The following is a 63412-nucleotide window of genomic DNA, read 5'->3' as shown; positions in this document are numbered from 1 at the left end:
AGATGGATCTCTATTACAATCCCCAAAGAGGGCACTTTAAGTTGATGACTACTTCTATGTGTAGAAATCTTTATTTATAATTGAATCACTTGTTTATTTTTCAAAAAGTTTTCAGTTGTTTTTATGTCTTTCTTTCCAAATAGTTCAAGAAAGACCACTGCAAATGAGCAATATTTTTGCACTGTTATACAATTTCATAAATCAGAAACTGATGACATAGTGCTGTATTTTACTTCTTTATCTCTTTTTTTTTTTTTCAACCAAAAATGCTTTGCTCTGATTAGGGGGTACTTGAATTAAAAAAAAATGTTCACAGGGGGTACATCACTGAAAAAAGGTTGAGAACCACTGACCTACAGAGTGCCCCCCATAGTTCAGGTTCTCAGATGGAAGATATGTGAAACCCAGCAATAGGAAATGGTTGATACTTACAGCCATCAACTTTTTCATCATATCCACATCATCGACGCCTGAGTCTTTTAAAAACTGAATTCCTGTAACTCAAAAATAATCCAAGGAAAATTATACAAAACCCAAAACCAGTGAAATTGTGAATACAATGATTTGCAAATCCTTTTCAATTTATAGTCGATTGAATAGACTGCAAAGACAAGATATTTTAATGTTCGAACTGAGAAACTACATTTTTTTGGGGGCAAATAATCATCAACTTAGAATTTAATGGCAGCAACACATTGTAAAAAAGTTTTCACAGGGGTATTTTTACCACTGTGTTACATGGCCTTCCCTTTTAACAACACTCAGTAAACGTTTGGGAACTGAGGAGACCAATTTTTGAAGCTTTTCAGGTGGAATTCTTTCCCATTCATGCTTGATGTACAGCTTAAGTTGTTCAACAGTCCAGGGTCTCCGTTGTGGTATTTTAGGCTTCATAATGCGCCACACATTTTCAATGGGAGACAGGTCTGGACTACAGGCGGGCCAGTCTAGTACCCGCACTCTTTTACTACGAAGCCACGCTGTTGTAACATGTGGCTGGGAATTTTTGGAACTTGTCATGGTAAAGCCTGTGATTCCCGAATACGCTGAACAGTTTGAAGTTGGAGCGGTTTGAATCGGATGAAAAATGTGGAAGGTAGAGCGCGCCAAAATCTGGAGAAGAACAAGAAGAGTTTGGAGCATTCACACAATAAATAGAAGCATTTTGTCGAAAACCATATTGTGTGAATGCTTTGGAGCCTTCACACAATTATCATTCAATAAAAGACTACAGTTGTATGATTTGTGTTGCACCAAAAACATTTTGCATCTTACTTATTAAGCCAGACTAATTTTAGTTTGGAAAAATCTGTATCTACTACTGTCAGATTTAGTTTTTCCTCGCTAGATTTAACATTTCTGGTACAATTTAAAAAATAACCATTAAATATCGTTAAAATATGATCGCCTTTGGTTGGTGGTCAGCAACTCGTAACTCTCGAGCCGCATGCGGCTCTATAGTGCCACCCTAGTGGCTCCCTGGAGCATTTTTCAAAAGGATTGAAAATGGAAAAAGATGAGGAAAAATATTTTTTTTAGTTTAAGTATGTTTTTTTGTTTGAGGGCAAACATGACACAAACCTTCCCAATTGGTAGAAAGCCCACTGTTTAATGTTTGTGTGTATGCTTCACTGATGAGTATTTGGTGAACATCGTTTTGTCCTACTAATTTTGACGGTTTTTGAACTAACCATAGTGTGGACTGTGACACAACAGTTTGTTTACATGTAAAATCTTCCACTCCTTCTTTGTCTCATTTTGTCCACCAAACGTTTTATGCTGTGCGTGAATGCACAAACGTGCACGTTGTTGTTATTGACATGTTGGAGTGCTAATCAGGCATATTTGGTCAGTTCATGACTGCAAGATAATCAATGCTAACATGCTATTTAGGCTAGTTGTATGCAAATTTTGCATCACTATGCCTCTTTTATAGGTATATATGAGGTCTGTGACGTCTTGGTGGCATTGTCGTGACAAGTTGTTCTCTCGTCGGTGCAGCGAAGATGGACACAGCGTGAGGTAGGAACAATAATTTATTTATACTAACTAAAAAAGACTAAGAACCAAAAACACTTGCTCAAAGGCACTAACAAACAAAACAGAAAGCGCTAACATGAGCTAGGGACAAACAACTGAAATAGCATGGAAGCTAATGTACATGAAGGTAGTTACCACAAGGCTGGAAAGATTGACGTCAACTGTAGCGTGAAGCAAACAAGAGTACAAGAAAGAATGTCAAACAAAGGTGGTCTTAAATAGGGAGATAACTAATCAAGGGCAGATGTGCGTGATCAAAGGAGAGACAGGCGACACTAAATGGGTAACTATGACAACGGAACAAAACCAGGAAGTGCCACAAAGAACTGAGGAAGACAAATACTAGACAGAATGTGATAACAAACAGAACCAAAACCAGAATATGCCATGATCCAAGACGTGGATCAGGACAATCTTATTTAATTTCCTTTACTTGTATCCTCTTTGTATATAATTTGGTGTTGTAAATGACACATTACCTGTATGTAATATTGGCTGCATTTCAGATGGTTGTGTGTGTGCCATGTTGTTCCGGACCACAGCAAACAATACCTAGCTTGCCAAAGATTGTAAGATTTTTTTTAAAAGAAGACAGACACACATCTATACCTTTGGCCATTAAAAGCCAGTAATTTCCAGGAGTTATCTCACCTTCTGAGTAGCCTATGATTTACTAATGGTTTCTAACGTTGTACAAATGTGTAAAATAAATAATACATTTCAACATTTCTGTCAACCAAGATTTGCTTCAGCCTGCAACACAGTCACATCGTTGATAGTAGGCTATTATAGCAAATATTGACATTTATATCATGTGTTGCCTTCATTATAACCCTTATATAAGACTTTTAAAGTCATTTTGATAGTAGGCTATTATAGCTAATATAGACACTTACATTATGTGTTGCCTTCATTATAACCCTTATATAAGACTTTTAAAGTCATTTTGACAGTAGGTTATTATAGGTAATATAGACACTTAAATTATGTGTTGCCTTCATTACAACACTTATATAAGACTTTTGAAGTCATTTTGATAGTAGGCTATTATAGCTAATATAGACACATTATGTATTACCTTCATTATAACACTTATATAAGACTTTTAAAGTCATTTTGATTGTAGGCTTTTAAAGGTAATACAAACACTTAAATTATGTGTTGCCTTCATTATAGCACTTGTATAAGACTTTTAAAATAATTTTGATAGTAGGCTAATATAGTCAATTTAAACACTTAAATTATGGGTTGCCTTCATTATAACAGTTAGACTTAGACTTACACTTCCTTTTATTGTCATTCAAATATGAACTTTGCAGTACAGATAAGAATGAAATTTTGTTGCATTAGCTCATGGTAGTGCAGGATAAAAAAGCAATAAGGTGCAGATATACAGTAAATAAATAGATTACTGTACAGCTAAATATATTGCACTTTTGCATATGTATCCACGTTTATGGATGTATGTTATATCGTCTTCATATTCCAGCGAGTTAATCCATTTTGGGGGGGAATTGAGGGGATTATTTTAAAGCGTTCAAGAGTCTAACGGTCTGAGGGAAGAAGCTGTTACAGAACTTGAAGGTTCTGCTATACGGAGGCTGTGGAACCTCTTTCTCGAGTCCAGCATTGAAAACAGTCCTTGGTGGGGGTGGGAGGAGTCTTTGCAGATTTTCTGAACCCTGGTCAGGCAGCGGCTTTTTGTGATCCCCTGGATAGGAGGAAGAGGACTCATGATGATCTTTTCTGCCGTCCTCACCACTCTCTGGAGAGACTTCCAGTCTGAGGCACTGCAGGCTCCAGTCCAGACAGAGATGCTGTTGGTCAGCAGGCTCTCTATAGTGCCTCTGTAGAATGTGGTGAGAACGGGGGGACGGAGTTGTGCTCTTTTCAACCGACGCAAAAAGTGTATGTGCTGCTGAGCTCTTTTTAAAAGAGCTCCGATGTGTAGGGACCAGGTCATATTGTCAGTTATTTGCACCCCCAGGAACTTGGTGCTGCTTACCATCTCCACCGCTGTGCAGTTGATGAAGAGTGGAGTGTGGCTGGACTGGTGCTTCCTGAAGTCGACGATGATCTCCTTGGTCTTGTCGACGTTCAGGACCAGGTTGTTGGTTCTGCACCAGTCAACCAGGTGTTTCACCTCCTCTCTGTAGTCCATGTCGTTGTTGTCACGTATGAGGCCCATTACTGTTGTGTCGTCCGCATACTTCACAATGTGGTTAGTAGTGGACCTGGCGCAGCAGTCATGGGTCATCAATGTGAACAGCAGCGGACTCAGGACGCAGTCTGGAGGGCGGGGGGCGGTGCTCAGGGAGATGGCACTGGAGGTGTTGTCCCCCACTCTCACAGATTGGGGAAGTCAAGTAGCCAGTTGAATAGGGGGGTACTGAATCCAAAGGGGGCCAGTTTCCTCACCAAGTGCTGCAGGATGATGGTGTTAAACACTGAGCTGAAGTCCAGAAGCAACATCTGCACATGTGTGTCCTTTCCTTACAGATGTTCTAAGCTCAGATGGAGTGCAGAGCAGATGGCGTCCTCTGTGGAGCGGTTAGGGCGATAAGCAAACTGATATGGGTCGAATGTGGGGGGAAGTCTGGAGACAATGTGTTGCTTTACCAGCCTCTTGAAGCACTTCATTATGATGGGGGTGATTGCCAGGTGGCGATAATCATTGAGGGAGGAGATTATGGGTTTTTTAGGCACTGGAATGATTGTGGCCGTCTTAAAACATGATGGTACCACAGCCTGGGTCAGCGAGGTGTTGAAGATGTCTGTGAGAACCCTATAGCCAGCTGGTCTGCACATCCCTTAAGGACCCTGCCCGGAATGTCATAAGGTCCTGCTGCTTTCCGGGGGTTCACTCTTCTCAGAGTTTTCCGGACATCCGCTGTGTCCAGGTTGAGCAGCTGCTCATCAGTGCGAGGGATGGATTTCCTCGCCGGAGTGGGGTTAAGTGCCTCAAACCTTGCAAAATGGTTGTTAATGTTGTTAACGAAGCTAATGCTGTTGTCCCTGGGACGGGGGGAAGCTTTATAGTTCGTGATGACATGTATGTCCTGCCACATTCGTCTAATGTTCATGGGGTTCTCGAAGAAGTCCTGCCCTTTTTGACTGTGAGCAGGCTTTGCAACCCTAATGGCACGGTTCAGGTTAGCTCAAGCTGTTTTAAGTGCTATCATGTCGCCAGATTTAAAAGCCTTGTTCCGAGCCTTCAGCATCGCACGTACCTCACTGTTCATCCAGGGTTTCTCGTTGGCCCGTGTGGGGATGTTCTTGATCACACTAACATCCTTCATGCACTTCTGAATGTATGCGGACACAGACTCTGCTTACTCCTCCACACATGTGTGATGATTGTCAGTGCCTTGAACATGTCCCAGTCTGTGCTTTCGAAGCAGTCTTGTAATGCTTGAATTTGCTCCTCCTGGCCAGGTCGTCACCTGCTTCACTGTATCTTTTTGATCAGCAGGGGCTTGTATGCAGGAATTAGCATCACAAATAGATGGTCTGCGGAGCCGAGGTGGGGGTGGGGTGCAGCTTTGAACGCGTGCTTGAAGGCCTACTGAAACCCTCTACTACCGACCACGCAGTCTGATAGTTTATATATCAATGATGAAATATTAACATTGCAACACATGCCAATACAGCCTTTTTAGTTTACTAAATTGCAATTTAAAATTTTCCACGCGTTTCTTGTTGAAAATGATGACGCGTACCCATGACGTCACGGACTGTCAGGAAATATTAGCGCTGCACCACTAGTGGCTAAAAGTTGTCTGCTTTAACCGCATAATTACACAGTATTCTGGACATCTGTGTTGCTTAATCTTTTGCAATGTGTTCATTTAATAATGGAGACTATAAAAAAACAATGCTGTCGGTAGAAAGCGGTGGATTGCAGCTGTCTTTAGCACTGAGACACAGCCGGTGTTTCTTTGTTTGTTGTGAAGCGGAGGGGTCAAGCGAACATCTTTTCTCTACGTCAACCAGCATATTTTTGGATGGGAAAATTGTGATATACTATATCTTATCTTAGACATCGTTGGATTATTCGTCGTCCTGCAGCAGCTGTCAAAAAAGGCAGCTGTGAGCTTGGCTTCTCTCTGAGATACTGCGTGTTCACCGCAGCCATCCGACCTCGAGGTCTGTCTTACAATCTTTACTGTTAAAGCCAAATACACTTTCTGTCTGTCAAATTGATGACGTCACTAAAGGGGTTGGCTCCAAGGCCAAGTGCCTGTCTATTTAGGGAGGAGTCAGGATGTTGCTCAGGTGTTGCTGAGTAGAGGCGCAACAGTTTTTGACTGTGCCAGGCTAGTGTTTGTTTGCTCCCGTGTATTTTCTGTTTTAGTTCAAAGTGTGTTATATAAATGTGTCTTTATGAAATTAAATATTTTTGTTAAACATGGACACAATTTTGGACATCAATTATTAGCCGGCTGCACACGTCTGAACCAGGGGCGTCGCCAGACATATTTCACTGGGGCATGTGCCCCACTGTTGATCTGCAGTGCCCCAGTAAAAATTTCACCAATAAAAAAAAACGCTTCAGAGTTTTAAGTCTACATAACATAGACAACAGCGCACATACTACTTAGTATGGTAATTGATTGCTACTGTATTCACTCAACGTAACAATGAGCACATGGCTACTTAATATGGTAATTTATTCACGTGTGGATCGAGACTTCGGTTGAGAGAGAGAGGGGGGGGGGATTCGAATCACTGTGAGGTAGGTGACGTTAGCCAACAACAATTTGTTAATTACATTATTTTGATTTTGATTTGACTCAAACTGTAACTCCTAGATGGATTTAAGAAAGTTATTCGCCAGCAGCAAGAAGCAGCAGGAATGAGAGATGTAAATGAAGTCCTAGCTAGCTAGGCAACATCATTGTCTTAAGTTGATGCTAAGTTAGCTAACATTATTCCTTGTATCAAGACAAATATATTCATTTGCTGTACGAGCTGTCGGGGGAATTTCCAATGAACATGAAACATAATGTTGGTTATTGTCTGCTGGTTCTGCATCAATGATGATTTGGAGTAAGCATGTGTGAGTTGAGTGCTTCTCAAATGGTTTATCTTCAGGAAGAAAAACATTTTTCCATGTACTCAAGTCGTGAGCCAAATTTTTAAATAATTCAAGTTTATTTCACAGAAAAATAGCACAGTAGACTTGTCTTGTTAATCGGTGTGACTTTGACTAAAAAAATGTTGTTTTGTCATAAGAAAAATGGCTACAGCTAAAGCATCTGGTTTTGTTTCCAGAAAAAATAGTAACATTTCTGTATTTGTTTTCAGAAAGATGGCTGAAAATATCGGGTTTTGTTGCCCCATTTAGATTTTAAAAATATATATTTCCATGTCTGTCCTGAGTCCTCCTCCAACTTGTTAGGCGGTTTGCCTTTTGCTAAAATACTCACTAATAGTCACTAGAAAAATGGCTAAAAATATCTGGTTTTGTTGCCACAATTAGATTTTTTTCTCCCTAAACTTTTTTTTTTTTCATGCACACATCTGACTGCGACTCACTGAAAATGACACACAATCCACTTTTATGTCACGACCCAGCAGTTGGGAACCACTGGTCAACTGTATAACAGTTACTGTAATATTTCTACTGTGGCTTTATTGTTTTGTTTATATTTTATAGTTTTGTGTATCTGAAATAGGATTAGCCACATTGCCATAAATGGAAATTAAATAATATAAAAGAACCCAGAGATGTAGGGGTGCTTTATTTTTTGTTTTACCTTTGTAGATGTTAAATTTGCAGATGATTACTGCAATATATATTTCAAAAAGATTCATTGCTCTTCCTTTTTGCTTTTACCAGTAGCAGTTTAGAAGTCTGGAGTAAAAAAGTGCACAAGTAGGTCAAATGCATTAGTTAATTTCAGGTGGTTAATTAAAGATCCATACAACATAATCTGATATGATTTCATAGTTTTAAGCACTATTTATGTATTTTTTATGATAAATAAGTGCTAAAAATGTTTTTGCTTGCGCGCTTTGCATGCTCACATGAATTATTTGTGCCCCAGGTGTGCCCCAGTACAGTATTAGGTCTAGTGACGCCCCTGGTCTGAACTAGCTTCATTTATCTTCGGCAACCAGTAGCAGTAATAGTGTAGGACTTTACCGCTACATTTAAGTCAAAAACTCCCTCACCTAAAGGTGAGTTGTTTATTAGGAAGCAACAAGCTGCGAGGCTTGTTTTGGAAGAGGATCGCACTTGCCGCTGTCAGTGTTTGATTGGCAGCCGGCGGCGGAAGAAACAGATCGGCGAAGCGGCGGACACATTCCTGCAATCAAGCTCTGCATCGACAGCTCCAAGTCCCACTGGAGAGCAACAGGGTCGCTCATCTCATCGGGGACAGCAGCAGCAGCACCTGCAGATCATCCCATCGGACCAAGCCGCGCGCGTGTGTGCCGTGCGTGGAAGAGGACGCGAAGCAGCGTTGAGTGTGGTATGTTTTAGCGGCGCGCCCACTTAAAAAAAAATGGCCATTGTTAAATCGTTTGCACACAAATATTTAAAAAATCAAATTTATTGGTGACTATTTGACTTGACTTGTGCGCGGGTTGACAAACTTTGACTTTTCCAAATGGAGGAGGAGGAAGCACACGCATGCGCTGATGAACACCAACAGCCACAAGGGGACACTGGCTGAACGTGACAATGTTGGACAAGGGGTTGAAGGGAAAAAACGTGTGGTAAAAATGACACCAAAAGCTGTAGGTCACAAAATTGAAAGTTTGCACGGGGAAAGAAAATCAAAGTTGCAAAGACTCTCAATACTAAAAGAGGGGATCATTGCTGTGATAAATTACGAAACACGTTCACATGAGCTAAAGGAGGAATTGAGCAGGTTTATGGATTTATATCATGAAATTAGAAAAGTGCACATAACTTTGTTGTCTTTGTTGCCAGAATATGAGAGTACTAAACACGAGACATGGTACAAAGCAAAAATGTTGAATTTTGATGGTTTTATTGAAAAGGTTGACAGGTTGATGTGTTTTAAAAATGATGACAATGATAATGACAATGATGATGATGAAGTTGAAAATGAGGGTTCCACTGTTGATGGTTTTGAAAATGAAAGTGTACAACCCCATGACAGCATTTCAAATGTTCCATCTATTGTTTTATCAAAGCCCATTGAATCCACAGTCTCAAACAAAAGCAAAATGTCTTCCACTTCTTCGGCTCGCATAATAGCAGAGGCAGATAAGGCAGCACTTGTCGCCCGTGCTATTGCTTTAAAAGAGATCCATGCATTGGAGGCGCAAGCAGCAACTCTAAAGAGGGAACAAGATGAGCAGGCAGCAGCTCTAAAGAGGAAACAAGATGAGCAGGCAGCAGCTCTAAAGAGGGAACAGGAGGAACAAGCAGAGGCCATAAGGAGAAAAAAAGAGCAAATGGAGTCGGATGCTGAAATAGCAGCCCACAATGCTAAATTGTCTGTCCTCCATGAAGCCAGTGTTTCTGGCAGAAGCCAAAAGTCTGATGGAATGGAGTCCTATTACAGGCAAGGGACAAAAACGAAAAAAGTGCCTACCCCGCCTGTACAACAACTTCAGCCATCTGTTAAAGCTGCTCCTTCAGAGCTTCACACAGCCAAGAATGCCCCAAACAAGGTCCATTCACACCCTCAACCAAACAACCAACCACTTCGCTCATCAACTTTGGATCCTGTGGAAAACCAATCAAGGCAAAATTTACCTCAAGCATCTCAATCATTTCAAGGCAACACAATACCAGGTGAACTCCACACTGTATTACAGAGGCAAAATTAAATGATGGCACTCCTGGTTCAAGCACAAACCTCCCAATTACTTCCACACAGACACATTCCGTTTTTTGAAGGTGACCCATTGCAATTTCAGGCTTTCATAAAAGCTTTTGAGTATTGTATAGAGGCAAAAACCAATGATCGTGGTGACTGCTTGTATTATCTGGAGCAGTTTACCAAAGGACCCAAAGATTACCCACCTCACAGCCTGCATTTCCTTAAGCACATCCAATACTGGTGATCCATTACCAACAGTACATGTAGACTGTAGCTGTCTTCTTTTCCTACTCATGTGTAGCAATACCTTTTTTAGCTTAAGGATCCAGGCAACTGAAAACCTTCAATCTTTGCCAGTCAGAGAAATAGGTTATTAGATGATGAGTAGCGTTCCCATTGTTACAAAGATATGCCTTCTATGTGAAGGTATGGAGTAAAATAGCTGCATTATTGCAAAAGCGAACATGAAACCCTAATAGTGTTTGTCTTAGTATTATGGCTCTATTTTTGTTTTATTTATTTCAAATTAAATTGCTCTGTTCATCACGCCAGTAGCAATTAGGGGCTGGTTTGTTAAAGCCAAATACACTTTCTGTCTGTCAAATTGATGACGTCACTAAAGGGGTTGGCTCCAAGGCCAAGTGCCTGTCTATTTAGGGAGGAGTCAGGATGTTGCTCAGGTGTTGCTGAGTAGAGGCGCAACAGTTTTTGACTGTGCCAGGCTAGTGTTTGTTTGCTCCCGTGTATTTTCTGTTTTAGTACAAAGTGTGTTATATAAATGTGACTTTATGAAATTAAATATTTTTGTTAAACATGGACACAATTTTGGACATCAATTATTAGCCGGCTGCACACGTCTGAACTAGCTTCATTTATCTTCGGCAACCATCCATCCATCCATTTTCTACCGCTTATTCCCTTTCGGGGTAGCGGGGGGCGCTGGCGTCTAGCTCAGCTACAATCGGGCGGAAGGCGGGGTACACCCTGGACAAGTCGCCACCTCATCGCAGGGCCAAAACAGATAGACAGACAACATTCACACTCACATTCACACACTAGGGCCAATTTAGCGTTGCCAATCAACCTATCCCCAGGTACATGTCTTCGGCAACCAGTAGCATTAATAGTATAGGACTTTACCGCTACATTTACAATCTCACTAAAACACTATTAAAACAATAAGCAGATAAGGGATCTTCCAGAATTATCCTTGTAAATGTGTCTAATTACATCTGGAACGCTCACACTGCCGCCGCCTGGAGCCGTCGCTTTTTTTTTGTAGTCCTTCACTATCAATATCCTAATTCACGAATCATTCATCCTCGCTCAAATAAATGGGGAAAATGTCGCTTTCTCGGTCTTAATTGTTCTTACTGCTGGTGGCTCCCATTATAAACAATGTGAATATGTGTGGAGCCCTGCAACTCGTGACATCACGCGCACATACTTCCGGTAAAGGCAGGGCTTTTTTATTAGCGACCAAAAGTTGCGAACTTTATCGTCGATGTTCTCTACTAAATCCTTTCAGCAAAAATATGGCAATATCGCAAAATTATCAAGTATGACACATAGAATGGACCTGCTATTCCATTTAGACAAGAAAATTTAATTTCAGTAGGCCTTTAATATTGCTGTACACCATGTCCAGCATGTTTCCACAGCTGGTTGCAAAATTCACATATTGATGGAAATGGGGGAACAAAGTTTTCATGTTAGCTTGATTAAAGTCCCCTACCACGATGAAAACTCCCTCTGGATGTGTAGATTGCAGTGCATTGATTGAGCAGTACAAAGCATTCAAGACTTATATAAGACTTTTAAATTTAATTTTGATAGTAGGCTATTATAGGTGATATAGACACTTAAATTATGTGTTGCCTTCTTTATAACACTTATATATGACTTTTAAAGTCATTTTGATAGTAGGCTATTATAGTTAATATAATCGCATTATGTGTTGCCTTCACGGTGGAAGAGGGGTTAGTGCGTCTGCCTCACAATACGAAGGTCCTGGGTTCAATCCCAGGCTCGGGATCTTTCTGTGCGGAGTTTGCATGTTCTCCCCGTGAATGCGTGGGTTCCCTCCGGGTACTCCAGCTTCCTCCCACTTCCAAAGACATGCACCTGGGGATAGGTTGATTGGCAACACTAAATTGGCCCTAGTGTGTGAATGTGAGTGTGAATGTTGTCTGTCTATCTGTGTTGGCCCTGCGATGAGGTGGCGACTTGCCCAGGGTGTACCCCGCCTTCCGCCCGATTGTAGCTGAGATAGGCGCCAGCGCCCCCCCGCGACCCAAAACGGGAATAAGCGGTAGTAAATGGATGGACGGGGTGTTGCCTTCATTATAACACTTATAAATATAAGTATTTTAAAGTCATTTTGATAGTAGGATATTATAGCTAAAATAAACACTTACATTATGTGTTGCCTTCATTATAACACTTATACAAGACTTTTAAAGTCATTTTGATGGCATGATATTATAGCTCATATAGACACTCACATCATTATAACATTTATACAAGGCCTTTTTTTGTGGCTCCAGACAGATATTTTGTTGTTGTATTTTTGGTCCAATATGGCTTTTCAAGCATTTTGGGTTGCCGACCTCGCCTGAGGTTTACTACGAGGCCACAGAGGACTTGAGTGTGTTGGTGACGTCACCCAGTCCGCATCGAGGCTGTGTTGAAAAACTGCGCAGTCGCTCTGCGCATCCGCCAGCTTGTAGGCAGCGCAGCCATTTCTGCGTGAGCCCCTCAACACGCACACTGAGGTGTTGTGTATTCATCACACGTCGAGGAATGGTCGCAAACTGAGTTTACTGAATCCGCCGTCTGCGAAACTTTCTTAGGATTTTGTAGTGCGTCTACATGTGCGTGCCCGCGATGGAGGCCACTCGTCTGCACCGAGGCAGCTGCGAGCCCGCAACCGTAAAAAGCAGCCAAGAAGACGAGCTGGAAGACTCCTCATCACAGCTGCAAACAACAACTCTAAGTGAATACTCTCTTTTTATCCACAACACGCTACTCACCCACTCTCCATGCGCCGCACCAGATGACGTAATTTTTTAGAAATTATGATATCAATATCCAATTAATGCAGATAAATAATCAGTTTTTATCACTGTGCAACTTTAAATGTATTGCCTTATGTTTGGAATTTTAACATCCTGCTGCACAGAATATGCATTTTTTTCATTGGCTGTATGAAAGTCACAAATTCTGCCGGGCAACAAGTTGTCCAGAAGATCGAATAAAAGCTTAAAAAAAAAAGAAATCTGGGCACATGATCATATTACCTGGGCACACGTTGCTCGGCAACAAGTCATAATGAGCTGTTGTTTCAAACATGAGAATTCCAATGACTGGTGCTGTCAACAATTAAACATTTAAAGGCCTACTGAAACCCACCACTTACCGACCACGCTGATAGTTTATATATCAATGATGAAATATTTACATTGCAACACATGCCAATACGGCCGCTTTAGTTTACTAAATTGCAATTTTAAATTTCCCGCGAAGAAAACTGTTGAAAACGTCGGGGAATGATGACGCGTGTGCGTGACGTCACCGGTTGTAGCGGACATGTTCTTCCAGCACCGATCACGGCTAAAAGTAGTCTGCCTTAATCGCATACATTACACAGTATTCTGGACATCTGTGTTGCTGAATATCTTGCAATTTGTTCTATTAATAATGGAGAAATCAAAGAAGAAAGATGTAGGTGGGAAGCGGTGTATTGCAGCTGCCTTTTGCAACACAAACACAGCCGGTGTTTCCTTGTTTACATTCCCGAAGGTGAAGCTTTACTATGGAACAGAGCGGTCAAGCGAACATGGTTCCCGACCACATGTCAACCGGCAGGTTTTGGTGAGAAAATTGTGGTAATAAGTCGGCTCTTACCGTAGACATGAGCGGAGCTTGCGTCCTCCTGCAGCTGTGGACTCTCTTACCTCCTCCCACCGGAGACACTGGCGGTCACCACACCTGTGGCCACACCCCTCCGACTTTCAAGTACCATATAATCTCACCAAAACACTAGTAAAAAAATAAGCAGATAAGGGATTTTCCAAAATTATCCTAGTAAATGTGTCTAATAACATCTGAATCGCTCCCACTGCCCTCGCCTTTTTTTTTTTCAACTAGTCCTTCACTCTCACTATCTTCATCCACGAATCTTTCATCCTCGCTCAAATTAATGGGGAAATCGTCGCTTTCTTGGTCCGAATTGCTTTCGCTGCTGGTGGCTATGATTGTAAACAACGTGAGGATGTGAGGAGCTCCACAACCCGTGACGTCACGCGCATATCGTCTGCTACTTCCGGTACAAGCAAAGCTTTTTTATTAGAGACCAAAAGTTGCGATCTTTATCGTGGATGTTCTCTACTAAATCCTTTCAGCAAAAATATGGCAATATTGCGAAATGATCAAGTATGACACATAGAATGGACCTGCTATCCCCGTTTGAATAAGAAAATCTCATTTCAGCAGGCCTTTAAATTAGATTAATCACAGGTTACATTTTGATTAATCACAATAGGATATTATTCATTTTTAACAGTCTGGGGCGCAAGTATCAAACTCGAGGCCAGGGGGCCGTATCTGACCTGCAAAGGCTTGGAATTACCATGCGTATCTGTTTGTTTCTAAATGTAGTCAACTTTCTACATGGTGAAATGATAAAGGTGACCAGTAGATGGCAGTCACACATAAGAGATAAGTATAGACTGCATTATGACTCAAGTAAACAACACCAACATATTATAAATTTGTCTCTAAATGTAGTCACTTTCTATTTTGACAGGAAAAAAATACTTGCACTGTATGCAATTTCACATTTGAAACTTAATCTAACATTGCAACAAATATTATATCACCGCACATTCTAAACATCAAAATAAGTACGAAAACATCCGCGCGACTCCTGATTTTGAAGCAAATTATCCATCAAATTGTACAATGTAAAAATTATTTTTCGGTGAAAAACGGATAGCTCAGTTGCCAGAATTTTTACCGTAAAATCACTAAACCAAAAAATGTGTAACATTGTTTTTCCATTTACAGTAATACAACGTAAAATTACTGTAGATTTTACAGTAAAACAGTGGTACTGTTTTCCCATTTACATTTACAGTAGACTGTAAAAAAAAAAATCCGTACATTTTATGGCAACATTTCGGCAGCTACATTTCATTCCAAAATCTACATATTTTTCCTACAGTGTACGTAAAAATATATAAAAGTAAATAATTGTGTAATGAAGCAATTTAAAATGTATATATTATTCACTTTTACAAGTGGCCCTCTGAAGGCAGCCATAACTGCCATGTGGCCCCCAATAAAAACGACTTTGACACCCCTGGTCTGGGGACATTCAATGTTATCTTCAAAGTCAAAAAGAACGTTAAAAAAATTTAAGTTATAAAAACATTTTGGATTGCTATTGTGTTATACTTTTGCTCAAATTCCTCAAACTTCATTCCTAAACAAAAATATCATATAATGTTTTTTTAGGGTGTGGGGGATTTAAATGTTGTCCTTTTTCCTTTTTGAAAACTTTTTGGTCAGTCACAAGTTGAAATTAGTTAAACATTGTGACGTGAATTTCTATTAATTGAAAGCTATCGTTGGCGGCATAGCTCGTTTGTTAGAGTGACCATGCCAGCAACTTGAGGGTTCCAGGTTCGATTCCCGCTTCTGCCCACCTTATCACTGCCGTTGTGTCCTTGGGCAAGACACTTTATCCACCTGCTCTCAGTGCCACCCTCACTGGTTTAAATGTAACTTAGATATTGGGTTCCACTATGTAAAGCGCTATGAGTCACTTGAGAAATGCGCTATATAAATATAATTCACTTCACTTCACACATTTAATTAAAGAGTCAAATAAACAATACTTGTAGGCCTGCAGGTTGTAGCTATTGATTATTTTAGTAATCTATCACAATCATTCTTATTGGCAAAGTGTGTCGATTAGTTTGTGCGATTAATTGAGTAATCGGATATACTGTAACACACTAAAGCCTTAATCCCTATTTAAGGTACTTTTTTCAAATGTTCTTGTAATCAGATCATATTTTCGGTATATTAGATGGCATTTTTACCAAGAAAGAACTAATATACCGAAAATATGGTCTGAGTCCAATAAACTTTGAAAAGGTATATGAATAAGAAGACATAAGGAACCTTTTTGGGCAACCTATTTTATTTATTTTTTTAATAATGATTTTTCTGCTTCCCATGACTTTTATTCCTTTTTGATAAATCCACCCATCGACGTTGAATTTTCATTTAGTCATATGTGCAATACTAAAAATGAAAAAACAATTAAAATTAACTATACGTTTTTTATACACATAATACTAAAATGTGTGCTCGATTGTAACGGGTGTGCAAACCATGTCTTCATATTTTAAGTTCCGGGCATTCTATGTAGTCCAGATTTTATCGATTTTTATTTGTTGCACTCATTAAATTACTAATCAAAGTAAAATTTAAATCAAAAGTTCTGTGTTGTCTCGAACCCCACGATGCAGAGACAGCATGCAAAGTGCAAGTTGTTTCCCTATGTGCAAGTAAGTAGGGAAAGCTTTGCAGCATGGCATTAGATATACAAAGCAAAACAATGATCAATTTTACTGACTAAGCTGTATTAAAAGGCTTCCTGATTGGCAAACAGGCACCAGTGTGTCTTGAGGGAGCCAGTGCTCATAGTAGAGGAGTGGTGGAGTTAAACAGCAAGTAAAGTAAAGTACCGGTTCCCGGGCATGACGGTACGTCGTCACGTCACGACATTGACATTTTCCATGACTTGATTAACGTGAACCCCAACTTAAACAAGTTGAAAAACTTATTGGGGTGTTACCATTTAGTGGTCAATTGTACGGAATATGTACTGAACTGTGCAATCTACTAATAAAGTTTCAATCAATCAATTAATGCTAGTTTACGAGCAGAGGAGCATGTTTGGCAGCGCACACACACAGAGTACTTACAAGCAGACACAGTGTGTAGACAGAAAAGGGAGAATGGATGCATTTTGGCCTAAAAACTAAAGATAAAGGTGAAGTTAAAACACTGAAACGCCCTCATGAAGAGGTGCTTTAAAGGCCTACTGAAATGAGATGTTCTTATATAAACGGGGATAGCAGGTCCATTCTATGTGTCATACTTGATCATTTCGCGATATTACCATATTTTTGCTGAAAGGATTTAGTAGCGAACATCGACGATAAAGTTCGCAACTTTTGCTCGCAAATAAAAAAGCCTTGCCTGTACCGGAAGTAGCAGACGATGTGCGCGTGACGTCACGGGTTGTGGAGCTCCTCAAATCCTCACATTGTTTATACTGTAATCATGGCCACCAGCAGTGAGAGCGATTCGGACCGAGAAAGCGACGATTTCCCCATTAATTTGAGCGAGGATGAAAGATTTGTGGATGAGGAAAGTAAGAGTGAAGGACTAGAAAGAAAAAAAAAGATGAGGGCAGTGGGAGCAATTCAGATGTTATTAGACACATTTACTAGGATAATTCTAGAAAATCCCTTATCTGCTTATTGTGTTACTAGTGTTTTAGTGAGATTATATAGTCATACCTGAAAGTCGTAGGAGTGTCGTACACGGGTGTGGTAATCGCCAGTGTCTTCGACGGAAGCCACGTTTCTCGACGAGGCAAGGCAGCCGGGCTGAGATTTTTTTTCCCCCCTCCTCTACGGGGTAAGCATCCGACGGTCGGGGGCGGCCGGTGGGAGGAGGCAAGAGAGTCCGCAGCAGCAGGAGGCACGACGCAAGCTCTCCGCTCATAACTAAGGTAAGAGCCGACCTAATACCACCATTTTCTCACCAAAACCTGCCGGTTGACATGTGGTAGGGAATCATATTCGCTTGACCGCTCTGTTCCATAGTAAAGCTTCACCGTCAGTTTTCGGGAATGTAAACAAGTTTGTGTTGCTAAAGGCAGCCGCAATACACCACTTCCCACCTACATCTTTCTTCTTTGACTTCTCCATTATTAATTGAACAAATTGCAAAAGATTCAGCAACACAGCTGTCCAGAATACTGTGTAATTATGCGATTAAAGCAGATGACCTATGGCTGGGATCGGTGCTGGACCAAAATGTCCGCTACAATCCGTGACGTCACGCGCACGCATCATCATACGCGTCATCATACCGCGACGTTTTCAGCAGGATACTTTGCGCGAAATTTAAAATTGCAATTTAATAAACTAAAAAGGCCATATTGGCATGTGTTGCAATGTTAATATTTCATCATTGATATATAAACCATCAGACTGCGTGGTCGGTAGTAGTGGGTTTCGCTCGCTAGCCAGCAGCTAACGTCCATTCCGCAGTCTTCAGTGTTTTAGCGACTTCCAAATCACTGATCCTTGTCTCCATGGCGACAAATAAAGTACGTTTCTCACAATTATCATCCATGCAGGACGAGGAATAGCTAAACATGTTTCACTACACACCTTAGCTCACCTGCGTCACAATGTAAACAAATGCCATGGGTGGATCTACACCTGACATCCACTGTAATGATACCAAGTACAATTGCTACTACTATGATTACATCGATATTTTGTATGGTCACAAAATCTTTTTTCCTTTTTTAAAAATTCATATAATGTTTATAAACTCAGGAAATATGTCCCTGAGCACATGAGGACTTTGAATATGACTAATGTATGATCCTTTAACTACTTGGTATCGGATCGATACCTACATTTGTGGTATCATCCAAAACTAATGTAAAGTATCAAACAACAGAAGAATAAGTGATTATTACATTTTAACAGAAGTGTATATAGAACATGTTAAAACAGAAAAGAAGCAGATATTAACAGTAAATGAACAAGTAGATTAATAATACATTTTTAAAACTGGTGCCTCATAATTTTGAAAATAGAATGATAAATGACACAATATGTTACTGCATACGTCAGCAGATTAATTAGGAGCCTTTGTTGGTTTACTTACTACTAAAAGAAAAGTTGTCTAGCACAGTGGTTCTCAAATGGGGGTACACGTACCCCTGGGGGTACTTGAAGGTATGCCAAGGGGTACGTGAGAATTTTTAAAAATATTCTAAAGATAGCAAGTATTCAAAAATCCTTTATAAAAATATTTATAGAATAATACTTCAACAAAATAAAAATGTAAGTTCATAAACTGTGAAAAGAAATGCAGCAATGCAATATTCCGTGTTGACAGCTAGATTTTTTTGTGGACATGTTCCATAAATATTGATGTTAAAGATTTAATTTTTTGTGAAAAAATGTTTAGAATGAAGTTCATGAATCCAGATGGATCTCTATTAGAAATCCCCAAAGAGGGCACTTTAAGTTAATGATTACTTCGATGTGTAGAAAACTTTATTTATAATTGAATCACTTGTATATTTTTCAACAAGTTGTTAGTTATTTTGAAATCTTTTTTTCCAAATAGTTCAAGAAAGACCACTACAAATGAGCAATATTTTGCACTGTTATACAGTTTAATAAATCAGAAACTGATGACATAGTGCTGTATTTTACTTCTTTATCTCTGTTTTTCAACCAAAAATGCTTTGCTCTGATTAGGGGGTACTTGAATTAAAAAAATGTTCACAGGGGGTACATCACTGAAAAAAGGTTGTGAACCACTGGTCTAGTATGTTCACTATTTTATTCAAGGACAAAATTGTTCTATGATTGCAATAATAAACACGTGTTCAATGTACCGTAACATTTTTTTGTTGAAATAAAGCAAATAATGCCGTTTTTGTGGTTCCCCTTTATTTAGAAAAGTACCAGAGTATCAAAATACATTTTGGTATTGGTACTAAAATATTGGTATCGGAACAACTCTTGTCCAAACCTGTCGTGACACAGCTCTAATGACCTGTTTGGTATTTTTGTTTGGGGCTGTAGTTGATTGAGAAATGTAAAGTGACAAAAAGTAAAACAATTTATATGAATTGTATTATATTATATTGTATTATGTATTGTTTGGCTTTGGGGTATTGTCGAACAACTGTGAAAAAAATTGAACGTTTAAATTTTCAAATTGAACATGAATAAAACATTAAGGAAAAATCATGGCAGAGAAACTTAACAAAATTGATGACCAAAATACAGCAAACATTCACTGTGATGCAAAATAAGTCAGCCTTTGTTCCCTTATTTGTATTTAATGACGATGGATTAATCCACATAATTTTCAACACCTTAAATTGTCTACTTCTGTAATGATGTGTCGTGCATGAGAAAATTGATTGATTTAATTGAATAAAATCTTTCAAATGTCGTTCCCATGGTGCGTAATTACCAGCTCCAGTACCCCGCGGAAGGACGCTTCCCCCCGGTTCTGATTTCTCCTCCAAAGCTGTCTTGTGTCTGATCGACGCTGTCGGCCGCCGCTGGGGCCTCTACGAGACACGGGAACGCTCGCAGCTCTTCCAGAGCGTCCAGGAAGAGCTGGCCGCCAAGGGCCACATCCTTCCTGTGGAGAAGATCCGCCGCAAGTGGAACAACTTGATTGTGACGTACAAAAGGGTGAAAGATCGCGGCCGCGAGACCGGACACGACAAGACGTCCTGGGAGTTCTTTGACGTGAGTGCCCTTCTCAAATAAATGAGTTGCTTTTCTGATTGCATGGCAAATATCATTAGTCTTTTCCTTTTCACAATTATTAACCTGTTCTAGGGTTGAACTTTCATGGTGGTACTTTTACTAATTATTAGGGGTTTATTTAGTTTATTAAGGATCCCCATTAGTCTACACCGCAGTGGAGACTATTCTTCCTGGGGTAGGCGCTAAACGATTCGATCCGACCTCTGTGTCACCGTGCTGCCCAAAATGTCTTCCTATAAAAAAATTAATAAACAAAAGAAAAGAACAATGTGAATCAGCAATTTCGAATTAGGATGAAAAAGAAGGGCGATTCGGATGTGAATCAATCATTTTGTTCACCCCTAATAAAACGTTTTCAAAACAGGTCACAGGTTAGGAATTCTCCTTTGGTTTAATGGATACAGCCTAAAAATGGTTTTCAAATTCTTATTTCTAACAAATAACATATTTTTCGGACAATAAGGCGCACTTAAAATCCTTTAATTTTCTCAAAACTCGACTGTGCGCCTTATTACTCAGTGCGCCTATTGTGCGGAATAATTTTGGTTGTGCTTACCGACCTCGATAAGTGTGACCAGTGGATGACAGTCACACACTAGATACGTGTAGACTGCAATACGACTCAAGTAAACCACACCAACATTTTATATGTTCCATTGAAAATATAGAACATTACACATGGCGCTCAAAAATCTATCAAAATGTTTGAGTATAACTTTGGTAAGCTATGAAGTTGCACCGCTTGATGGATTGGATTGTGCTTCAACATACGAGTATTGATATCATGGTGTGTGTATAAGGTAAGACATATCTGACGTTTTGTTTCTTAATATGCAAAAGCAACTTTTCTTACCTTCTGGTACCTGCTGATGTGTATTTGGGATCTGCATAAGACTGGAAAATTTGCACGCGTCCTTCCGCCTTTGTAGTCGTGCCGACGTCGTAGTTGATACGTTTCTTCATTTTATTTATCTTCTTGTTATGGGACATTCATCCTCTGCTGTTTCCATTTTGTAATATAAAGTAGTGTAAAGTTCTTACTTATATGTCAGTAAACTCACCATGAAAGCGCTAAAACATACCGGTGTAGTGAGTTGACATTATTCACCCAAGGAACTTTAGTTATTAGAGTTCCGGTCGGACGTTTTTTCCCGGGACACATTTCCATTGTTGTTATTGTTAACCAGTGAGCCACGGATGAGGAGATGCCGCTCCGTTATTGATTGAAGTAAAGTCTGAATGTCATTAAAACAGTTAGCTCCATCTTTTGACACTTCTTCCACACCCGTCCTTCCACGCTACACCGCTACAACAAAAATGACGAGGAGAAAACGCTGTCGAAGGTGAGCCTTGTAAATAAGACCGCACACAAAACGGCGAATCCTCAAGAGATAGTCAGAAAGTGGCTTGAAGATGATCTGTAAAACATAATCTATGCAACATTTTGACCAAAGAACCAGCATGACATGTTATGTAGACCATGAGGAAGTCTTTTACATTTAGAAAAAAAAATAATAATATGACTCCTTTAATGCACCCCATAATGCCCCTTTTGTATGAAAATAGACCTCAATAGACCCACTCATCGGCAGTGCGCCTTATATTTAGGAAAATACTGTATATAAAAATATTTAGAAAATATTTTTTCTGAAATATTTAGTACCGGGATGAATAAAAATCGCGATTCCGTTGTAAATCGATTTTTTGCCGCACCCTTACTATTTTTACACTCAAACGTTTCAGTAAATGTTTGAACATTAACTGAATAAAGAAAAATAGTGTTTGATATGATACAATTGAATGACTTTGATGAAACGTTAACCACATTGTAAGTTGAACTGTCTTACAAATGTAAAAAGAAGTTAAGCTTGTATACATAATTAACACTATATAATGTACTCTTTTTGCATAAATATCTGACAAAGATCATTCATTTAATGAATTCTGGAATGTCAGCTGCATCAATATTGTATTGATAAAATGCTTAAACAAAAACTCAGCCCTTAAAAGCAATTTGGTCATCTGTTCACTTGTATCTTCTGAGTTTTGTATGCTAACTTCTTCTATATTAGCATGCTAACGTTTTATGCTAGCATTTTAGCTACATTGGATCTTCTAAACCTAAAAAACATGTTTTTTATAGGGACCGTCATACAAGTATGCTAACTCCTTCAATATTAGCATGCAAATGTTTTATGATTGAATTATAACACATTTTATTCATTTAAACCAAAAATTCATGATTTTTGATACTTTTCAGCATTTTAGAACTATGCTAGCTTATCCTAAATTAGCACGGTAACCTTAGCATAGTAACATTGTATTCAAACCTTTTAGCTAATTTTGTTTTAACCTAAAAATCATGGATTTTGCCATCATACAAGTATGTTAACTTATTGTATATTAGCCTGCTAATGTTAGCAGGCTAATATCTTATGTTAGGCTTTTAGCTAAATTGAATCTTTTAAATCTTAAAAAAACATGTTTTTTGATAGTTACAAACATCATAAAAGTATGCTAACTTCTTTAATATTAGCATGTTAATGTTAGCATGATAACATTCTATGAAACCATTTTACCTAATTTTGTGTTAAACCTAAAAATCATGGATTTTGGTCAAACACGTATGCTAACTTCTAAATTAGCATGCAAATGTTAGCATGATAACATTTTATGCTAGTATTTTTGCTAACTTTTTTCATATAAACTTACAAACCATGGATTTTGTTACTTGGTGACATTTTGCAAGTATGCTAATTGTTTTTTTTTCCAGTCTTAAAAAAAAAAATGTGACATTAGTAAACTACTAGTTTACATTCTTATCAGGAAAAAAATATAACAATAAATAACTGTATAGGATAGATAACTGTAAACTTCCCAAAAGAGGAGGCTGGATCGATCCATAAGTTGGTGGTGTTGATTATATCAGTATATAATCAGTACTAGATTGATTAGATCAATATTTTTTTTCTCAAAATAGTTTTTTGTTGTTTTTGTTAATGTTTACACATTTAGAGAATAAGTCCCTAGACACAGGAGGACTTTTAATGGAAAAACCAAAAGATTTAAATGAGAAGTAGATAGTAGTTTTTACTTATTGTGTACTATTGACTTTGTTTTGCTTCAACAATTGTAAGTATCCATCCATCTATTTTCTACCGTTTGTCCTTTTCGGGGTCGTGGAGGGTGCTGGAGCCTATCTCAGCTGCATTCGGGCGGAAGGCGGAGTACACCCTGGACAAGTTGCCACCTCATCACAGGGCCCAATTGTATGTAATAAAAGAGAATAAGAGACTAGTTTAAATACTGTGTTGATATGGTTAAACTGACAATAACATCGGAATATTTGCAGTTAATCTGATCGGTATCGATATTGGCCGATCTCAATCATGGATGATCAGTATTGCAGCATAAAATCCTGATTGGTACATCACTAATTAAAAACCCAAATGACCTGTGCTTTTTGAAAAATTTACACATTTCTTGCAAGACATGCTAAATTTAAGAGGAAAAAGGTTTTAGTTGACAAAATAATAAGAAATTACATATCACAAGGTGGTTAGATTAGATAAGTGGTTCTCAAATGGGGGTACGCGTACCCCTGGGGGTACTTGAAGGTATGCCAAGGGGTATGTGAGATTTCTTAAAAATATTCTAAAAATAGCAACCATTCAAAAATCCTTTATAAATATATTTATTGAAAAATACTTCAACAAAATATGAGTGTAAGTTCATAAACTTACACTCATATTCAATATTCAGTGTTGACAGCGAGATTTTTTGTGGACATGTTCCATAATTATTGATGTTAAAGATTTCCTTTTTTGTGAAGAAATGTTTAGAATTAAGTTCATGAATCCAGATGGATCTCTATTACAATCCCCAAAGAGGGCACTTTAAGTTGATGATTACTTCTATGTGTACAAATCTTTATTTATAATTGAATCACTTGTTTATTTTTCAACATGTTTTTAGTTATTTTTATATATTTTTTTCCAAATAGTTCAAGAAAGACCACTACAAATGAGCAATATCGTGCACTGTTATACATTTTAATAAATCCGAAACTGATGACACAGTGCTGTATTTTACTTCTTTATCTCTTTTTTTCAACCAAAAATGCTTTGCTCTGATTAGGGGGTACTTGAATTAAAAAAATGTTCATAGGGGGTACATCACTGAAAAAAGGTGGAGAACCACTGGGTTATATACACAAATTTGATTTTTTACGACCTACAACAAAGCTAAGAAGTGGATGTCTATTTCAGATAGGTTAGCATAGTTTGATTTACCGACATGGTTTTGGTTTTAGCATCTTTTAATGTGCTGTAGAGTTGTGCGAAGTAGACAATATAAATCAGTGTTTATTAACCATAGGGCCATGGCCTATTGATGGTCCACAAGCGCCCCATAGAGGGCCACCAAATAAATATATGTTTCTCAGCTGTAGTACGTATGGGCTGAAGCACTACTTAGTTGTGATACACTTTTACACCACTCGTGGCAGTAATGACAATATCAAACAAACAGAAGTATAGAGAAGTTTTTCAAGCACAAAAATTATGACTAAAGCGGTGAAGCTGTATTTTCACTTTATTTCACTGCCTGTGTGTATGTAAAAGTATTGTTCATATCTTTTGCAGTATATTATGTTTTTAATCAGCCAGGTCTAAACCTTAAAAATAATCTGTGATTAATCATTTAAAAAGGTTTATCCTGTAATGACTATAAAATTATATATATTTATTGAATACGATTACAATCGAGAGTAGGATTACTAATTCAGTGTTAATATTTGAGTGGACTCTGGGCCCCTCTGTAGTTAAAAAGTTGGGCCCCGAGGTCAAAATAGTTAAGAACTCTGCTATAAATGAAATAAAGATGGAGGGATATTTTATTGTCATTGCAAAAGTATAACAATATTTAGTTTTTAGCAGAAACCTGTTCAAAATTCCAGACAAAACAAAGAAGAAAGCAAGCAAGATAGGAAGAGGACAAGAGAGCGTCCGCCTTAAATGAATCCCAGAGAGAAATACATATGGCCGACGACAGAACTTTTAATACTATCGTTATATCCTTTTTTGCAAACTCTTGCATTCTCTCGAGCTTCAAGAGGTAGTCACCTCAAATGGTTTTCACTTCACAGGTGTGCTTGAAGCTCACCGAGAGAATGCCAAGAGTGTGCAAAGGAGTAATCAGAACAAAGGGTGGTTATTTTGAAGAAACAAGAATATAAAACATGTCTTCAAGTATTTAACCTTTTTTGTTAAGTACATAGTTTTGATGCTTTCGGTGACAATCTACAATGTAAATAGTCATGAAAATAAAGAAAACGCATTAAATGAGAAATTCTGTTCAAACTTTTGGCCTGTACGGTATATCACAATATATATTTTAGGCCATATTGCTCAGTTTAATGTACAATACTGAAAAATACTGCTTGTCTTTCCTACCTTGCAGCTGATGGATGCCACGCTGTGTGACACGGTGGGTTCTTACACCAGCAACAAACGTGGCAAAGGCGGCGCTGGCGCCCCAAAAATTACACCCAAACTGCCGACCGCCATCATCCGCACCAATGGGAGCTTCTCCTCCATGCTTATTCAAGCAGAATCAGAGGTCAAGGGTCAGTCTCCTGCCAGCAGCAGCAGTAACAGTGATGCCATGTCTGCGACTCTTCGCCAAACAGAAAGTCTGGACGTCAAACCTCTGCTGGTAGTAAATAGTGACATTGTTACAAGCAGTCTTCATTTAACCTCCACTGAACCACCGCCATCTTGTTTCACACAAACCGCCCTCCCTTCGCTCGGGTCCGATATGAACTTGCCCCGCAAAGCTCGGCCATATCCGACAGACGTCATATGCTTCCCTCGCAGTTTCCCCGAAGGCCACAAGGCAAACCAGGAGCAAACCAACGCCTGCTTGTACCAAGAGATTTTGAAGAAAAGGGAGGAGCAGACTCAGCTGGATGGCGTTGCTCAAGACCGGGTGCAAGTGAGGGAAAGACGACGTGAAAGAAGGGAGGTGCGGATGGCGAAGTCACTTTGCAGGATTGCCACGGCTCTGGAGCTGCTCTCCTCCAAGCAGGACACGGTCATTGCTCTCCTGCAGAGGCTGGCTGACAAAAAGTGAAGAATAACACGTCATGCCAACACAAAACTACCACATTCTAACATTTTTCCGCTATTATTGCCATTTTGACTGAACATTATGACAATTTCGAACTCCTCAAGTTGTTTGTTTTGAATGAATATAGATTGCCAAGAAGTATGCAGGCTTACTGGTTCTCACAAGAAATACAGTAACATGTATGGTCTAAAAACAATATTGTATTAAAACTGAAAAATACACAATTTTTGAACTCAGTGACTTACCAAATCGGCTTGAATGTAACGCAATGCCACTTTCTCAAGACGTTTTTTGAAAAGATTTGTGAAAGAAAAGAAATAATTGCAAAATGTTTTCAATCAATCAATATAATAACTGGTCGACTACAAATAAAAAAGGGTATTTGATAATGACTCCTTTGTGCTTTCACAACCTTTGATGCACCCTCCCAGCAGATGTAAGTGACCGGAAGAAAAGCTGCGACGAGCTTGCCAAATATAAGATGACTCATCTTTCTCCAGACTTTTTCCTTGGATTAATATTAGGGAAAACACCAATTACAACTGCAGTCACTATTGTGTCATAATTTCTTCGTCTTCATCTTCTTCCTCATCATCTTCGTCAAAGTACTTTTCCTCTGCATCCCTGCTGACGATGTCCAGGTTGTCGAAATCTGGGTTCTCATCTACTTCGCTGCCGTGGAGACACAGATGTACATATTTAGGATTAGATATTCAATTACACACAATAGTAATCTGGGTTTAAACACACACACACACATATATATATATATGTATATCTGTACATCCATCCATACATACATACATACATATATATATATATATATATACGTACAGATATATATATACGTACAGATATATATATACACATATATGTATATATATATATATATATATATATATATATATATATATATATACACACACACACGCACACACACACACAAACATATAAAGTGAATTGGATGCTCTAAATTCACTTTACCTCCAAGGGTCAAAGTGAAAACGTGCCATGGGCCGCAAGCCAAACAGCAATTTTAAGTGTGAAAGATCAATAGCCTTAATAAAGTTTTTCTGATTCTGATTCTGATAAATGTAATAATAAAGTTCCTTTAATGCAAATAATGAATGATGGCGAGTAGTTAGCCTTGCGGACATTCCATCACTGATTGTGTTAGCTTTGGGAGTGTCCCAAAGTTTTTCGTGAGTGACAAAAGTTGGGACACTCCCAAATACTGATATTGGGGCCTTGAGTATTGGCCGATACCAGCATTAGTCTAATACATCAACAGGAATCATATTTTTATTATTTTGTAGTGTGGAAAGTTAGAAGCATAAGTTTGATCAAGTAAAATTATTCAAATAAACAACATACGTATGATAACACTAACCTATTTATAATTAACCATCTGGAATGGACTTGGATTTATATTGAAGTGGAGTGGTTTGTTTTTGGTGACACCAAGTGGTCACAAGTTAAGTTAAAGAGTAACTGCACTTATTTTTGGAATGTTGTCAATGTGAGCCGCGCAACTCTGCCTACAACGCCCTTAAAAAACATCCAAAAACCTCCGTTGATAATGTATCCATAATTTAAATATATACAGTATGTTATCTAATAACAGGCACATTTACAATAACATTTAATATTTACGTATTTTGCTTATTTTAAGGATATGTGGCGCATTAATTAAAAAATGGTGTTACTATTAGGATGCCGACTGCTGGGATGTTCATATATTCCCATTTAGGTGAAGAATGTCTTATAATCCTCACAAAGAAACAAGGTGGGGGGACCAAGCGTCTTTTTGTGGCGTTCTGGCCATTTTCAGGTCCTAAACGGTTGTCAAAATGTACCAACTTGTCGGAACATTGACTCAGACTTCTTCTCCCCAGGTGAGATGCATGATTTATGATCTCGAATAAACTTTGGGGCACCCCTGATTTAGAGTTTTTTGGGATGTGGGGGAAAACACACATCCCAACATGTACTGTAGACTTCAAACTGAGATTTTAACCTTCAGATGTACCACTTTCACAATGTATGATGTCTTAATGAGAATAGCTTGAAGACAAAGTAATGCTATCTTGAAGAGAAGGCCTAGTCAGTGTGCTGCTGACCTGTAGTTGAAATCCTTGTCTTTGCCATCAAGGAAGCGTTGGTGCATCTGGCTGATAAACTCCTCCCGTAGAAGAGACTTCTCTTCATTGGTCGGCTCCCAGGTCTTCTCCTGGATTCCAGTGTCTTCAGCAGGAACATCAAAAGACACAGAAAATAAGATCACCTAAAAGGGGAAGTGCACTTTTTTGGAATTTTGCCTATCGTTCACAACCATATTGAAACACATAACGATGTCTTTTTCTTTTTTTACTGTATTCTAAATATTAAATAAATTAGATCAAAAGTCTGCTTACAGTCTGCCTAACTGTCATGATCATATATACCCACTTAAATAAAAAATGTCTTGTAATCCTCGCGAAGAAATGAGGTGTGCGTCGGGGGGAACAAGCGCTTTTTGTGTCGTTCTCCCCAGTTCCAGGTCCTAAATGGTGGTCAAAGTGTCCAAAATATTTGGATTATATTCTCAGCCATGTACTTTCCAGGTGAGAGGCATGATTTATGATCGACTATAAACCTACTGGGAGCAGGGAAGCAAGGAAATAGCAGACCACTCGATGATGTAAACATAGGGACAAACGGAGGTTTTTATATCGCCGCTATCAATTGTTTGTCTGCGTTAGTGCTTATAGTAATAAAATAATAATACTTGGTTAATCTTTAAGTCATGAAATGTAAATTGAGTATTGTTATTTATCTGATTTTATGGGATGAATAGTGGAGCTCCTATTCCAAAAACCTTTATAACATTTAACATTTATGTATTTTGATCAATTTAAGCATTAACCTCAAAAACGCATGGCGATGTTTGCTTTTTTTTTCTTCATTATTGATTATTACTCACTGCAGACTTCATGAGAGCCAACAAACATAATAAAACGCCACTTACTGTGCAAGGTTTGCTGTCATTAGGATGCCGACCGCTGTATTCCCATTTCAGCGAAGAATTTCTCATAATCCACGCGAAGAAGCGAGATGGGGTGGGGTGGCCAGAGGGAACAAGCCCTTTTAGTGTTGTTCTCGCCAGTTCTAGGTCCTAAATTGGCTGTCAAAGTGTCCCTAACGGTCAAATTACCTACTCAGACGTCTTTATGTCCAGGTGAGCTGCATGATTTAAGATCTACTATAAACTTACAGTCAGCAGGGAAGCAAGGAAACAGCAGACCATTCGATGATGTAAACATAGGGAGACACGGAAGTGATTACGTCGCCGCTATAAATAGTTTGCCTGTGTTAGCGCTAATACTCGGTTAAATTTTAAGTCACGAGATGTAAATTGAGTATTGTTGCCGCTTTTTGAATGGTTATTTATTGGATTTTATGGGCGGAATAGTTATGTTCCTATTGCATAGGAAAAAAAATCCATCCGTCGGCATGTCTTTCATATTGGTTGTGAACGATAGGCAAAATTCCAAAAAAGTGCAGTTCCTCTTTTAAAACAGTAGACAAGAGCATTTCTTGCCTTCATCTTCCTCGTCCTCCTCCTCCACGTTATCCTCTCTCTCCTGCTCCTCCTGCAGACGACCCTGGGTGAGACGCTCTTGGTAAGAGTTGAGGAGCAGGTGGGCGAGACCTCCAGGTACTCCTCCTTGTACCTCAGGTCCCCCATGTGCACCATCCAACATAGCCCCTTGGGAGCGCTCCAGCACCTAAAACAAGAAACTAAATGATAGCTACCAAATCATGTATAGAGAGAGAGTGAGCTAGTAGTAAATTGTTACTTCTTCATCGGTTAGGTACTGTCCAATATACTGTTCATACAGCAGTGGTTCCCTGGTTCGCATCTCTTCTTCACTGAAATATTGACCACCTGAGAAGAGAGTGAAAGAAAAATTGAGAGCACGCTGAAACTCTAAGATGTTAAGATGGATGCACTTGTGTTTATTAGACAGTACCTTTCTGCAAGGCCCTGAGAGCAGCATAGCGCTGGTTTCTCACTCGTGTCCTGTTTGTGCTTTCTGCAGCTCGCCTATGAATCACTTCCGCGTAGTGTTGAGTCCGTGGGTCGGCGCTGACATGGGCAAAAGATCGCAGATGCTCAGGCTTCAGGTAGATCTGGAAAAAGTTACAATAAATAAATGGCAACTTAGGGCTTCAGAACTCCGGGATTTTTTTTCTGATCAGTGAAAATCCCTTAGATCAGTGGTTTTTAACCATATTTTCGAATCGGTTTCTCAGCTGTGAGCTCTATGGACCGCAGCAGTATTTAATACACTTTTCCACCACTTGTGGTAGTAAGGACAGTATTAAACCAGAGACTTGAAACAGAAGAAGTCTGGAGCTACAGTTTCTCAAGCGCAAAAACATGACTAAAGTGGTGAAGCTATATTTTCAATTGCATTCAAATTTAATGGACAATTTAAGAAACATTATTTGTTATTTATTTAGTTAGAATGTATTTATTTTGGCACATTTTACTTGCATGTAAATATTTTTTCATAAGTTTTATGAGTGTCTTCTTTTGCAGTATATTCAATTATTGTATTTCATTTTGTAATCAGCCTGACCTAAGGCTAAGTAATACGCTTTGTGATTCACATATGGTTTCATACCTTTGACGAAGTTTATTCTGTTAAACTGAAAGTAGGTTGGATAGAATCATTGAATATATCATTAAAATTAAGATTACCGTATTTTCCGGACTATACGGCGCACATAAAATCATTTTTTTTCTCTCAAAACTTGACAGTGCGCCTTATAACCTAATGTGCCTAATGTTTGGAATAATTCTGGTTTTGCTTACCGACCTCGAAGCAATTTTATTTGTTACATGGTGAAATGATAAATGTGATCAGTCACACATAAGAGATACGTGTTTTAGTACGACTTCGGTAAGCTATGAAGCCGCACCACTTGATGGATTGTACTGTGCTTCAACATACAAGTATTACTATTGTGTGTGTATAAGGTAAGATATATCATCTGCCAATTCTTTTCACAGTATTATGCAACAGCCACTTTTCTTACCTTCTGGTACCTGCTGATTTGTATTTGGGATCTGCATAAATTCTGAAAATTTGCACGTGTCGATAAGCTTCTTCTTTTTCTCTATCTTCTTGTTATGGGACATTCATCCTCCGCTGTTGCCATTTCTAATATAAAGTAGCGTAAAGTTCTTACTTATATATGTCAGTAAACACGCCATTAAAGCGCTAAAACAGTGAGGTTACATTATTCACCCAAGGAACTTTAGTCGGATGTTTTTTCCAGGGACACATTTCCGGCGTTGTTATTGTTATACTAGTGAGCCACGGATGAAGAGATGCTGTTCCGTTATTGATTGAAGTAAAGTCTAAATGTCATTAAAACATTTAGCTCCATCTTTTGACACTTCTTCCATTCCCGTCCTTGCACGCTACACTGCTACAACAAAGATGACGGGGAGAAGACGCTGCCGAAAGTGAGCCACGTAAATAAGACCGCCACACAAAACGGTGCATCCTGAAGCGACTGTCAGAAAGCGAATTGAAGATGATCTATAAAACATAATCTAAGCAACATTTTGACAAAAGAACCACCATTACATGATATGTAGACCACAAGGAAGTGTTTTACATTTAGAAAAAATAAAATAATAATATGACTCCTTTAATGCGCTCTATAATTCGGTGCGCCTTATATATAAAAATGGTCTGGATAATACGGTATGTAAATGTATTATTCATCAATTTTACGAGTGTCTTCTTTTGCAGTATATTGAATTAGTATTTATTTTGTAACCAGCTTGACCTAAGACTTATTAATAATCTTTGTGATTAACACACGGTTTCATACCTTTAACCAAGTTTATCCTGTTAAGTAAGTAGGTTGGATATAATCAGTGAATACTATTAAAATTAAGATTAAGATTACTCATTCAGTGTTAATATTTGAGTGGGCTCTGAGTCCTTTGTAGAAGAAAAGTTGGGCCCCAAGGTAAAAAGTGGTTAAGAACCCATACCTGAGATTCCTCAAAAATGTGCAATTCTGGAATGAGACACTGCCAAACTCTTGTAATAACACTCTATGCAATATGGTAACAAGCAATTATTTTGAATGTGATGAAGTGTGTGTGTGAGACTGTTTTATGACTATATTTTAGGTTAGGTTTTGCACTGATGAATGACAATTTAGGTAATTATGATGACGAGTGATGTGCGAATCAATACTGAAATATGGATACCGCCAATAATATATATTTATGCTCTAATATTGATTCTCAAATAAAAATGTGGATACTTTAGTTATTTGAGTAAATGTATATCATTAACAGGACCCACGACCGCAAGATTAACAAGCGTTAGAAAATGGATGGACCTTAGTGTCAAATAACTAAATCATTGAGATATTGTCTAAATGAAATAAGATTGGTGGAAACAATCAATCAATCAATCAATGTTTATTTATATAGCCCTAAATCACCAGTGTCTCAAATGGCTGCATAAACCACAACGCCTGGGTATGTTTTTAATACAAAGTAAAAAAATTACTGGCAATTAAAATGAGTCATTCTGTATATTATAGAACAGCAAGTATCCTTACAATGTAGACACTATACATACCGAGTTGAATATAAATACGATAACACATTCAGTACAGAAAAACGCCATGATTTGTTTTTGTTTATTTTGTTTCCAGATCATTCCCCACGAGCAGAAACACTTAAAATACACTTTACCAGTCACATTAGACATATCTTTACAAAGTTTGGATGTCCGATCGTTATCGCCAATACCAGTTTGAATTTCACAATTTCAGTGGCATCGCACATCATGAAGATAGCAATTACAATAAAGGAATTATATTCTAAATTCCCTTAAGGCAGGGGTCAGCAACCCAAAACGTTGAAAGAGCCATATATAACCAAAAATACAAAAAAAAAAAATCTGTCTGGAGCCGCAACAAAGTAAAAGCTGTATATGTTATAATGAAGGCAACACATGATGTAAGTGTCTATATTAGCTTTAATAGCCTACTATAAAAATAACTATATGTCACAGGCTGAAGCAAATCTTCGTTGACAGAAATGTTGAAATTTAATATTTATTCTACACATTTTTACAACATATGCAGCTGAGATAGGCTCCAGCGCCCACCCGCGCCCCTGAAAGGGACAAGCGGTAGAAAATGGATGGATAGAAGTCATTAGTAAATCAGAGGCTACTCAAAAAGTGAGATAACTCCTGGCTCTCTTCTTTTAATAGATGTATTACAATATTTGGCAAGCTGGGTAATGTTTGCTGTGGTCTGGAACAACAGGCACACAAAGAACTATGTCTGAAATGCAGCCAATCAGTACAATCCATCAAGCGGTGCGGCTTCATAGCTAACCAAAGTCGTACTAAAACATCTTAATAGATTTTTGAGCGCCGTGTGTAATGTAAAACATAATCTATGCAACATTTTCTCCAAAGAACCACCATCACATTTTATGTGGACCACAAGATAGTGTTTTAAATTTAGAAAAAAATCTTAATATGACCTCTTTAATGTGCCTTATAATCCAGTACACTTTAGTATGACAATAGACCTGAATAGACCCGCTTATTGGCCGAAAAATATGGTATTTTGCGGATGTGTGAAGAAAACAAAATCCTCAAATAAAACCAATGCAATCATGGCAAACACATGTCAACACATATGTCTTAGAAAATAAAATTGCAGGCAACACAACGAGCTCAAATGGTAGAGCGGCCAACTTGGGGGTGAAGGTTCGATTCCAGCTTCCCCCATCCTCGTCATGGCTCAGTTCCCTGTTAAGTGCTTTGAGTGTTTAGAAAAGCGCTCTAATATAAATAATTTGAATCCATTATTATGATCAGAATCAGAATCAGAATCAGACATTCTTTATTAATCCCTGAGGGGAAAATACAATTTTCAGCACAATCCCATTCAAGATCAGACAAACATTACAGGGAGACAGAACAGGATCGCTGACGGGTCTGCCAACTTCCGGCACCCCTTACAAAAAGGTGAGATACAGGTAAACAAGTGGGGGGGAATGGGAGAAAAAAATAAAAGATTAACAAAAAAACGGTCCATGCCTGGGCCCCTGGAGAGATGGTCCAGACTGAGGCCAAGGGAAAAAACAACAACTGATAGCTGTTAAATATCCAAACGCATGCACCAAGGGATAGGTTGATCGGCAACTCTAAATTGGCCGCAGTGTGTAAATGTGAGTATGAATGTTTCCTGTCTATCTGTGTTGGCCCTGCAATGAGGTGGCGACTTGTCTAGGGTGTGAAGTGAAGTGAATTATATTTATATAGTGCTTTTCTCTAGTGACTCAAAGCGCTTTACATAGTGAAACCCAATATCTAAGTTACATTTAAACCAGTGTGGGTGGCACTGGGAGCAGGTGGGTAAAGTGTCTTGCCCAAGGACACAACGGCAGTGACTAGGATGGCGGAAATGGGAATCGAACCTGCAACCCCCAAGTTGCTGGCACGGCCACTCTACCAACCGAGCTATACCACTTCCGCCCGAATGCAGCTGAAATAGGCTCTGGCACCCTCCGCAACCACAAAAAGGGACAAGCGGTAGAAAATGGATAGATGCAACAGAAAACTGATTTGTATATGATGTGATTGATAGTTGTGTGCACTTACATGATATCTCTCCAGGAATACCAGTGGCTTGTTTCTGTACTGAAGCAGCAGCTCCCTTTTACGCTCCTCTGGTGTCAGTTCAGCATCCCCAATCTGCTGACTTTTCACTTGGCTTCCACTCACAACCACAGCCTCCAACAAAGCGCTGACATGAGCCGGAACATTCTGAACCGCCCAACAGAAAAGTGCAATCAACAAGCAGACAATGGAGGCCTACTGAAACCCACTACTACCGACCACGCAGTCTGATTGTTTATATATCAATGATGAAATATTAACATTGCAACACATGCCCATACGGCCGGTTTAGTTTACTAAATTGCAATTTTAAATTTCCCGCGGAGTTTCTTGTTGAAAACGTCATGGAATGATGACGCGCGCGCGTGACATCACGGACTGTCAGGAAATATTTGCGCAGCACCATTTGCGGCTAAAAGTCTTCTCTTTTCATCGCGCAATTTAAACAATATTCTGGACATTTGTGTTGCTGAATCTTTTGCAATGTGTTCAATTAATAATGGAAAAAGTCAAAGTAGAAAGATGGAGTTGGGAAGCTTTAGCCTTTAGCCACACAAACACACGGTGATTCCTTGTTAAAAATTCCCGGAGGTGAAGCTTTACTATGGATCAGAGCGGTCAAGCGAACATGGTTCCCGACCACTTGTCAACCGGCAGGTTTCGGTGAGAAAATTGTGTTAAAAAAGTCGCCTCTAACCGGACATCTGTGGAGTTTGCGCCGTTCTTGTATCTGCCGTCGACTTCCCTCAGACACTGGCCTCAAGACACCGGTGGACACACCTCTACGACTATCAGGTACTATTTAACTCTCACTAAAACACTAGCAACACAATAGAAAGATAAGGGATTTCCCAGAATTATCCTAGTAAATGTGTCTAAAAACATCTGAATCCATCCTAATGCAATCGCGTTTTTTTTTTTTTTTTACTTTATTTATTTATTTATTTATTTTTTAGTCCTTCGCTATCAATATCATCATCCACAAATATTTTATCCTAACTCAAATTTTTCGGTTCGAATAGCTCTTGCTGCTGGAGGCACCCATAATAAACAAGTGAGGACCCTTGTGACGTCATCGTCTGCGACTTCCGGTAAAGGCAATGCTTTTTTATCAGCACCAAAAGTTGTGAACTTTATCGTGGATGTTCTCTACTAAATCCTTTCAGCAAAATATGGCAATATCGCGAAATGATCAAGTATGACACATAGAATGGACGTGCTATCCCCGTTTAAATAAGAAAATGTCATTTCAGTAGTCTTTAGTGGCGCTAAACTTATATGACGCCGTTAGCTCACCTGCGTGTCTTCCAGGGGCTCCTGAGGGACTATGGAGGGAACACGTAGCTCAAACACTGCGGTGTTTCGGGTGTTGTACTCCGGTCATCCTTTGTAGATTCATTAGACGGGGTCGGTTGTGTTTTAACGCGAGGTTCGATCTCACCCCACATTGCTTCCTTGTGTCTAACTTGAGTTAGACACACATTTGTTGTACTCCTCTATGGTCGTACACGCAAATGTGCATGGATTTCATACAAAAATATAAAATAGCGAGACTACAATGTTTAAATCACCTTATTTTAACATCAATTCACACAGAAGTAGTATTTTCCTATAGTATGATAATTCGCCGCCATGTTGGTCCGTCAGTATTATTGTTCCCACTTCTTGTTCTTCTTCTTTGGTTTAATGGCAGTTGGCAAGCAACCTTCTGGTGTGCATTACCGCTATCTACTGACACGGAGTGTGGACTGAGCTGGAACCCAACTCCAGTGGTTCTCAACCTTTTTTCAGTGATGTACCCCCGGTGAACATTTTTTTATTTCAAGTACCCCCTAATCAGAGCAAAGCATTTTTGGTTGAAAAAAAGAGATAACGATGTGAAATACAGCACTATGTCATCAGTTTCTGATTTATTAAATTGTAAAACAGTGCAAAATATTGCTCATTTGTAATAGTCTTTTTTGGGGCATAATAACTAAAAACTTGTTGAAAAATAAACAAGGGATTCAGTTATAAATAAAGATTTCTACACATAGAAGTAATCATCAACTTAAAGTGCCCTCTTTGGGGATTGTAATAGAGATCCATCTGGATTCATGAACTTCATTCTAAACATTTCTTTACAAAAAAATAAATCTTTAACATGAATATTTATGGAACATGTCCCCAAAAAATCTAGCTGTTAACACTGAATATTGCATTGTTGCATTTCTTTTCACAGTTTATGAACTTACATTCATATTTTCTTGAAGTATTATTCAATAAATATATTTAAAAATAAGTTTTAAATTGTTGCTATTTTTAGAATATTTAAAAAAAAATCTCACGTACCCCTTGGCATACGTTCAAGTACCCCCAGGGGTACGCGTACCCCCATTTGAGAACCACTGCCCTACTCTATATTATTTTATTCAACCCTGTCTTTTTTAAATATGTATATAATGCCTTGTAACCTATGTGTTCTGAGTGCAATCCTAAAATATATTCCACTACTAACCTAATCCTCTCTTTTGCTAACTTATTTCCCTTTCTCTATTGTATTTCCTAGATTGTTTTAAAACATGTCTTACACTTTCTGTCTGATGACAACTGTCACACAGCCTTGTATTATCTTACCCTATCAATTTCAATGAACTATTTAGATATGTATGTCCTAATCTCATTCTAGTAATAATGTCTTAATTCCGTCCTATTTCTATTGCCTCCGTTCTATTCCACCTACTCTCCTCTGGACATTGTAATACTCCCTGCCTTTTGTTTCCTTATTCCAATTATCCTGCCACTTTTGATTGTGTTATATCTTAATTATGTTCTTAACTTCTTCTTTACTGGGGTTGATCTCCATGTTTACAATAGTTTTAGTGGTTGCTTGTTATGCTTACCTATCTGCTAATTCATTGCCCACATCTCCTACATGAGCAGGTACCCAGAGAAATGTTACCACAGATCCCGCTTTATTTATTTCGTGTATCAGTGTTTTTCAACCACTGTGCCGCGGCACTAGTGTGCCACTAGATACAGTCTGTTGTGTCATGGGAGATTATGTAATTTCACCTAATTGGGTTAAAATGTATTTTTTGCAAACCAGTGATTATAATCTGCAATGATCTCAATTGAGAAAGATACTTTTAAAACTTAAGGAAAAAGAGAAAAAGGAGGACTTCTACAACAAAATCATAGAGATTTTCATCCATTAAAAAAAAAAAAAGGTTAAATGATTATCACACACACACGCTAGGTGCAGTGAAATTATCCTCTGCATTTGACCCATCCCCAAAGGGGAGCAGAGAGCAGCAGCAGTGGCCGCGCCCGGGAATAATCTGGCGATTTCACCCCCAATTCCTACCTTTGATGCTGAGTGCTAAGCAGGGAGGTAATGGGTCCCATCTTTATAGTCTTTGGTATGACTTGACCTTGGTTTGAACTCACAACCTATCGATCACAGGGCGGACACTCTAACCACTAGGCCAGGGGTAGGGAACCTATGGCTCTGGAGCCAGATGTGGCTCTTTTGATGACTGCATCTGGCTCTCAGATAAATCTTAGCTGACATTGCTTAACACGATAAGTAATTAATAATTCCGCTGGTAATCACTGCGTTTAAAATAACGTTCAAATTACAAAACATTCTCATGCATTTTAATCCTACCATCCGTTTTCTATCGCACCTGTCCAAGATGTCGCATTAATGGTAAGAAGTATTATATTTATTATTGGTTAACTTTAGAATAACAATGTTGTTAAAAACAATTAGAGACTTATTATACTCTGTGGAGGGGCGGGGTCCACGTGTCACCTACGGGCGGGGCATGCGCAGGAGCCGGCTGTGAAGCAATGCCAGGTGAGGAGTTGTCTAATCACCTGTCTCTTTATCAGGAGCGCTGGAGACCATGAAGGGGAGCCCAGAGAGAGAGAGAGAGAGAGAGAGAGAGAGAGAGAGAGAGAGAGAGAGAGAGAGAGAGAGAGAGAGAGAGAGAGAGAGAGAGACGCGGTCCAGGGGGTTGGGAAAACTTGCACTGCTGAAAAGCAGGAACAAACTTGGGAAAGATTTGTGTTGTAAAGCCCGAAAGGAGATTTGTGTTGAACAATTAAAATTCTGTTACACTTGGAAGCAGCCTGTCTGTGCTTTCTGGGGACGACCCCGCACCGCTACGGCATAGAACTGTCACATACTCTCAAAAGGTTGGTCTTAAAAATGCACGCATTTAGTTGTATTCAGTGTTAAAAAAAATATTTGGCTTCCATGGCTCTCTCAGCCAAAAAGGTTCAATTTTTTTTTTTCATTATTTTTTAAAATCCGTCCTTTCTAATCCATTTTTCCACCGCTTGTTACTCTCTGTGTCTCTTAGCCGCTCAGGCATATCATATTGTCTAAAAACACATTTTCCCAACGATAACGTGACATTGTTGCGCTCGTGCCGCAGTATCGGGCAAGCACGCAGCAATTGCACGCTCTTTCAGTCAATTAGTGTGCGAGGAATATATATATGTGTGTGTGTGTATCTATATATATATATATATATATATAGATACACACACATAAACGTGTGTGTGTGTGTGTGTGTGTGTGTGTGTATATATATATATATATATATACATATACGTGTGTATATATATATATATATATATATATATGTGTGTGTATATATATACACACATATACATGTGTGTGTGTGTGTATATATATTTATATATATATACACACACACGTATATATATGTACACACAGCCCGGCGCCTGGTCGAATTGTTTTAACCCAATGTGGTCCCTAAGTGTGTTGAAATGTTTTATTGTTTTTGGGATTTTCAGCTCCATTGCATCATAATGTCATGTTTGTAAATCTGACTTGTGGGTCAGTGCCCCCCCGACCTTAAACCTCACTGCACGTCACTGGTTCATTTATTTATTGAACCATATTCCTAAATATTTCAATACTTGTACCTCTTTTATATTTTCACCATGAAGTTTAATTTGGGGCTCGTTTTGAACCTTCCGATTTGTAAAATTCATGACTTTAGTTTTCCCAACAGAGAATCCAATCTCAAACATTATTTACCGCTTTTTGAATTGTCTTTTCTATATGATTTGTATTTCTACCTCTCTTCCACATCACTCCATCATCATCAAACAGTGCCACCTTAACTAACCCTTCCATTTCACTAAACACTTAATTCATCATTATCGAGAATAGTACTGGATTTATGACACTCCCTTGTGGGGTCTCATTCTCCACTTAATTTACTCTCTACTATACTTATTCTCTAATTTTACTCAAATATTTTTACTTGTTTAGAAGTATTTTATCAATCTGTACATTTTTCCTGTAATCCCAATTTTATTTAATCTGATAAGCAACCCATCAGTGTTCTTGTTCTGTAACCCCTGCACACTGTTTGTTTGTCTAATCTTCAACGGGTTTGTGCTGAAAACAAAGTCGTCCTTCAGAAGGAGAGAACTGCAGGCATGTCTAATGTCTGCAATCAGATGGACGACACTAATGAAAGCCCAGCAGTTGCTGAATTGACAATGGCTGCTCTGATTGTCTCCCCTGACCTGGCTGTGAGCTGGTCTACTGAAAAAGATGTGGACTATCACATACAACCTATTGTATGTCCCTGTGCTTATGGTGGAAGGAAGTGATTATGTGCATTTCTGGTCTTGTCATCATCGTACGGACAGAAGGCTGGATCAAAAGAGACATTGGAGACGTTGTACTGAACCAAACGTTGCTTTGTTACAAACAAGCGTCATTATACAGGACTGCAGTTCTTGGAGGAGGTCAATTAAAAAAAAAAAGAGGCACTCCTAACTCGGAGAAGCCAAACCATCAGTTTTATAGCCCTCCTTCCTGTCTCAAGGTGTGTGCTAAGTCAGGAAAGTACATCCTGACGATTTTAGGAGATGTTTGTGTGTAAGTGTCAGAGAACAACAGATGTAGGTTGTAACTTAAAGGGGAACATTATCACCAGACTATGTAAGCGTCAATATGTACCTTGATGGTGCAGAAAAAAAGACCACATATTTTTTTAACCAATTTCTGAACTCTAAATGGGTGAATTTTGGCGAATCAAACGCCTTTCTGTTTATCGCTCTGGAGGTGATGACGTCAGAATGTGACGTCGCCAAGGTAATACAGCCGCCATTTTCATTTTCAACACATTACAAACACCGGGTCTCAGCTCTGTGAGTTTCCGTTTTTCCGTTTTTTCGACTATTTTTTGGATCCTTAGAGACATCATTCCTCGTCAGTGTGTTGTCGGAGGGTGTAACAACACTAACCGGGAGGGATTCAAGTTGCACCACTGGCCCGAAGATGCGAAAGTGTCTGCCGCCAGACCCCCATTGAATGTGCGGGAGTGTCTCCACATTTTACCGGCGATGACAGACATGGCACAGAGATGTATGGATAACCTGCAGATGCATTTGCAACAATAACGTCAACGAAATCACAAAGGTGAGTTTTGTTGATGTTGACTTATGTGCTAATCAGACATATTTGGTTGCGGCGTGACTGCCAGCTAATCGATGCTAACATGCTATTTACCGGCGGTACTAAAGCAGACATGGCACAGAGATGTATGGATAACCTGCAGATGCATTTGCAACGATAAAGTAAACGAAATCACAAAGGTGAGTTTTGTTGATATTAACTGCCAGCTAATCGATGCTAACATGCTATGCTAATCGATGCTAACATGCTATTTACCGGTGGTGTTAAAGCAGACATGGCACAGAGATGTATGAATAACCTGCAGATGCATTTGCAACTATATTACGTTTCCTTCCACCCACATTTAATGCGAAAAAAACACTTACCAATCGACGGATTTAAGTTGCTCCAGTGTCACGAGATGCGAAAGTCCTGATCGTTTGGTCCGCACATTTTACCGGCGATGCTAACGCAGCTATTCGGCCATGCTGGGGCTATGAATAGCGTCAATAGCTATTCGCTCAATAGCTTCAGTTTCTTCTTCAATACTTTCATACTCCAACCATCTGTTTCAATACATGCGTAATCTGTTGAATCGCTTAAGTCGCTGAAATCCGAGTCTGAATCCGAGCTAATGTCACTATATCTTGCTGTGCTATTCGCCATTGTTTGTTTACATTGGCAGCACTGTATGACGTCATAGCGAAAATCAAGCACTTTAAAGCTTTTTTTAGGGATATTCCGAGACCGGTAAAATTTTGAAAAAAATTCGAAAAATACAACAAGCCACTGGGAACTGATTTTTATTGTTTTTAACCCTTTTGAAATTGGGATAATGTTCCCCTTTAAATGTTGTCATTAAGCTACACGTGTAGTCTTTTCTCCCAGATAGGGCTATCACTTTGCATACCGAGGTTTGATTTTTTTGCCGATGTATTGCCTGAACTACACAAGTCCTCATGCAAATGTTAAACTAATGGGGCGTACTTAATTATGTGCTCAAATTGAAATACTACTATTTACTAAAACTGATGGTTCGCTTTCTATAAGATAAATATAAACATTTACCATATGCAAAACATATTATGAGTTCAATAATTCACTTCAAACCACTCACAAAAATGAATCAAGAATATTTGTTTTAGCTGGGGATTGCTTCATCAAATCCAGACCACAAACGCGGGAGCCAAGGGGGTGTGTTGCAGCGTGTGTCCACGGAGGAGCGCTGTAGTACTGCCAAAGCCCCGTCAACACAGAGCATGACGCGCGAGTGTGTGCGTTTGTGTGCGTATGTGTGTGTGTCTGTGTGTTTGCGTACGTATGTATGCGCGTGCGTGCGTATCTTAAAGAGCAATTTAACTTATTTTCCTTGGTGTCCTTTTCTGATGATGGATGTAAGAAAGTCACTTGGTTCAATACTTAGTCACATTTACTTACTTAACCTTCTCACTCACTCACACACACACACACACACACACACACACACACACACACACACACACACACACACACACACACACACACACACACACTACCATGAATTGATTAACGTGGACCCTGACTTAAACAAGTTGAAAAACTCATTCGGGTGTGTCAATTGTACGGAATATGTACAGAACTGTGAAATATACTAATACAAGTTTCAATCATTCAATCAGACACACACACACACACACACACACACACACACTTACACAAACCACACACACACACACACACGCGCACACACACACACACACACACACACTTACACAAACCACACAGACACACCCACACACACACACACACACACACACACACACACACACACACACACACACACACTACCATGAATTGATTAACGTGGACCCTGACTTAAACAAGTTGAAAAACTCATTCGGGTGTGTCAATTGTACGGAATATGTACAGAACTGTGAAATATACTAATACAAGTTTCAATCATTCAATCAGACACACACACACACACACACACACACACACACACTTACACAAACCACACACACACACACACACACACACACACACACTTACACAAACCACACAGACACACACACACACACACACACACTACCATGAATCGATTAACGTGGACCCCGACTTAAACAAGTTGAAAAACTCATTCGGGCGTGTCAATTGTACAGATATGTACTGAACTGTGAAATCTACTAATAAAAGTTTCAATCATTCAATCAAACACACACACACACACACACACACACACACACACACACACACACACACACACACACACACACACACACACACACACACACATTCTTGAGTGAGGTGTGTCTCTTCCAACACAAACATCACGTGTCAGGTGTGCTAACAGTAGGGTTGTTTTTTCAACAATTAAATGAATCAAAGTAGAAAAATGTGAATCGTGCAAATATTTATTCGACTTTTTGTCAAATCGAGAATGTTTTTATGAATGAAAAATGTACATCACTTATTTGTAAGAAGTCAACTTGACATGGAGGATGCATGTATGTGATATCAATCAACTACTGGACTTACATAAGGAGTGTCCTGATCCCGTAGTGATTTCAGTCCAATATCATTAAAAAGCAAGAATGTCAATGTGTGATATCATGTGCGATACAAGTAGTCCAGCAGCTTGTTTACTTGTGTGTGGTATCATGTGCGATACAGACAGTTCTGCAGCGTGTTTACGTGTGTGTGATATCATGTGCGATACAAGTAGTCCTGCACCATGTGTACTTCCATCCATCCATTTTCTACGCTTATTCCCTTTGGGGTCGCGAGGGTGCTGGGGCCTATCTCAGCTACAATCGGGCGGAAGGCGGCGTACACCCTGGACAAGTCGCCAACTCATCACAGGGCCAACACAGATAGACAGACAATATTCACACTCACATTCACACATTAGGGCCAATTTAGTGTTGCCAATCAACCTATTCCAGGTGCATGTCTTTGGAGGTGGGAGGGAAGCCGGAGTACCTGGAGGGAACCCACGCAGTCAAGGGGAGGACATGCAGACTCCACACAGAAAGATCCCGAGCCTGGGATTGAACCCAGGACTGCCCAGGACCTTCGTATTGTGAGACAGATGCACTAACCCCCTCTCCCACCGTACTGCCATTATTATATTATAATATATTATATTATATTATATTATATTAATAATTAATTAATATTATATAATTAATAATAGTAATTATATATATAAAAAAAAATTATCAAAATGAAATCAAAGGTAGTATAACTACAAACTTACCCAATGTGAACATGGTAGATTCCAGCATAAACACAACAGCGAACAAACACACAATTTTACAATGGAGTTCAGGGTACGCATTGTGCCATCAACCAATTGCGAGCGCTGCACGAAACTCTAACTATAAAGATGAGTGTCATGTTGACTCAAGTCTTTGCATCTTACCGTTTAGTTATTTTATCCCTTGAGTGGATAATTTACAATTGAAGAAAGGATCAGTCTACCACCATCTGCAGCTCATTGCTCGCACCTGCGCTGACATGCCATCTTTAAAACTGTGTCATGTGTGACGTGGGTTACACTTGAATTAATATTGCGACATCCAGTGGACACATTTAGAACAGCAGTTTCTTTCATTCACAAATTGCAGCTCATTTTTATACTTGGCAAATTTATACATATGACACCTCTAATCTAAACTAAACAAAATAAATGCTAATCCATATTTTTGTTGTCTTTTTTTCAAAATAAGAATCGACAAGAGAATTTTTGAAGAACTAAATCATTACGCAGAATCGAAAGTGAAACCGGAATTGGAAAATTTTTATCAAATCCCATCCCTAGTCTTTGTTTGACACTTGGATCATTTGGAGTCGTTGTAACGTGGATAGTGTCGCTTATTGTCATTAATAAAGGAATTCCAAGCCAACGGCAACGTGAGACTGGATTTGAACCTTCTTGCTGGAATGTTGCTAAACCGTAGACTCGTTAATATGAAAAAGTCACAATTAGTCATTTTGTCCCCCGATCGGAACGTTTCACAGAGGACGGAACGTTGAAACGCCACATTTGGTGACACATGATCAGTATCTGCAGGAGAGTTCTTGGAATACATGACATATTTTAGGCTGGGGTGGAGTTTGGTAAACCAGTTTGAGGGTGAGTCAGTCAGTACTTAAACTCTCTCATTCCCAAAATAGTTCATTTTTTAAGTAAAACCTTTGATCACTGGCACTATCTGTGATTCCATCATCGCAGGCCTCCTTCAAGCCCTACTTAAGAACATTTAGTTTTGGTTGATTTTGGCGTTGCCGGTGGACCAAAGCGGGAGTGTTTTGCCAGAAGCAGTCCACATTTCCCATGAGGACTAGCGCATATAGTGTCAAATTGACATGATGTTTGCTAACATTGTCACAAATATCTCTAATGACTATACTGATGTTAAATAGCAGACACTATCAAGAAATTATCTTGGCGCTACTACCCAGAATGCATCAGAGCAGATATGGTCCCAAGCAAGAAGAGACCGGCGGCAAAGTTTTTTTGAACGAAGTAGTGTGGAACTATCATTAATGCTAATGCTAACATTAGCATTAGCATTTTGATTTGAGCATAGAAAGTCCCTTACTACTGATGTGATCTGGTCTTGTCATGCTCGTCCGGACAGAAGGGTGACACGGCAGTGCTGCTGGATCAAAAGGGACGTCGGAGACGCTTTACTGAACCAAAAGTTCGAACTCCTCAAGTTGTTTGTTTTGAATGAATATAGATTGCCAAGAAGTATGCAGGCTTACTGGTTCTCACAAGAAATACAGTAACATGTATGGTCTAAAAACAATATTGTATTAAAACTGAAAAATACACAATTTTTGAACTCAGTGACTTACCAAATCGGCTTGAATGTAACGCAATGCCACTTTCTCAAGACGTTTTTTGAAAAGATTTGTGAAAGAAAAGAAATAATTGCAAAATGTTTTCAATCAATCAATATAATAACTGGTCGACTACAAATAAAAAAGGGTATTTGATAATGACTCCTTTGTGCTTTCACAACCTTTGATGCACCCTCCCAGCAGATGTAAGTGACCGGAAGAAAAGCTGCGACGAGCTTGCCAAATATAAGATGACTCATCTTTCTCCAGACTTTTTCCTTGGATTAATATTAGGGAAAACACCAATTACAACTGCAGTCACTATTGTGTCATAATTTCTTCGTCTTCATCTTCTTCCTCATCATCTTCGTCAAAGTACTTTTCCTCTGCATCCCTGCTGACGATGTCCAGGTTGTCGAAATCTGGGTTCTCATCTACTTCGCTGCCGTGGAGACACAGATGTACATATTTAGGATTAGATATTCAATTACACACAATAGTAATCTGGGTTTAAACACACACACACACATATATATATATATGTATATCTGTACATCCATCCATACATACATACATACATATATATATATATATATATACGTACAGATATATATATACGTACAGATATATATATACACATATATGTATATATATATATATATATATATATATATATATATATATATATATACACACACACACGCACACACACACACAAACATATAAAGTGAATTGGATGCTCTAAATTCACTTTACCTCCAAGGGTCAAAGTGAAAACGTGCCATGGGCCGCAAGCCAAACAGCAATTTTAAGTGTGAAAGATCAATAGCCTTAATAAAGTTTTTCTGATTCTGATTCTGATAAATGTAATAATAAAGTTCCTTTAATGCAAATAATGAATGATGGCGAGTAGTTAGCCTTGCGGACATTCCATCACTGATTGTGTTAGCTTTGGGAGTGTCCCAAAGTTTTTCGTGAGTGACAAAAGTTGGGACACTCCCAAATACTGATATTGGGGCCTTGAGTATTGGCCGATACCAGCATTAGTCTAATACATCAACAGGAATCATATTTTTATTATTTTGTAGTGTGGAAAGTTAGAAGCATAAGTTTGATCAAGTAAAATTATTCAAATAAACAACATACGTATGATAACACTAACCTATTTATAATTAACCATCTGGAATGGACTTGGATTTATATTGAAGTGGAGTGGTTTGTTTTTGGTGACACCAAGTGGTCACAAGTTAAGTTAAAGAGTAACTGCACTTATTTTTGGAATGTTGTCAATGTGAGCCGCGCAACTCTGCCTACAACGCCCTTAAAAAACATCCAAAAACCTCCGTTGATAATGTATCCATAATTTAAATATATACAGTATGTTATCTAATAACAGGCACATTTACAATAACATTTAATATTTACGTATTTTGCTTATTTTAAGGATATGTGGCGCATTAATTAAAAAATGGTGTTACTATTAGGATGCCGACTGCTGGGATGTTCATATATTCCCATTTAGGTGAAGAATGTCTTATAATCCTCACAAAGAAACAAGGTGGGGGGACCAAGCGTCTTTTTGTGGCGTTCTGGCCATTTTCAGGTCCTAAACGGTTGTCAAAATGTACCAACTTGTCGGAACATTGACTCAGACTTCTTCTCCCCAGGTGAGATGCATGATTTATGATCTCGAATAAACTTTGGGGCACCCCTGATTTAGAGTTTTTTGGGATGTGGGGGAAAACACACATCCCAACATGTACTGTAGACTTCAAACTGAGATTTTAACCTTCAGATGTACCACTTTCACAATGTATGATGTCTTAATGAGAATAGCTTGAAGACAAAGTAATGCTATCTTGAAGAGAAGGCCTAGTCAGTGTGCTGCTGACCTGTAGTTGAAATCCTTGTCTTTGCCATCAAGGAAGCGTTGGTGCATCTGGCTGATAAACTCCTCCCGTAGAAGAGACTTCTCTTCATTGGTCGGCTCCCAGGTCTTCTCCTGGATTCCAGTGTCTTCAGCAGGAACATCAAAAGACACAGAAAATAAGATCACCTAAAAGGGGAAGTGCACTTTTTTGGAATTTTGCCTATCGTTCACAACCATATTGAAACACATAACGATGTCTTTTTCTTTTTTTACTGTATTCTAAATATTAAATAAATTAGATCAAAAGTCTGCTTACAGTCTGCCTAACTGTCATGATCATATATACCCACTTAAATAAAAAATGTCTTGTAATCCTCGCGAAGAAATGAGGTGTGCGTCGGGGGGAACAAGCGCTTTTTGTGTCGTTCTCCCCAGTTCCAGGTCCTAAATGGTGGTCAAAGTGTCCAAAATATTTGGATTATATTCTCAGCCATGTACTTTCCAGGTGAGAGGCATGATTTATGATCGACTATAAACCTACTGGGAGCAGGGAAGCAAGGAAATAGCAGACCACTCGATGATGTAAACATAGGGACAAACGGAGGTTTTTATATCGCCGCTATCAATTGTTTGTCTGCGTTAGTGCTTATAGTAATAAAATAATAATACTTGGTTAATCTTTAAGTCATGAAATGTAAATTGAGTATTGTTATTTATCTGATTTTATGGGATGAATAGTGGAGCTCCTATTCCAAAAACCTTTATAACATTTAACATTTATGTATTTTGATCAATTTAAGCATTAACCTCAAAAACGCATGGCGATGTTTGCTTTTTTTTTCTTCATTATTGATTATTACTCACTGCAGACTTCATGAGAGCCAACAAACATAATAAAACGCCACTTACTGTGCAAGGTTTGCTGTCATTAGGATGCCGACCGCTGTATTCCCATTTCAGCGAAGAATTTCTCATAATCCACGCGAAGAAGCGAGATGGGGTGGGGTGGCCAGAGGGAACAAGCCCTTTTAGTGTTGTTCTCGCCAGTTCTAGGTCCTAAATTGGCTGTCAAAGTGTCCCTAACGGTCAAATTACCTACTCAGACGTCTTTATGTCCAGGTGAGCTGCATGATTTAAGATCTACTATAAACTTACAGTCAGCAGGGAAGCAAGGAAACAGCAGACCATTCGATGATGTAAACATAGGGAGACACGGAAGTGATTACGTCGCCGCTATAAATAGTTTGCCTGTGTTAGCGCTAATACTCGGTTAAATTTTAAGTCACGAGATGTAAATTGAGTATTGTTGCCGCTTTTTGAATGGTTATTTATTGGATTTTATGGGCGGAATAGTTATGTTCCTATTGCATAGGAAAAAAAATCCATCCGTCGGCATGTCTTTCATATTGGTTGTGAACGATAGGCAAAATTCCAAAAAAGTGCAGTTCCTCTTTTAAAACAGTAGACAAGAGCATTTCTTGCCTTCATCTTCCTCGTCCTCCTCCTCCACGTTATCCTCTCTCTCCTGCTCCTCCTGCAGACGACCCTGGGTGAGACGCTCTTGGTAAGAGTTGAGGAGCAGGTGGGCGAGACCTCCAGGTACTCCTCCTTGTACCTCAGGTCCCCCATGTGCACCATCCAACATAGCCCCTTGGGAGCGCTCCAGCACCTAAAACAAGAAACTAAATGATAGCTACCAAATCATGTATAGAGAGAGAGTGAGCTAGTAGTAAATTGTTACTTCTTCATCGGTTAGGTACTGTCCAATATACTGTTCATACAGCAGTGGTTCCCTGGTTCGCATCTCTTCTTCACTGAAATATTGACCACCTGAGAAGAGAGTGAAAGAAAAATTGAGAGCACGCTGAAACTCTAAGATGTTAAGATGGATGCACTTGTGTTTATTAGACAGTACCTTTCTGCAAGGCCCTGAGAGCAGCATAGCGCTGGTTTCTCACTCGTGTCCTGTTTGTGCTTTCTGCAGCTCGCCTATGAATCACTTCCGCGTAGTGTTGAGTCCGTGGGTCGGCGCTGACATGGGCAAAAGATCGCAGATGCTCAGGCTTCAGGTAGATCTGGAAAAAGTTACAATAAATAAATGGCAACTTAGGGCTTCAGAACTCCGGGATTTTTTTTCTGATCAGTGAAAATCCCTTAGATCAGTGGTTTTTAACCATATTTTCGAATCGGTTTCTCAGCTGTGAGCTCTATGGACCGCAGCAGTATTTAATACACTTTTCCACCACTTGTGGTAGTAAGGACAGTATTAAACCAGAGACTTGAAACAGAAGAAGTCTGGAGCTACAGTTTCTCAAGCGCAAAAACATGACTAAAGTGGTGAAGCTATATTTTCAATTGCATTCAAATTTAATGGACAATTTAAGAAACATTATTTGTTATTTATTTAGTTAGAATGTATTTATTTTGGCACATTTTACTTGCATGTAAATATTTTTTCATAAGTTTTATGAGTGTCTTCTTTTGCAGTATATTCAATTATTGTATTTCATTTTGTAATCAGCCTGACCTAAGGCTAAGTAATACGCTTTGTGATTCACATATGGTTTCATACCTTTGACGAAGTTTATTCTGTTAAACTGAAAGTAGGTTGGATAGAATCATTGAATATATCATTAAAATTAAGATTACCGTATTTTCCGGACTATACGGCGCACATAAAATCATTTTTTTTCTCTCAAAACTTGACAGTGCGCCTTATAACCTAATGTGCCTAATGTTTGGAATAATTCTGGTTTTGCTTACCGACCTCGAAGCAATTTTATTTGTTACATGGTGAAATGATAAATGTGATCAGTCACACATAAGAGATACGTGTTTTAGTACGACTTCGGTAAGCTATGAAGCCGCACCACTTGATGGATTGTACTGTGCTTCAACATACAAGTATTACTATTGTGTGTGTATAAGGTAAGATATATCATCTGCCAATTCTTTTCACAGTATTATGCAACAGCCACTTTTCTTACCTTCTGGTACCTGCTGATTTGTATTTGGGATCTGCATAAATTCTGAAAATTTGCACGTGTCGATAAGCTTCTTCTTTTTCTCTATCTTCTTGTTATGGGACATTCATCCTCCGCTGTTGCCATTTCTAATATAAAGTAGCGTAAAGTTCTTACTTATATATGTCAGTAAACACGCCATTAAAGCGCTAAAACAGTGAGGTTACATTATTCACCCAAGGAACTTTAGTCGGATGTTTTTTCCAGGGACACATTTCCGGCGTTGTTATTGTTATACTAGTGAGCCACGGATGAAGAGATGCTGTTCCGTTATTGATTGAAGTAAAGTCTAAATGTCATTAAAACATTTAGCTCCATCTTTTGACACTTCTTCCATTCCCGTCCTTGCACGCTACACTGCTACAACAAAGATGACGGGGAGAAGACGCTGCCGAAAGTGAGCCACGTAAATAAGACCGCCACACAAAACGGTGCATCCTGAAGCGACTGTCAGAAAGCGAATTGAAGATGATCTATAAAACATAATCTAAGCAACATTTTGACAAAAGAACCACCATTACATGATATGTAGACCACAAGGAAGTGTTTTACATTTAGAAAAAATAAAATAATAATATGACTCCTTTAATGCGCTCTATAATTCGGTGCGCCTTATATATAAAAATGGTCTGGATAATACGGTATGTAAATGTATTATTCATCAATTTTACGAGTGTCTTCTTTTGCAGTATATTGAATTAGTATTTATTTTGTAACCAGCTTGACCTAAGACTTATTAATAATCTTTGTGATTAACACACGGTTTCATACCTTTAACCAAGTTTATCCTGTTAAGTAAGTAGGTTGGATATAATCAGTGAATACTATTAAAATTAAGATTAAGATTACTCATTCAGTGTTAATATTTGAGTGGGCTCTGAGTCCTTTGTAGAAGAAAAGTTGGGCCCCAAGGTAAAAAGTGGTTAAGAACCCATACCTGAGATTCCTCAAAAATGTGCAATTCTGGAATGAGACACTGCCAAACTCTTGTAATAACACTCTATGCAATATGGTAACAAGCAATTATTTTGAATGTGATGAAGTGTGTGTGTGAGACTGTTTTATGACTATATTTTAGGTTAGGTTTTGCACTGATGAATGACAATTTAGGTAATTATGATGACGAGTGATGTGCGAATCAATACTGAAATATGGATACCGCCAATAATATATATTTATGCTCTAATATTGATTCTCAAATAAAAATGTGGATACTTTAGTTATTTGAGTAAATGTATATCATTAACAGGACCCACGACCGCAAGATTAACAAGCGTTAGAAAATGGATGGACCTTAGTGTCAAATAACTAAATCATTGAGATATTGTCTAAATGAAATAAGATTGGTGGAAACAATCAATCAATCAATCAATGTTTATTTATATAGCCCTAAATCACCAGTGTCTCAAATGGCTGCATAAACCACAACGCCTGGGTATGTTTTTAATACAAAGTAAAAAAATTACTGGCAATTAAAATGAGTCATTCTGTATATTATAGAACAGCAAGTATCCTTACAATGTAGACACTATACATACCGAGTTGAATATAAATACGATAACACATTCAGTACAGAAAAACGCCATGATTTGTTTTTGTTTATTTTGTTTCCAGATCATTCCCCACGAGCAGAAACACTTAAAATACACTTTACCAGTCACATTAGACATATCTTTACAAAGTTTGGATGTCCGATCGTTATCGCCAATACCAGTTTGAATTTCACAATTTCAGTGGCATCGCACATCATGAAGATAGCAATTACAATAAAGGAATTATATTCTAAATTCCCTTAAGGCAGGGGTCAGCAACCCAAAACGTTGAAAGAGCCATATATAACCAAAAATACAAAAAAAAAAAATCTGTCTGGAGCCGCAACAAAGTAAAAGCTGTATATGTTATAATGAAGGCAACACATGATGTAAGTGTCTATATTAGCTTTAATAGCCTACTATAAAAATAACTATATGTCACAGGCTGAAGCAAATCTTCGTTGACAGAAATGTTGAAATTTAATATTTATTCTACACATTTTTACAACATATGCAGCTGAGATAGGCTCCAGCGCCCACCCGCGCCCCTGAAAGGGACAAGCGGTAGAAAATGGATGGATAGAAGTCATTAGTAAATCAGAGGCTACTCAAAAAGTGAGATAACTCCTGGCTCTCTTCTTTTAATAGATGTATTACAATATTTGGCAAGCTGGGTAATGTTTGCTGTGGTCTGGAACAACAGGCACACAAAGAACTATGTCTGAAATGCAGCCAATCAGTACAATCCATCAAGCGGTGCGGCTTCATAGCTAACCAAAGTCGTACTAAAACATCTTAATAGATTTTTGAGCGCCGTGTGTAATGTAAAACATAATCTATGCAACATTTTCTCCAAAGAACCACCATCACATTTTATGTGGACCACAAGATAGTGTTTTAAATTTAGAAAAAAATCTTAATATGACCTCTTTAATGTGCCTTATAATCCAGTACACTTTAGTATGACAATAGACCTGAATAGACCCGCTTATTGGCCGAAAAATATGGTATTTTGCGGATGTGTGAAGAAAACAAAATCCTCAAATAAAACCAATGCAATCATGGCAAACACATGTCAACACATATGTCTTAGAAAATAAAATTGCAGGCAACACAACGAGCTCAAATGGTAGAGCGGCCAACTTGGGGGTGAAGGTTCGATTCCAGCTTCCCCCATCCTCGTCATGGCTCAGTTCCCTGTTAAGTGCTTTGAGTGTTTAGAAAAGCGCTCTAATATAAATAATTTGAATCCATTATTATGATCAGAATCAGAATCAGAATCAGACATTCTTTATTAATCCCTGAGGGGAAAATACAATTTTCAGCACAATCCCATTCAAGATCAGACAAACATTACAGGGAGACAGAACAGGATCGCTGACGGGTCTGCCAACTTCCGGCACCCCTTACAAAAAGGTGAGATACAGGTAAACAAGTGGGGGGGAATGGGAGAAAAAAATAAAAGATTAACAAAAAAACGGTCCATGCCTGGGCCCCTGGAGAGATGGTCCAGACTGAGGCCAAGGGAAAAAACAACAACTGATAGCTGTTAAATATCCAAACGCATGCACCAAGGGATAGGTTGATCGGCAACTCTAAATTGGCCGCAGTGTGTAAATGTGAGTATGAATGTTTCCTGTCTATCTGTGTTGGCCCTGCAATGAGGTGGCGACTTGTCTAGGGTGTGAAGTGAAGTGAATTATATTTATATAGTGCTTTTCTCTAGTGACTCAAAGCGCTTTACATAGTGAAACCCAATATCTAAGTTACATTTAAACCAGTGTGGGTGGCACTGGGAGCAGGTGGGTAAAGTGTCTTGCCCAAGGACACAACGGCAGTGACTAGGATGGCGGAAATGGGAATCGAACCTGCAACCCCCAAGTTGCTGGCACGGCCACTCTACCAACCGAGCTATACCACTTCCGCCCGAATGCAGCTGAAATAGGCTCTGGCACCCTCCGCAACCACAAAAAGGGACAAGCGGTAGAAAATGGATAGATGCAACAGAAAACTGATTTGTATATGATGTGATTGATAGTTGTGTGCACTTACATGATATCTCTCCAGGAATACCAGTGGCTTGTTTCTGTACTGAAGCAGCAGCTCCCTTTTACGCTCCTCTGGTGTCAGTTCAGCATCCCCAATCTGCTGACTTTTCACTTGGCTTCCACTCACAACCACAGCCTCCAACAAAGCGCTGACATGAGCCGGAACATTCTGAACCGCCCAACAGAAAAGTGCAATCAACAAGCAGACAATGGAGGCCTACTGAAACCCACTACTACCGACCACGCAGTCTGATTGTTTATATATCAATGATGAAATATTAACATTGCAACACATGCCCATACGGCCGGTTTAGTTTACTAAATTGCAATTTTAAATTTCCCGCGGAGTTTCTTGTTGAAAACGTCATGGAATGATGACGCGCGCGCGTGACATCACGGACTGTCAGGAAATATTTGCGCAGCACCATTTGCGGCTAAAAGTCTTCTCTTTTCATCGCGCAATTAAACAATATTCTGGACATTTGTGTTGCTGAATCTTTTGCAATGTGTTCAATTAATAATGGAAAAGTCAAAGTAGAAAGATGGAGTTGGGAAGCTTTAGCCTTTAGCCACACAAACACACGGTGATTCCTTGTTAAAAATTCCCGGAGGTGAAGCTTTACTATGGATCAGAGCGGTCAAGCGAACATGGTTCCCGACCACTTGTCAACCGGCAGGTTTCGGTGAGAAAATTGTGTTAAAAAGTCGCCTCTAACCGGACATCTGTGGAGTTTGCGCCGTTCTTGTATCTGCCGTCGACTTCCCTCAGACACTGGCCTCAAGACACCGGTGGACACACCTCTACGACTATCAGGTACTATTTAATCTCACTAAAACACTAGCAACACAATAGAAAGATAAGGGATTTCCCAGAATTATCCTAGTAAATGTGTCTAAAAACATCTGAATCCATCCTAATGCAATCGCGTTTTTTTTTTTTTTTTACTTTATTTATTTATTTATTTATTTTTTAGTCCTTCGCTATCAATATCATCATCCACAAATATTTTATCCTAACTCAAATTTTTCGGTTCGAATAGCTCTTGCTGCTGGAGGCACCCATAATAAACAATGTGAGGACCCTTGTGACGTCATCGTCTGCGACTTCCGGTAAAGGCAATGCTTTTTTATCAGCACCAAAAGTTGTGAACTTTATCGTGGATGTTCTCTACTAAATCCTTTCAGCAAAAATATGGCAATATCGCGAAATGATCAAGTATGACACATAGAATGGACGTGCTATCCCCGTTTAAATAAGAAAATGTCATTTCAGTAGGTCTTTAGTGGCGCTAAACTTATATGACGCCGTTAGCTCACCTGCGTGTCTTCCAGGGGCTCCTGAGGGACTATGGAGGGAACACGTAGCTCAAACACTGCCGGTGTTTCGGGTGTTGTACTCCGGTCATCCTTTGTAGATTCATTAGACGGGGTCGGTTGTGTTTTAACGCGAGGTTCGATCTCACCCCACATTGCTTCCTTGTGTCTAACTTGAGTTAGACACACATTTGTTGTACTCCTCTATGGTCGTACACGCAAATGTGCATGGATTTCATACAAAAATATAAAATAGCGAGACTACAATGTTTAAATCACCTTATTTTAACATCAATTCACACAGAAGTAGTATTTTCCTATAGTATGATAATTCGCCGCCATGTTGGTCCGTCAGTATTATTGTTCCCACTTCTTGTTCTTCTTCTTTGGTTTAATGGCAGTTGGCAAGCAACCTTCTGGTGTGCATTACCGCTATCTACTGACACGGAGTGTGGACTGAGCTGGAACCCAACTCCAGTGGTTCTCAACCTTTTTTCAGTGATGTACCCCCGGTGAACATTTTTTTATTTCAAGTACCCCCTAATCAGAGCAAAGCATTTTTGGTTGAAAAAAAGAGATAACGATGTGAAATACAGCACTATGTCATCAGTTTCTGATTTATTAAATTGTAAAACAGTGCAAAATATTGCTCATTTGTAATAGTCTTTTTTGGGGCATAATAACTAAAAACTTGTTGAAAAATAAACAAGGGATTCAGTTATAAATAAAGATTTCTACACATAGAAGTAATCATCAACTTAAAGTGCCCTCTTTGGGGATTGTAATAGAGATCCATCTGGATTCATGAACTTCATTCTAAACATTTCTTTACAAAAAAATAAATCTTTAACATGAATATTTATGGAACATGTCCCCAAAAAATCTAGCTGTTAACACTGAATATTGCATTGTTGCATTTCTTTTCACAGTTTATGAACTTACATTCATATTTTCTTGAAGTATTATTCAATAAATATATTTAAAAATAAGTTTTAAATTGTTGCTATTTTTAGAATATTTAAAAAAAAATCTCACGTACCCCTTGGCATACGTTCAAGTACCCCCAGGGGTACGCGTACCCCCATTTGAGAACCACTGCCCTACTCTATATTATTTTATTCAACCCTGTCTTTTTTAAATATGTATATAATGCCTTGTAACCTATGTGTTCTGAGTGCAATCCTAAAATATATTCCACTACTAACCTAATCCTCTCTTTTGCTAACTTATTTCCCTTTCTCTATTGTATTTCCTAGATTGTTTTAAAACATGTCTTACACTTTCTGTCTGATGACAACTGTCACACAGCCTTGTATTATCTTACCCTATCAATTTCAATGAACTATTTAGATATGTATGTCCTAATCTCATTCTAGTAATAATGTCTTAATTCCGTCCTATTTCTATTGCCTCCGTTCTATTCCACCTACTCTCCTCTGGACATTGTAATACTCCCTGCCTTTTGTTTCCTTATTCCAATTATCCTGCCACTTTTGATTGTGTTATATCTTAATTATGTTCTTAACTTCTTCTTTACTGGGGTTGATCTCCATGTTTACAATAGTTTTAGTGGTTGCTTGTTATGCTTACCTATCTGCTAATTCATTGCCCACATCTCCTACATGAGCAGGTACCCAGAGAAATGTTACCACAGATCCCGCTTTATTTATTTCGTGTATCAGTGTTTTTCAACCACTGTGCCGCGGCACTAGTGTGCCACTAGATACAGTCTGTTGTGTCATGGGAGATTATGTAATTTCACCTAATTGGGTTAAAATGTATTTTTTGCAAACCAGTGATTATAATCTGCAATGATCTCAATTGAGAAAGATACTTTTAAAACTTAAGGAAAAAGAGAAAAAGGAGGACTTCTACAACAAAATCATAGAGATTTTCATCCATTAAAAAAAAAAAAAGGTTAAATGATTATCACACACACACGCTAGGTGCAGTGAAATTATCCTCTGCATTTGACCCATCCCCAAAGGGGAGCAGAGAGCAGCAGCAGTGGCCGCGCCCGGGAATAATCTGGCGATTTCACCCCCAATTCCTACCTTTGATGCTGAGTGCTAAGCAGGGAGGTAATGGGTCCCATCTTTATAGTCTTTGGTATGACTTGACCTTGGTTTGAACTCACAACCTATCGATCACAGGGCGGACACTCTAACCACTAGGCCAGGGGTAGGGAACCTATGGCTCTGGAGCCAGATGTGGCTCTTTTGATGACTGCATCTGGCTCTCAGATAAATCTTAGCTGACATTGCTTAACACGATAAGTAATTAATAATTCCGCTGGTAATCACTGCGTTTAAAATAACGTTCAAATTACAAAACATTCTCATGCATTTTAATCCTACCATCCGTTTTCTATCGCACCTGTCCAAGATGTCGCATTAATGGTAAGAAGTATTATATTTATTATTGGTTAACTTTAGAATAACAATGTTGTTAAAAACAATTAGAGACTTATTATACTCTGTGGAGGGGCGGGGTCCACGTGTCACCTACGGGCGGGGCATGCGCAGGAGCCGGCTGTGAAGCAATGCCAGGTGAGGAGTTGTCTAATCACCTGTCTCTTTATCAGGAGCGCTGGAGACCATGAAGGGGAGCCCAGAGAGAGAGAGAGAGAGAGAGAGAGAGAGAGAGAGAGAGAGAGAGAGAGAGAGAGAGAGAGAGAGAGAGAGAGAGAGAGAGACGCGGTCCAGGGGGTTGGGAAAACTTGCACTGCTGAAAAGCAGGAACAAACTTGGGAAAGATTTGTGTTGTAAAGCCCGAAAGGAGATTTGTGTTGAACAATTAAAATTCTGTTACACTTGGAAGCAGCCTGTCTGTGCTTTCTGGGGACGACCCCGCACCGCTACGGCATAGAACTGTCACATACTCTCAAAAGGTTGGTCTTAAAAATGCACGCATTTAGTTGTATTCAGTGTTAAAAAAAATATTTGGCTTCCATGGCTCTCTCAGCCAAAAAGGTTCAATTTTTTTTTTTCATTATTTTTTAAAATCCGTCCTTTCTAATCCATTTTTCCACCGCTTGTTACTCTCTGTGTCTCTTAGCCGCTCAGGCATATCATATTGTCTAAAAACACATTTTCCCAACGATAACGTGACATTGTTGCGCTCGTGCCGCAGTATCGGGCAAGCACGCAGCAATTGCACGCTCTTTCAGTCAATTAGTGTGCGAGGAATATATATATGTGTGTGTGTGTATCTATATATATATATATATATATATAGATACACACACATAAACGTGTGTGTGTGTGTGTGTGTGTGTGTGTGTATATATATATATATATATATACATATACGTGTGTATATATATATATATATATATATATATGTGTGTGTATATATATACACACATATACATGTGTGTGTGTGTGTATATATATTTATATATATATACACACACACGTATATATATGTACACACAGCCCGGCGCCTGGTCGAATTGTTTTAACCCAATGTGGTCCCTAAGTGTGTTGAAATGTTTTATTGTTTTTGGGATTTTCAGCTCCATTGCATCATAATGTCATGTTTGTAAATCTGACTTGTGGGTCAGTGCCCCCCCGACCTTAAACCTCACTGCACGTCACTGGTTCATTTATTTATTGAACCATATTCCTAAATATTTCAATACTTGTACCTCTTTTATATTTTCACCATGAAGTTTAATTTGGGGCTCGTTTTGAACCTTCCGATTTGTAAAATTCATGACTTTAGTTTTCCCAACAGAGAATCCAATCTCAAACATTATTTACCGCTTTTTGAATTGTCTTTTCTATATGATTTGTATTTCTACCTCTCTTCCACATCACTCCATCATCATCAAACAGTGCCACCTTAACTAACCCTTCCATTTCACTAAACACTTAATTCATCATTATCGAGAATAGTACTGGATTTATGACACTCCCTTGTGGGGTCTCATTCTCCACTTAATTTACTCTCTACTATACTTATTCTCTAATTTTACTCAAATATTTTTACTTGTTTAGAAGTATTTTATCAATCTGTACATTTTTCCTGTAATCCCAATTTTATTTAATCTGATAAGCAACCCATCAGTGTTCTTGTTCTGTAACCCCTGCACACTGTTTGTTTGTCTAATCTTCAACGGGTTTGTGCTGAAAACAAAGTCGTCCTTCAGAAGGAGAGAACTGCAGGCATGTCTAATGTCTGCAATCAGATGGACGACACTAATGAAAGCCCAGCAGTTGCTGAATTGACAATGGCTGCTCTGATTGTCTCCCCTGACCTGGCTGTGAGCTGGTCTACTGAAAAAGATGTGGACTATCACATACAACCTATTGTATGTCCCTGTGCTTATGGTGGAAGGAAGTGATTATGTGCATTTCTGGTCTTGTCATCATCGTACGGACAGAAGGCTGGATCAAAAGAGACATTGGAGACGTTGTACTGAACCAAACGTTGCTTTGTTACAAACAAGCGTCATTATACAGGACTGCAGTTCTTGGAGGAGGTCAATTAAAAAAAAAAAGAGGCACTCCTAACTCGGAGAAGCCAAACCATCAGTTTTATAGCCCTCCTTCCTGTCTCAAGGTGTGTGCTAAGTCAGGAAAGTACATCCTGACGATTTTAGGAGATGTTTGTGTGTAAGTGTCAGAGAACAACAGATGTAGGTTGTAACTTAAAGGGGAACATTATCACCAGACTATGTAAGCGTCAATATGTACCTTGATGGTGCAGAAAAAAAGACCACATATTTTTTTAACCAATTTCTGAACTCTAAATGGGTGAATTTTGGCGAATCAAACGCCTTTCTGTTTATCGCTCTGGAGGTGATGACGTCAGAATGTGACGTCGCCAAGGTAATACAGCCGCCATTTTCATTTTCAACACATTACAAACACCGGGTCTCAGCTCTGTGAGTTTCCGTTTTTTCGACTATTTTTTGGATCCTTAGAGACATCATTCCTCGTCAGTGTGTTGTCGGAGGGTGTAACAACACTAACCGGGAGGGATTCAAGTTGCACCACTGGCCCGAAGATGCGAAAGTGTCTGCCGCCAGACCCCCATTGAATGTGCGGGAGTGTCTCCACATTTTACCGGCGATGACAGACATGGCACAGAGATGTATGGATAACCTGCAGATGCATTTGCAACAATAACGTCAACGAAATCACAAAGGTGAGTTTTGTTGATGTTGACTTATGTGCTAATCAGACATATTTGGTTGCGGCGTGACTGCCAGCTAATCGATGCTAACATGCTATTTACCGGCGGTACTAAAGCAGACATGGCACAGAGATGTATGGATAACCTGCAGATGCATTTGCAACGATAAAGTAAACGAAATCACAAAGGTGAGTTTTGTTGATATTAACTGCCAGCTAATCGATGCTAACATGCTATGCTAATCGATGCTAACATGCTATTTACCGGTGGTGTTAAAGCAGACATGGCACAGAGATGTATGAATAACCTGCAGATGCATTTGCAACTATATTACGTTTCCTTCCACCCACATTTAATGCGAAAAAAACACTTACCAATCGACGGATTTAAGTTGCTCCAGTGTCACGAGATGCGAAAGTCCTGATCGTTTGGTCCGCACATTTTACCGGCGATGCTAACGCAGCTATTCGGCCATGCTGGGGCTATGAATAGCGTCAATAGCTATTCGCTCAATAGCTTCAGTTTCTTCTTCAATACTTTCATACTCCAACCATCTGTTTCAATACATGCGTAATCTGTTGAATCGCTTAAGTCGCTGAAATCCGAGTCTGAATCCGAGCTAATGTCACTATATCTTGCTGTGCTATTCGCCATTGTTTGTTTACATTGGCAGCACTGTATGACGTCATAGCGAAAATCAAGCACTTTAAAGCTTTTTTTAGGGATATTCCGAGACCGGTAAAATTTTGAAAAAAAATTCGAAAAATACAACAAGCCACTGGGAACTGATTTTTATTGTTTTTAACCCTTTTGAAATTGGGATAATGTTCCCCTTTAAATGTTGTCATTAAGCTACACGTGTAGTCTTTTCTCCCAGATAGGGCTATCACTTTGCATACCGAGGTTTGATTTTTTTGCCGATGTATTGCCTGAACTACACAAGTCCTCATGCAAATGTTAAACTAATGGGGCGTACTTAATTATGTGCTCAAATTGAAATACTACTATTTACTAAAACTGATGGTTCGCTTTCTATAAGATAAATATAAACATTTACCATATGCAAAACATATTATGAGTTCAATAATTCACTTCAAAACCACTCACAAAAATGAATCAAGAATATTTGTTTTAGCTGGGGATTGCTTCATCAAATCCAGACCACAAACGCGGGAGCCAAGGGGGTGTGTTGCAGCGTGTGTCCACGGAGGAGCGCTGTAGTACTGCCAAAGCCCCGTCAACACAGAGCATGACGCGCGAGTGTGTGCGTTTGTGTGCGTATGTGTGTGTGTCTGTGTGTTTGCGTACGTATGTATGCGCGTGCGTGCGTATCTTAAAGAGCAATTTAACTTATTTTTCCTTGGTGTCCTTTTCTGATGATGGATGTAAGAAAGTCACTTGGTTCAATACTTAGTCACATTTACTTACTTAACCTTCTCACTCACTCACACACACACACACACACACACACACACACACACACACACACACACACACACACACACACACACACACACTACCATGAATTGATTAACGTGGACCCTGACTTAAACAAGTTGAAAAACTCATTCGGGTGTGTCAATTGTACGGAATATGTACAGAACTGTGAAATATACTAATACAAGTTTCAATCATTCAATCAGACACACACACACACACACACACACACACACACACTTACACAAACCACACACACACACACACACGCGCACACACACACACACACACACACACTTACACAAACCACACAGACACACCCACACACACACACACACACACACACACACACACACACACACACACACACACACTACCATGAATTGATTAACGTGGACCCTGACTTAAACAAGTTGAAAAACTCATTCGGGTGTGTCAATTGTACGGAATATGTACAGAACTGTGAAATA

General features: G+C 39.0%; 3 protein-coding genes across 3 annotated transcripts; 1 reads left to right on the top strand and 2 right to left on the bottom strand.

Moving 5' to 3' along the window:
• Nucleotides 1-12536: 12536 nt before the first annotated feature.
• Nucleotides 12537-26982, top strand: LOC133556211 (uncharacterized). Its single transcript, XM_061905917.1, has 3 exons — nucleotides 12537-12837; nucleotides 20163-20443; nucleotides 25925-26982. The coding sequence occupies exons 1-3, from the start codon at nucleotides 12714-12716 to the stop codon at nucleotides 26594-26596; spliced, it is 1077 nt and encodes a 358-aa protein (XP_061761901.1). The 5' UTR covers nucleotides 12537-12713; the 3' UTR covers nucleotides 26597-26982.
• Nucleotides 26774-37009, bottom strand: LOC133556212 (coiled-coil domain-containing protein 97-like). The gene is given in 8 exon segments (XM_061905918.1): nucleotides 26774-27265; nucleotides 28714-28837; nucleotides 30174-30360; nucleotides 30433-30521; nucleotides 30607-30766; nucleotides 35299-35468; nucleotides 36609-36675; nucleotides 36678-37009. Coding segments are annotated over 8 exon segments (1005 nt in total). The 5' UTR covers nucleotides 36765-37009; the 3' UTR covers nucleotides 26774-27144.
• A 9517-nt stretch (nucleotides 37010-46526) lies between these two features.
• Nucleotides 46527-56769, bottom strand: LOC133556210 (coiled-coil domain-containing protein 97-like). Its single transcript, XM_061905916.1, has 7 exons — nucleotides 56367-56769; nucleotides 55054-55218; nucleotides 50362-50521; nucleotides 50188-50276; nucleotides 49929-50115; nucleotides 48469-48592; nucleotides 46527-47018 (listed from the first exon to the last, which is right to left on the bottom strand). The coding sequence occupies exons 1-7, from the start codon at nucleotides 56517-56519 to the stop codon at nucleotides 46898-46900; spliced, it is 999 nt and encodes a 332-aa protein (XP_061761900.1). The 5' UTR covers nucleotides 56520-56769; the 3' UTR covers nucleotides 46527-46897.
• Between the last annotated feature and the right edge of the window lie 6643 nt (nucleotides 56770-63412).

Source organism: Nerophis ophidion, linkage group LG07 (assembly GCF_033978795.1).
Source record: "Nerophis ophidion isolate RoL-2023_Sa linkage group LG07, RoL_Noph_v1.0, whole genome shotgun sequence".
In the NCBI taxonomy this organism is placed as follows: Eukaryota; Metazoa; Chordata; class Actinopteri; order Syngnathiformes; family Syngnathidae; genus Nerophis; species Nerophis ophidion.
The sequence above is the reverse complement of the archived record's forward strand: the minus strand, read 5'-3'. Positions and strand labels throughout refer to the sequence as shown.

Coding starts and splice junctions, on each gene's coding strand:
- LOC133556211 (XM_061905917.1), top strand. CDS start 12,714: ATGTGCGTGCCCGCGATGGAGGCCACTCGTCTGCACCGAGGCAGCTGC. Junction 12,838..20,162: donor GCTGCAAACAACAACTCTAA/GTGAATACTCTC, acceptor CGTAATTACCAG/CTCCAGTACCCCGCGGAAGG. Junction 20,444..25,924: donor CGTCCTGGGAGTTCTTTGAC/GTGAGTGCCCTT, acceptor CCTACCTTGCAG/CTGATGGATGCCACGCTGTG.
- LOC133556210 (XM_061905916.1), bottom strand. CDS start 56,519: ATGTGGGGTGAGATCGAACCTCGCGTTAAAACACAACCGACCCCGTCT. Junction 50,522..55,053: donor TATTCCTGGAGAGATATCAT/GTAAGTGCACAC, acceptor AACTTTTTCCAG/ATCTACCTGAAGCCTGAGCA. Junction 47,019..48,468: donor GACAAGGATTTCAACTACAG/GTCAGCAGCACA, acceptor TCTCCACGGCAG/CGAAGTAGATGAGAACCCAG.